This window comes from Triticum aestivum, chromosome 5A (assembly GCF_018294505.1).
Source record: "Triticum aestivum cultivar Chinese Spring chromosome 5A, IWGSC CS RefSeq v2.1, whole genome shotgun sequence".
Lineage (NCBI taxonomy): Eukaryota > Viridiplantae > Streptophyta > Magnoliopsida > Poales > Poaceae > Triticum > Triticum aestivum.
In genome coordinates this window covers 512,760,266-512,831,834 of record NC_057806.1, presented here as the reverse complement: position 1 = coordinate 512,831,834, position 71,569 = coordinate 512,760,266, and the positions used below count along the sequence as shown (strand labels likewise).

The 71,569-nt window shown below is 45.6% G+C and overlaps 4 protein-coding genes across 4 annotated transcripts in view; all 4 read left to right on the top strand.

The window, feature by feature from the left end:
• Window positions 1-5,901, top strand: part of LOC123104424 (uncharacterized) — a 6,298-nt gene extending 397 nt beyond the window's left edge. Inside the window, exons 2-5 of the mRNA XM_044526266.1 lie at window positions 1,116-2,107; window positions 2,344-2,622; window positions 2,834-2,925; window positions 4,655-5,901. Coding sequence (XP_044382201.1) covers window positions 1,142-2,107; window positions 2,344-2,622; window positions 2,834-2,925; window positions 4,655-5,573 — 2,256 coding nt within the window. The 5' untranslated portion in view covers window positions 1,116-1,141 and the 3' untranslated portion in view covers window positions 5,574-5,901. The remainder of the gene's footprint in view (window positions 1-1,115; window positions 2,108-2,343; window positions 2,623-2,833; window positions 2,926-4,654) is intronic.
• A 15,077-nt stretch (window positions 5,902-20,978) lies between these two features.
• Window positions 20,979-23,407, top strand: LOC123104422 (glutathione S-transferase-like). The gene is made up of 9 exons (XM_044526264.1): window positions 20,979-21,175; window positions 21,475-21,519; window positions 21,823-21,908; window positions 22,014-22,085; window positions 22,311-22,364; window positions 22,473-22,548; window positions 22,680-22,741; window positions 22,902-22,961; window positions 23,091-23,407. Exons 1-9 carry the CDS (start codon window positions 21,067-21,069, stop codon window positions 23,193-23,195), a joined length of 669 nt encoding a protein of 222 aa, XP_044382199.1. The 5' UTR covers window positions 20,979-21,066; the 3' UTR covers window positions 23,196-23,407.
• Window positions 23,408-23,579: 172 nt separating this feature from the next.
• LOC123104423 (glutathione S-transferase-like) lies at window positions 23,580-26,720 on the top strand. Its single transcript, XM_044526265.1, has 9 exons — window positions 23,580-23,875; window positions 24,376-24,420; window positions 24,826-24,911; window positions 25,013-25,084; window positions 25,380-25,433; window positions 25,554-25,629; window positions 25,874-25,935; window positions 26,203-26,262; window positions 26,370-26,720. Exons 1-9 carry the CDS (start codon window positions 23,794-23,796, stop codon window positions 26,472-26,474), a joined length of 642 nt encoding a protein of 213 aa, XP_044382200.1. The 5' UTR covers window positions 23,580-23,793; the 3' UTR covers window positions 26,475-26,720.
• Window positions 26,721-29,050: 2,330 nt separating this feature from the next.
• On the top strand, window positions 29,051-34,549 carry LOC123104420 (probable hydroxyacylglutathione hydrolase 2, chloroplastic). Its single transcript, XM_044526263.1, has 8 exons — window positions 29,051-29,301; window positions 29,713-29,898; window positions 30,767-30,970; window positions 31,426-31,549; window positions 32,325-32,425; window positions 33,245-33,319; window positions 33,397-33,495; window positions 34,105-34,549. The coding sequence occupies exons 1-8, from the start codon at window positions 29,230-29,232 to the stop codon at window positions 34,249-34,251; spliced, it is 1,008 nt and encodes a 335-aa protein (XP_044382198.1). The 5' UTR covers window positions 29,051-29,229; the 3' UTR covers window positions 34,252-34,549.
• The last annotated feature ends 37,020 nt before the right edge of the window (window positions 34,550-71,569 follow it).

The following is a 71,569-nucleotide window of genomic DNA, read 5'->3' as shown; positions in this document are numbered from 1 at the left end:
CATACTAAGCATCTTCGACCGCTTTGCTTGTGTTCGCGCCGCTTTGCGTCCCCGTCCCCCTTTGATTTCTCAGTCTGTTCGAGAGAGCTCCGTGCCGAAGGACGACTGCTCCGGCTGGCTCGCCGCTCACCCTTCCTCGGAGGAGGTGCGCCATGAGCTACACGGTTGCCGTGCGAGCCTTCGAGGTGCCCGGGCGTCCTCTGCCCTCCGCTCCCGATTGGCATCCGTTTAAGGTTTCGGCGGAATTGATTAGCGGTACTTCGCGCACGAGATTTGGTTGGTCCTTCCGTTGGTTCGCTGGCGGTGCTCACCTGTTTCTTCTGCTCCCCGCATATTTTTTCCCTGGCCGAGGAAAAATCCGCTGGGTTGGGGGAGGGGGGCGAGGACAAGGACCACCGCCCACATTGATGCCATCATGCGACTTTCTGGTGGTATCTGCTTGTTCCGTGGCGTTTGTTGAGCTTGTCTCCCACCTCCAGCCCCGCCTCCGCCTCATGGCCGGGTCCCCTGTTTGCTTTGGACCGAATCCACTCCCCTGCAAGCAATGGCACGGCAGCTTTCCCCTTCCCTGCACTGCATAATTGAGTTCCTGGCAGCCGCAGTTCTCGCCTAATCCTTTCAAGTGATTATTACGTGCTGTTTTGCCATGTTACTGCTACTGTTGGATAGGTGTTCGCATGATTTTCTCCCCACCTTAGCTGTCGCTGTTACCACTGAAATTATTGGGTTACATGCACCAATGATTCCATGGAGCCGTCCCTTTTAATAACTATCGATTATTTGACAGCGATGATAGGGGTGTGATTTTTCACTTTGCATTGTGAATCCATATCCAGTGATTAAACTCTGAAAGATGGTACTGCCGTGGAGAACATGTGGTGAATGTGAGGTTCCTGCTTTAAGTTCCTTGTGACCCAGGTCTCCCTGTAAATAATACATTCACGAAAAGTTGCAGCCATTACTGTAACCAGGTTCATTGCTTTCACTTTTGAACAGGGGCAGCCGGCCAGGTTGTCCAGCAGTGAATTGATAACTAACTCGGCCACTTACGTTGGTTCTGATTCTCCATACACTCATGTGATTATCTAACTGCTGAATCTCTTTGAACATTGCAGAGTAATGCGCTTAAGGAGTTACATCAATGGCGTCATTGGTGCCCGGTGTCCTCGTCAAGCTCCTCCAGCATATGAACACGGATGTCAAAGTCGCAGGAGAACATCGGTCATCCCTTCTTCAGGTTGTCAGCATTGTGCCGGCACTTTCAGGGAGTGATCTTTTCACCAACCAAGGGTTCTACCTCAAGGTGTCCGATTCTTCGCACGCCACTTATGTGACCCTTCCCGAGGAACAGCATGATCTCATCTTGAGCGACAAGATTCAGTTAGGGCAGTTCATCCATGTCGATCGCCTTGAGGCTGCCACTCCGGTACCCATCCTTTGGGGTGTTCGGCCAGTTCCTGGCCGTCATCCTTGCGTTGGCAACCCCGAGGACCTTGTGTTAACCAGCTCTTCCAAAGTTGCCGGCAGCAAGAAAGCACAACCGGCCAATGGATCGAAACCAACCAATGGATTGAAAGATGCTGGTGTCTTGTCGCTAGAGAAGGAAAAGAGCAAGTTAGAGAAAATTAATGCTCCCCACAAAACCGTTGGGACAGAAAATAAGAAACCGGTGCTGACCAAATCAAAATCTTCACTGTCAAAACAGGCTTTGAATGGGGTTACTGAGAAGAAGGAAACAGTGAAACCAAAGGCAAGACCTGCCCGTGTTAGATCAACACCTTCATCTCCAACCAGTGTCTATTCTCTACCTGCAACATTTGACAGATTCTCTAGTGATCTAAGACAGAGACATGGGGTAAAAGGACCAGAGAAAGCATCATCTTCTAGGCTCTCCTTGTTAGAAAGGGCAGCTTCAGTTCTGAAGGTCACTACTGCAGGGAGAAGGTCCTCTGCGGTTAACTCAATCAGTAGCTCTGTGCTGGGTATTGGATCAGGGCCAAAAGCATTGCGAAGAAGCTGGGAAGGAGCTGTAGATACAAAAGCAAAAAATAATTCAGACTCGAAGACGACCAAAGCTGACAGGAAACCTGAGAACAGGGCCCCAACGGTATGTACTATTTTTACCACCCTACTGATAGATGCATTTGATGTTTTAATTTTCTGTCATCACCCTCTTCTCTTTAGGATAGTATTACCTTTTGTGTTTTTTGGAGAACATGGAGATATGCTATAAACCTATTCGTGATATTTATGTAAAGCAACGGAATGTGATGGCACTGTTTCTTTCTATAAACTGATTTTGCTCCAAAGTAACTTTGCTAGTCCTGTTATTCTTGTATGCAGACTCCTAGAAGAAAGCCACCAGTGAACGAGAAGGTGACACATAAAGACGACAGTAAGATTCATAATCCTGCTAGAAAGAGCACGTCAAGTGCTCCTGCTCCTCCAGTCGATGCTGACAAAGCACCAAAGAAACATCCTCCTACTCTAAAGAGGACATCTGGTGGTTTAAGCAACCCAAATGTCACAAATTTGGTTAAGATTCCACCAAACAGCAAAAAACTGACAGATGTCGGCAATTCATGGGCATCACTTCCTCCGTCACTTGCCAAATTAGGAAAGGTATGACTAAGTTCATTGGCATGATCAGTATGGCTTTATTGTACAGTAGAAATTTAGCTATATGGTTTTATCGTACATTAATATGGTTGAAACCATACGCTATCACCAATGTCTATGAATATTGACAAATTCTGTCCATTATCTGTGAGAAATTTTGTTGGAAAAAGTTTTTGTACCTGATGGTATGTTTTCTGGCATAATTCTGTGACAGGAGCTTCTGAAGTACAGAGAATCGGCACAGGCGGCTGCTGTTGAAGCCATGCAGGAAGCTTCTGCTGCAGAAAGCTTGCTGAGATGTTTGAGGTACCTTTCTTCCATACACTAGCCTTGTGATGTGATGTGATCATCACGAAAGTTATATTATGTTGTCATTCGTTGCTAAATGACTTCCATGGACATTTTCTTATTTATTTTTCAGTCAACTATAATCTGTGGTTTGCACCTCATTTTGGGCAGAACATAGTTTCCAGAAAATAGTGTCTGCATGTTAAATACTTTGATGGAACCACATGCTTTGCCCATTAAGATAATAGTAGAAGAGAATCTTTTGGTCTGATTGGGTCATACCATAACCTGGCATGTTTTGCTAGCTTTATCCAAGCATGCAGAGATACGGTAGAAATACGATTCTATTGGTATTAGCAAATTTTGGGATGGATTCATCTTCACCTGCTAGTACCACATGCCAATGTTTTTGAAATCCTACCATGTCGACAGTTCAACCCAACTGTTCATCAAAGACTTGTCCCGTCTGATGAGCTTTATGAGACACCCAGAGCTCCACATGGCCTGTGGCCGTGGACAGCCTTGACTGCATGTTCCTGTGCTGACCATAACATGCTAGATACAGGACATTATCAGCACACCAGGACAGATTGGTATCCGCAATGTTTTTTAGCAAAGCCTGCTGCCGTTCATGTGACATGCTTCCTTTGCGCTCGCGCCTCACAAGGGCGGAGATCATTAACTCCCCGTTGGTATCATGCTCCAAATGTCCCGGGTCTAGCTGTCCTGCGTGCTGCAATAATGATTGCTATCAGCCCAGCTCGTTTCTGCCCCTTGAGACCCCACCCGTGGTCCGACCCTGCCATCTTTGTGTAGAGATCTGAGAGTGCTGGTGGAACCTAGCTGCATGGTTTTACCAAACCAGAATTAACTTCCAGAACTTTAAGTACATCTCTCGTGAACTGAAAGTTTGAAAGCTGGAACACTGCTGAAGTTCATAACCATCTTATCGGCGGTGTAAATTTTGCCGATTTGCCGTGCTAGAAAAGCAGAGCTCTACAGAGCAAATGGGTCGAATCAAATGGAGGTATTAGCATGTAGGCACAGGGCACGCCCCAAATAACCAAACGTGCAGCTCTTTCTCTATGTTCATGTTGTGTCGTGTAGGGTATTAACCTTGACACTCACAGTACTCGCAGTGTTTTGGTTTGCATATGGGCGACCATTTTTCTGAACTGTGTCTGTTGATGCTGTGTATGGATGGCCTGCTGTTTTTACCTATAATTGCACTATACTTGCACCTGCGTCTTGTTTCCTTCTACCACCATCAACTGGGCAGCTCCACTGCTCTCTGCTGTCAATCTCATCATTGCTAATGCACAGCATTTTCCAAACCACTGCTGGAAAATGTCAGCATTTCACTCAAATGATGGAAAATTTTACTGTCTTGTGTGATAGAAATTTTTACTGATACAAGCATTACACAGTGGAAGGGGAGCCTTGGCGCAGTCGTAAAGCTGCTGCCTTGTGACCATGAGGTCATGGGTTCAAGTCCTGGAAACAGCCTCTTACAGAAATGTAGGGAAAGGCTGCGTACTATAGACCCAAAGTGGTCGGACCCTTCCCTGGACCCTGCGCAAGCGGGAGCTACATGCACCAGGTTGCCCTTTTTTTTTTTACAAGCATTACACAGTGCTTTACTGTACACTTGTGCAGTGCCATGTTCATTGTGATTTGCTTGTATTTTAGGTGCACGTAATGATTTGAGATTGATTCTTACTTGGCTTGCTTGTTTTTGTGGGAGCAGCTTGTACGCTGAGGTGAGCTCGACGGCGGAGGAGCAGAACCCGCAGCCGACTGTTGAGCAGTTCCTCGCCCTCCACAGCTCGCTCTCCCGCGCCACGGTGATCACTGACACCCTCACCAAGTCAGCAGCCCCGCCGGAATGCTCAGCGGCCAGCGACGCCGGGACGGTGGTCTCTGCCCCGGACGATGAGGCTGCTGCTGCAGTCGCAGTGGAGCGGCAGCGCCGAGCCAAGTCCTGGGTTAACGCCGCGCTCGCCACGGACCTCGTTGGCTTCGGGCTCTACAACCTCAAGCCCGTCCCGGCCACGGTATCGTCGCCGCTGGCCGTGGTCATCGTTGACGAGTCGGCAAAGCCAGTTGCGGCGTCCCCCAATGCCGTGAAGTCGTTGTCTCCGGCGGCGAAGTCGCGGATGTCCCCCGCAAAGGGGAAGCCGAGGACGGGCCCGGGCGCTACGGCAGCTGCGGTGACGCCCGCCCCGCCGGAGTGGGAGAGGGGGGTAGGCGCGGAGGAGAGGGGGCAGCTGGCTCGGCGGCTCGGGGAGGAGTCCCGGGGGTGGTTCCTCGGGTTCGTGGAGCGGTTCCTGGACGCCGACGTGTCGGCAGCGGCGCCGTGGGACCGCGAGCGCGCGGCCAGGATGCTCCCGCAGCTGAAGCGCGTCAACGACTGGCTCGGCGAGATCGGGACGCGCGGAGAGGCGCCGCCGCCGCCGCCAGCGTCGCAGGACGGGGGCGAGGAGCCTGCGGCCACCACCGCGGCCGCTGCCTCGGCCAACGGCTGCGGCGTGCCGGAGGAGACGATCGAGCGGCTGAGGAAGAAGATCTACGAGTTCCTCCTCACCAACGTCGACTCAGCTGCCGCGGTGCTCGGCGGCGAGGCAGCCGCGCCGGCCCCGGCGCCGGCGAGCGGGAAGAAGTCGTGACCCGTGACGTGGTCAACGCATTGATTGACGTGGGGATTGTGAGGCCCAATTGGGCCTCGTCGCAGAAGCTTTGGATTTGTTTGGGCCAAGGAGAATGGTCTTGGTTTGCTAATGTTAGCTTGTAGGGCTTTTGTTCGGCTTTGGTTCCTTTAACCCTCTTCTCCTTCTTCCTCTGTTTCGGTTCAAGGAAAAAAAAGGTGATTTGAAGAATTGACTTGTATTTATAACTGATGTTTTTCTTTCTCTTGGATTTGTATTTATTGCTGATGTTGATTGGATAGCTTGAATCTAATTTGCGAGCGATGTCGTTCGATTGGACGACCTCTAATTTTCCGAGGCCGGAAAGTGATTTGCGCTTAAATACTTGTGTGTCGTCTGATGATCGGTTCTTTGAGCTGAAAACATTCAAGAAAGCTGATGAAAGACTTATCTGGTTGGCATCTCTGCTATGTTTTGGTCTATTTGGAAGTGTAGAAATGCTATTATTTTTAGGGCAAATAAAAATGTTACACTTTGTTAATGAAGTATCTTGGAGAATCAGAAATCTGCATGGTGATATCTTGTCATTTTTTTAGATTAACAGGGAGAGCTCTCCCGACTCCATTTGTATAAGAAGCCTGAATACCGGGTCTGATACAAGGGTCCAAAAACCTTATCAACTAGATGATGCCCCGCACGTTGTTGCGAAAATGTTTGCAATATTTCAATGAGATTTTGATTATATGGAACATGAATTCTTGAAACAATAGTTTTTGAAAGTATATAAGAATTAAATGTAAATAGCATAATAAAATGGAATTTTACATGCATGCATGTCGTAGTGAATTTTTAATATGCATAGTTGCATGTTGAGGTGGGCCTTTTCTTATGCATGTTGAATGATGAGGTGACATGCTTGCATGTTAAGAGAAATACCTTAGTGGGGGCTAGCTATTTAGATATAGAAGATGAGGCTAAAATCATGGAACAATGATATTCGATGATCCCGACCTAAAAGTTTTGAGAAGCATTGGGCTTCTTTTGCCTTGAAGCCATTTTTTGTTCAAATATTCTCCAGGCCATCATCCTTAGAGTCGGAGGGATGGCACTTCCATACGAGATGTCACACTCCATGTCCTGCACCATGACTTGTGTTTTCATATCTCCAAAATCATTCTCATGAATTTCATCCTTTTTCTCCAAGTCATCACTATCTACATCACCAGCCCCCATCTCCATCCATGTCATAACCTTGTTCGGCATTGACACCACCATCTTGTTCATCGACTTGGTCACTATCATTCACCTCATACTCATTTGCTTGGTTCATAGGATTGGGGCCATAAAACCTCGATCCTACCCTCAACAAGTGGTGCACTTCACTTCTAGTTGGGCTCATATCATCACATGCAGATACACACCCGTTTAAGTCAACATGCAATTGCTTCGCAAAAAAGAATAAGTCAACATCCAACCAAGGGCCTTCGACCTTCATGGCAAATAATTTGAGAGACTTGTCTTGAGAGGCCGCAACAACCTCTTTGTATGCCCCTCAATCCAACTCAGAAGTGATAGGCATTACCTTCATTCAAGAACTAGGTCTTGGACCAACATTATACATTCCTTATAATTGAAATGAACATTTCTTACTATTCCACAACCTCATCATAACTAGGACTTCTCACAAATACATGGCTATCTCCTCGTCGGCAACAATCTCGGTGTTGTTACTTAAAATTGTTGCATTCTCCACATAATGAACATTAACGATTCTCGCCATCTAAAAAGAAATGGCAAGCAATATAATGCATCAATGAAAGTTGTATGGTGTAATACCTAAAGCGCATCACAAGAAATATAGCATCAAGTAAAATACTATCTAAAATAGGTCACACCCTTACTTGTCTTCTTTCCTCTAACATAAACCCTAGCCCTAAGCCTAACTCTAGTTCATCCATGGCAAAAAATCACAAATATACCCTAGTACTTATTACGCATCACAAACATCATACTAATCATTATTTAACCACTTGAACAAATGGAATTGAGTGAAATACCCAAACAAGGGTTTGGATAGGAACAATGCGATCAAATCATGGGAGACGAGAGAAGTTACCTCAAATGATGCCAAGGGGATCAACCATGAGCAAATGGCGCCGATTTTGTTTGGATTTCTGAGAAGATTCTCTCTCTCTGTGTGTGAGGGGGGAGGCTACAAGTCGGGTGGGAGAGAAGGAAGAAAGGTGGCGTAAGTGGTTGACACGCCCACCCAAGGCCCCGCGACCAATTACCCCTTTAGGGGCAAACATCTGAGGTTGTGGTGTTTTGGTTGGGGGGTACAACTACCCCCTACGGTGTTTGGTCTCGGCCACGCCAGCCTGGTGAACAACCATGTCTTCGCACTCCATAGTCTTCATATGAATGTCTTTCATGCCATAATCTTCATCGTGAATGTCTTCACGAACCACCATTGTCTTCAATGTCTTCACACATTTTTAGGGGTCATCTCTGGTAGGTAAACCGAATCAATAAGGGACTACTACCTGTGTTATCCTGCAATTCTCACAAACACATTAGTCCCTCAACCAAGTTTGTCGTCAATACTCCAAAACCAACTAGGGGTGGCACTATATGCACTTACAGGAATATAGCAGCAAGACGGTGCCAGTCGCCCAACTCTACAGGATAGAGGGACCTCCGAAATCCCAAGCCCCAACCGTTGTGCGAGAGCTCAAAGATTGAGATCTCGGGATTGGAGTAGTACGAGAAAAGAACTGGAAAGGAGGACGCAAGGGGGGTATCCCCAGTCCACCAGTCCAACCAGAAATGGGTCGAGGCCACGACGTTGACCACAAACTTAACATGGAGGCGGAACACCTCCCTAACTTTGACAAGATCAGTCCAAAACTGGGAAGCCCCGGTCGCTACCGTAAACATAGGGCTGCCATTAGGGAAATATTTTGCTCTTAAGATCTCAAGCCATAAAGTACCAGGGTTGCTGGTCAGGATCCTCCACCACCATTTCACAATGAGACACGTATTCATGACCAGTGTGTTAGACAATCTCGAGCCCCCCCCCCCAGGGCTTTTAGGTTTGCAAATGGTAGCCCATCTAACTAGTCTATATTTACGCTTGTTCTCAGCAGAGTTCCAAAAGAAGGCCCCTCTATGTTTGTCAAAACCTGCGTGGGTGCCTTTAGTTAATCTGAAGAAGCCCATAGAGAACATCGGTAAGGAAGAAAGGCATGAATTAATAAGGGCTACTTTTCCAGCAGAAGTGTTATATCTGCCACGCCAAGGTAAAACTTTGTTCCCTGATGGAAATATGCCCCAGAGGCAATAATAAAATGGTTATTATTATATTTCCTTGTTCATGATAATTGTCTATTGTTCATGCTATAATTGTGTTATCCGGAAATCGTAATACATGTGTGAATACATAGACCACAACACGTCCCTAGTGAGCCTCTAGTTGACTAGCTCGTTGATCAAAAGATAGTCATGGTTTCCTGACTATGGACATTAGATGTCATTGATAACGAGATCACATCATTAGGAGAATGATGTGATGGACAAGACCCAATCCTAATCATAGCACAAGATCGTGTAGTTCGTTTGCTAGAGCTTTTCCGAATGTCAAGTATCATTTCCTTAGACCATGAGATTGTGCAACTCCCGGATACCGTAGGAGTGCTTTGGGTGTGTCAAACGTCACAACGTAACTGGGTGACTATAAAGGTGCACTACGGGTATCACCGAAAGTGCCTATTGGGTTGGCACGAATCGAGACTGGGATTTGTCACTCCGTATGACGGAGAGGTATCTCTAGGCCCACTCGGTAATGCATCATCATAATGAGCTCAATGTGACCAAGTGGTTGATCACGAGGTCATGCATTACGGTACGAGTAAAGTGACTTGTCAGTAACGAGATTGAGCGAGGTATTGGGATACCGACGATCGAGTCTCAGCGAGTAACGTACCGATTGACAAAGGGAATTGTATACGGGATTGATTGAATCCTCGACATCATGGTTCATCCGATGAGATAATCGAGGAGCATGTGGGAGCCAACATGGGTATCCAGATCCTGCTGTTGGTTATTGACCGAAGAGTCATCTCGGTCATGTTTGCGTGTCTCCCGAACCCGTAGGGTCTACACACTTAAGGTTCGGTGACGCTAGGGTTGTTGAGATATTAGTATGCGGTAACCCGAAAGTTGTTCAGAGTCCCGGATGAGATCCCAGATGTCACGAGGAGTTCCGGAATGGTCCGGGGGTGAAGAATTGTATATAGGAAGTCCAGTTTCGGCCACCGGGAAAGTTTTGGGGGTCACCGGTATTGTACCGGGACCACCGAAAGGGTCCCGGGGGTCCACCGGGTGGGGCCACCTATCTCGGAGGGCCCCATGGGCTGAAGTGGGATGGGAATCAGCCCCTGATGGGCTGGTGCGCCCCCCTTGGGCCTCCCCCTGCGCCTAGGGTTGGAAACCCTAGGGGTGGGGGCGCCCCACTTGGCTTGGGGGGCAAGCCACCCCCCTTGGCCGCCGCCCCCCCATCTAGATGGGATCTAGAGGGGTCGGCGCCCCCTAGACCCCTATATAAAGAGGGGGGAGGGAGGGCTGCGCACCCTAGCCCCCGCGCGCCTCCCTCTCCCTCCCGTGACACCTCTCCCTCTCGCTAAGCTTGGCGAAGCCCTGCCGAGATCACCGCTTCTTCCACCACTACGCCGTCGTGCTGCTGGATCTCCATCAACCTCTCCTTGCCCCTTGCTGGATCAAGAAGGAGGAGACGTCTTCCCCAACCGTATGTGTGTTGAACGCGGAGGTGCCGTCCGTTCGGCGCTCGGTCATCGGTGATTTGGATCACGACGAGTACAACTCCATCAACCCCGTTCTCTTGAACGCTTCCGCTCGCGATCTACAAGGGTATGTAGATGCACTCCTATTCCCCTCGTTGCTAGATGACTCCATAGATTGATCTTGGTGATGCGTAGAAAATTTTTAAATTTCTGCTACGTTCCTTAACAGTGGTATCAGAGTCAGGTTTATGCGTAGTTTTTATGCACGAGTAGAACACAAGTTGTTGTGGGCGTTGATTTTGTCAATTTACTTACCGTTACTAGTCTTATCTTGATTCGGCGACATCGTGGGATGAAGCGGCCCGGACCAACCTTACACGTACGCTTACGTGAGACTGGTTCCACCGACTGACATGCACTAGTTGCATAAGTTAGCTAGCGGGTGTCTGTCTCTCCCACTTTAGTCGGATCGGATTCGATGAAAAGGGTCCTTATGAAGGGTAAATAGAAATTGGCATATCACATTGTGGTTTTCACGTAGGTAAGAAACATTCTTACTAAGAAACCTATAGCAGCCACGTAAAAATTTGCAACAACAATTAGAGGACGTCTAACTTGTTTTTGCAGCATGTGTCGTGTGATGTGATATGGCCAAAGGGATGTGATGAATGATATATGTGATGTATGAGATTGATCATGTTCTTGTAATAGGAATCATGACTTGCATGTCGATGAGTATGACAACCGGCAGGAGCCATAGGAGTTGTCTTAATTTATTTATGACCTGCGTGTCAATATATAACGTCATGTAATTACTTTACTTTATTGCTAAACCGTTAGCCATAGTAGTAGAAGTAATATATGATGAGACAACTTCATGAAGACACGATGATGGAGATCATGGTGTCATGCCGGTGACGACGATGACCATGGCGCCCCAAAGATGGAGATCATAAGGAGCAAAGTGATATTGGCCATATCATGTCACTATTTGATTGCATGTGATGTTTATCATGTTTTACATCTTATTTGCTTCGAACGACGGTAGCTTAAATAAGATGATCCCTCATAATAATTTCAAGAAAGTGTTCCCCCTAACTGTGCACCGTTGCGAAGGTTTGTTGTTTCGAAGCACCACGTGATGATCGGGTGTGATAGATTCTAACGTTCGAATACAACGGGTGTAAGCCAGATTTACACACGCAATACACTTAGGTTGACTTGACGAGCCTAGCATGTACAGACATGGCCTCGGAACACGGAAGACCGAAAGGTCGAGCATGAGTCGTATAGAAGATACGATCAACATGAAGATGTTCACCGATGTTGACTAGTCCGTCTCACGTGATGATCGGACACGGCCTAGTTGACTCGGATCATGTTTCACTTAGATGACTAGAGGGATGTCTATCTGAGTGGGAGTTCATTGAATAATTTGATTAGATGAACTTAATTATCATGAACTTAGTCTAAAATCTTTACAATATGTCTTGTAGATCAAATGGCCCACGCTAATGTTGCCCTCAACTTCAACGCGTTCCTAGAGAAAACCAAGCTGAAAGATGATGGCAGCAACTATACGGACTGGGTCCGGAACCTGAGGATCATCCTCATAGCTGCCAAGAAAGATTATGTCCTAGAAGCACCGCTAGGTGACGCACCCATCCCAGAGAACCAAGACGTTATGAACGCTTGGCAGCAGCGTGCTGATGATTACTCCCTCGTTCAGTGCGGCATGCTTTACAGCTTAGAACCGGGGCTCCAAAAGCGTTTTGAGCAACACGGAGCATATGAGATGTTCGAAGAGCTGAAAATGGTTTTCCAAGCTCATGCCCGGGTCGAGAGATATGAAGTCTCCGACAAGTTCTTCAGTTGTAAGATGGAGGAAAATAGTTCTGTCAGTGAGCACATACTCAAAATGTCTGGGTTGCACAACCGCTTGACTCAGCTGGGAGTTAATCTCCCGGATGACGCGGTCATTGACAGAATCCTTCAGTCGCTTCCACCGAGCTACAAGAGCTTTGTGATGAACTTCAATATGCAGGGGATGGAAAAGACCATTCCTGAGGTATATTCAATGCTGAAATCAGCGGAGGTGGAGATCAAAAAGGAACATCAAGTGTTGATGGTGAATAAAACCACTAAGTTTAAGAAAGGCAAGGGTAAGAAGAACTTCAAGAAGGACGACAAGGGGGTTGCCGCGCCCGGTAAGCAAGCTGCCGGGAAGAAGCCAAAGAATGGACCCAAGCCCGAGACTGAGTGTTTTTATTGCAAGGGAAGTGGTCACTGGAAGCGGAACTGCCCCAAATACTTAGCGGACAAGAAGGCCGGCAACACTAAAGGTATATGTGATATACATGTAATTGATGTGTACCTTACCAGTACTCGTAGTAGCTCCTGGGTATTTGATACCGGTGCGGTTGCTCACATTTGTAACTCAAAGCAGGAGCTGCGGAATAAGCGGAGACTGGCGAAGGACGAGGTGACGATGCGCGTCGGGAATGGTTCCAAGGTCGATGTGATCGCCGTCGGCACGCTACCTCTACATTTACCTACGGGATTAGTTTTAAACCTCAATAATTGTTATTTAGTGCCAGCTTTGAGCATGAACATTGTATCAGGATCTCGTTTAATTCGAGATGGCTACTCATTTAAATCCGAGAATAATGGTTGTTCTATTTATATGAGAGATATGTTTTATGGTCATGCCCCGCTGGTGAATGGTTTATTCTTAATGAATCTCGAGCGTAATGTTACACATATTCATAGTGTGAATACCAAAAGATGTAAGGTTGATAATGATAGTCCCACATACTTGTGGCACTGCCGCCTTGGTCACATAGGTGTCAAACGCATGAAGAAGCTCCATGCAGATGGACTTTTGGAGTCTCTTGATTACGAATCATTTGACACGTGCGAACCATGCCTCATGGGTAAAATGACCAAGACTCCGTTCTCAGGAACAATGGAGCGAGCAACCAACTTATTGGAAATCATACATACTGATGTGTGCGGTCCAATGAGTGTTGAGGCTCGCGGTGGCTATCGTTATGTTCTCACCCTCACTGATGACTTGAGTAGATATGGGTATGTCTACTTAATGAAACACAAGTCTGAGACCTTTGAAAAGTTCAAGGAATTTCAGAGTGAGGTTGAGAATCAACGTGACAGGAAAATCAAGTTCTTGCGATCAGATCATGGGGGAGAATACTTGAGTCACGAATTTGGCACGCACTTAAGGAAATGTGGAATAGTTTCACAACTCACGCCGCCTGGAACACCTCAGCGTAATGGTGTGTCCGAACGTCGTAATCGCACTCTATTGGATATGGTGCGATCTATGATGTCTCTTACCGATCTACCACTGTCATTTTGGGGCTATGCTTTAGAGACTGCCGCATTCACTTTAAATAGGGCTCCGTCGAAATCCGTTGAGACGACACCGTATGAATTATGGTTTGGGAAGAAACCTAAGCTGTCGTTTCTAAAAGTTTGGGGATGCGATGCTTATGTCAAGAAACTTCAACCTGAAAAGCTCGAACCCAAGTCGGAAAAATGCGTCTTCATAGGATACCCTAAAGAAACTATTGGGTATACCTTCTACCTCAGATCCGAAGGCAAGATCTTTGTTGCCAAGAATGGATCCTTTCTAGAGAAAGAGTTTCTCTCGAAAGAAGTAAGTGGGAGGAAAGTAGAACTTGATGAAGTATTACCTCTTGAACCGGAAAGTGGCGCAACTCAGGAAAATGTTCCTGAGGTGCCTGCACCGACTAGAGAGGAAGTTAATGATGATGATCATGAAACTTCAGATCAAGTTGCTACTGAACTTCGTAGGTCCACAAGGACACGTTCCGCACCAGAGTGGTACGGCAACCCTGTCTTGGAAATCATGTTGTTAGACAACGGTGAACCTTCGAACTATGAGGAAGCGATGGCGGGCCCAGATTCCGACAAATGGCTAGAAGCCATGAAATCCGAGATAGGATCCATGTATGAAAACGAAGTATGGACTTTGACTGACTTGCCCGATGATCGGCGAGCCATAGAAAATAAATGGATCTTTAAAAAGAAGACAGACGCAGATGGTAATGTGACCATCTACAAGGCTCGACTCGTCGCTAAGGGTTATCGACAAGTTCAAGGGGTTGACTACGATGAGACTTTCTCACCCGTAGCGAAGCTGAAGTCCGTCCGAATCATGTTAGCAATTGCCGCATTCTATGATTATGAGATATGGCAAATGGACGTCAAAACGGCATTCCTTAACGGCTTTCTTAAGGAAGAATTGTATATGATGCAGCCGGAAGGTTTTGTCGATCCTAAGAATGCTAACAAGGTGTGCAAGCTCCAACGCTCAATCTATGGGCTGGTGCAAGCATCTCGGAGTTGGAACATTCGATTTGATGAGATGATCAAAGCGTTTGGGTTTACACAGACTTATGGAGAAGCCTGTGTTTACAAGAAAGTGAGTGGGAGCTCCGTAGCATTTCTCATATTATATGTGGATGACATACTGTTGATGGGAAATGATATAGAATTCTTGGAAAGCATAAAGGCCTACTTGAACAAGTGTTTTTCAATGAAGGACCTTGGAGAAGCTGCTTATATATTAGGCATCAAAATCTATAGAGATAGATCGAGACGCCTCATTGGTCTTTCACAAAGTACGTACCTTGACAAGATATTGAAGAAGTTCAATATGGATCAGTCCAAGAAGGGGTTCTTGCCTGTATTGCAAGGTGTGCAATTGAGCACGGCTCAATGCCCGACCACGGCAGAAGATAGAGAAAAGATGAGTGTCGTCCCCTATGCCTCGGCCATAGGGTCTATTATGTATGCCATGCTGTGTACCAGACCTGATGTAAACCTTGCCGTAAGTTTGGTAGGAAGGTACCAAAGTAATCCCGGCATGGAACACTGGACAGCGGTCAAGAATATCCTGAAGTACCTGAAGAGGACTAAGGATATGTTTCTCGTTTATGGAGGTGACGAAGAGCTCGTCGTAAAGGGTTACGTCGATGCTAGCTTCGACACAGATCTGGATGACTCTAAGTCACAAACCGGATACGTGTATATTTTGAATGGTGGGGCAGTAAGCTGGTGCAGTTGCAAGCAAAGCGTTGTGGCGGGATCTACATGTGAAGCGGAGTACATGGCAGCCTCGGAGGCAGCACAAGAAGCAATCTGGGTGAAGGAGTTCATTACCGACCTAGGAGTCATTCCCAATGCGTCGGGCCCGATGACTCTCTTCTGTGACAACACTGGAGCTATTGCCCTTGCCAAGGAGCCCAGGTTTCACAGGAAGACCAGGCATATCAAGCGTCGCTTCAACTCCATTCGTGAAAGTGTTCAAAATGGAGACATAGATATTTGTAAAGTACATACGGACCTGAATGTAGCAGATCCGTTGACTAAACCTCTCCCTAGAGCAAAACATGATCAACACCAGAACTCTATGGGTGTTCGATTCATCACAATGTAACTAGATTATTGACTCTAGTGCAAGTGGGAGACTGTTGGAAATATGCCCTAGAGGCAATAATAAAATGGTTATTATTATATTTCCTTGTTCATGATAATTGTCTATTGTTCATGCTATAATTGTGTTATCCGGAAATCGTAATACATGTGTGAATACATAGACCACAACACGTCCCTAGTGAGCCTCTAGTTGACTAGCTCGTTGATCAAAAGATAGTCATGGTTTCCTGACTATGGACATTAGATGTCATTGATAACGGGATCACATCATTAGGAGAATGATGTGATGGACAAGACCCAATCCTAAGCATAGCACAAGATCGTGTAGTTCGTTTGCTAGAGCTTTTCCGAATGTCAAGTATCATTTCCTTAGACCATGAGATTGTGCAACTCCCGGATACCGTAGGAGTGCTTTGGGTGTGCCAAACGTCACAGCGTAACTGGGTGACTATAAAGGTGCACTACGGGTATCTCCGAAAGTGTCTGTTGGGTTGGCACGAATCGAGACTGGGATTTGTCACTCCGTATGACGGAGAGGTATCTCTGGGCCCACTCGGTAATGCATCATCATAATGAGCTCAATGTGACCAAGTGGTTGATCACGGGATCATGCATTACGATACGAGTAAAGTGACTTGCCGGTAACGAGATTGAACGAGGTATTGGGATAGCAACGATCGAGTCTCGGGCGAGTAACGTACCGATCGACAAAGGGAATTGTATACGGGATTGATTGAATCCTCGACATCGTGGTTCATCCGATGAGATCATCGAGGAGCATGTGGGATCCAACATGGGTATCCATAACCTGCTGTTGGTTATTGTCCGGAGAGTCGTCTCGGTCATGTCTGCGTGTCTCCCGAACCGGTAGGGTCTACACACTTAAGGTTCGGTGACGCTAGGGTTGTTGAGATATTAGTATGCGGTAACCCGAAAGTTGTTCGGAGTCCCGGATGAGATCCCGGACGTCACGAGGAGTTCCGGAATGGTCCGGGGGTGAAGAATTGTATATAGGAAGTCCAGTTTCGGCCATCGGGAAAGTTTCGGGGGTCACCGGTATTGTACCGGGACCACCGGAAGGGTCCCGGGGGTCCACCGGCTGGGGCCACCTATCCCGGAGGGCCCCATGGGCTGAAGTGGGAGGGGAACCAGCCCCTGATGGGCTGGTGCGCCCCCCTTGGGCCTCCCCCTGCGCCTAGGGTTGGAAACCCTAGGGGTGGGGGCGCCCCACTTGGCTTGGGGGGCAAGCCACCCCCTTGGTCGCCACCCCCCATCTAGATGGGATCTAGAGGGGCCGGCGCCCTCCTGGACCCCTATATAAAGAGGGGGAAGGGAGGGCTGCACACCCTAGCCCCCGCGCGCCTCTCTCTCCCTCCCGTGACACCTCTCCCTCTCGCTGAGCTTGGCGAAGCCCTGCCGAGATCACCGATGCTTCCACCACTATGCCGTCGTGCTGCTGGATCTCCATCAACCTCTTCTCCCCCCTTGCTGGATCAAGAAGGAGGAGACGTCTTCCCCAACCATACGTGTGTTGAACGCAGAGGTGCCGTCCGTTCGGCGCTCGGTCATCGGTGATTTGGATCACAACGAGTACAACTCCATCAACCCGGTTCTCTTGAACGCTTCCGCTTGCGATCTACAAGGGTATGTAGATGCACTCCTATTCCCCTCGTTGCTAGATGACTCCATAGATTGATCTTGGTGATGCGTAGAATTTTTTTAAATTTCTGCTACGTTCCCTAACATTCCCCACCTTAGCCACCAAGGGGAAATAGGGAGACCCAAATATTTGAAGGGAAAGGCTCCCAAGGAGCAATTGAGCAACTGGGAACCCCGCAACGCTTCAGCCTCGTCAACACTAGTGACAATAACCTCACTCTTAGAAAAGTTAATTTTGAGCCCCGACAAGGCTTCAAAACAGAGAAGAATAAATTTGAGATTGGCAATACATGAGTCATTCAACTCCACGAGAACGGTCATATCGTCCGCATACTGGAGATGGGTGAGACCCTCAGGGAGAAGGTGAGATATCACGGGAGAGATATGGCCGGCCGAAGCTGCCCTATCCATCATGCAAGATAAAGCATTGGCAACAAAATTGAACAAAATAGGATAAGCCGGATCCCCTTGCCGAAGGCCACGACCATTGGCAAAGTAATTGCTTATGGATCCATTCACAGCTACCGCTGTATGACCACCAGACACCAACTGCATCAGTCGGTGAACAACCCCTGGGTCAAAACCCTTAGCAAGCAGAACGTGGCGTAGGAAATCCCAGCTAACCGAATCGTAGGCTTTCTCGAAGTCGAGTTTAAGGATCAAGGCCTTGGAGCCCCTCTTCCTAAGATCAAGCACAATCTCATGTAAGCAGAGAATACCATATGGAATAAATCTACCCTTAATAAAGGCAGACTGGGACGGGCTAATAGTGCGATGTGCCACGAGGGTTAACCTAGTCGCCATGCCTTTCGCAGGAAACTTCGCGAAGTTATTTATCAGCGCGATGGGACGGAACTGAGAAATGGAGTCGACGCCCTTGAACTTGGGAATGAGAGTGAGAATGACATAATTCAGACGGGAAATGTCGACAGTGCCAAGCCAGAATCCTTGTATGATCCTACACACCACGTGCGGAGAGAGGGTCAGAAGCGCTTAAAGAATGGGATCGAGAAGCCATCCGGGTCCGAGGCCGAGTTGATATTAGCATAATTGATGGCCATCTCGATTTCCTCAATAGAGAGAGGAATTGCTACCTCTTGAGCACTGCGTTGGTTTTCCCTTGAAGAGGAAAGGGTGATGCAGTAAAGCAGCGTAAGTATTTCCCTCGGTTTTTGAGAACCAAGATATCAATCTAGTAGGAGACCACGCGCGAGTCACCTCGTACCTACACAAACAAATAAAAACCTCGCAACCAACGCAATAAAGGAGTTGTCAATCCCTTCACGGCCACTTGCAAGAGTGAGATCTGATAGAGATGATAATAATAAGATAAATATTTTTGGTATTTTTATGATATAGATTGAAAGTAAATATTAGAAAATAAAATAGATTAGAAACATGTATGATGGAAAATAGACCCGGGGGGCATAGGTTTCACTAGTGGCTTCTCTCGAGATAGCATAAGTATTACGATGGGTGAACAAATTACTGTCGAGCAATTGATAGAAAAGCGAATAATTATGAGAATATCTAGGCATGATCATGTATATAGGCATCACGTCCGAGACAAGTAGACCGAAGCGATTCTGCATCTACTACTATTACTCCACACATCGACCGCTATCCAGCATGCATCTAAAGTATTAAGTTCATAAGAACAGAGTAATGCCTTAAGCAAGATGACATGATGTAGAGGGATAAACTCATGCAATATGATACAAACCCCATCTTTTTATCCTCGATGACAACAATACAATACGTGTCGTTTCCTTTTCTGTCACTGGGATCGAGCACCGCAAGATTGAACCCAAAGCTAAACACTTATCCCATTGCAAGAAAGATCAATCTAGTAGGCCAAACCAAACTGATAATTCGAAAAGACTTGCAAAGATAAACCAATCATGCATAAAAGAATTCAGAGAAGATTCAAATATTGTTCATAGATAGACTTGATCATAAACCTACAATTCATCGGATCTCGACAAACACACCGCAAAAAGAGTTACATCGAATAGATCTCCAAGAGAATCGAGGAGAACTTTGTATTGAGATCCAAAGAGAGAGAAGAAGCCATTTAGCTACTAGCTATGGACCCGTAGGTCTGAGGTAAACTACTCACACATCATCGGAGAGGCCATGGAGTTGATGTAGAGGCCCTTCGTAATCAATGCCCCCTCCGGCGGAGCTCCGGAAAAGGCCAAGATGGGATCTCTTGGGTACAAAAGGTTGCGACGGTGGAAATAGGGGTTCGTGGTGCTCCTGGATGTTTGCGGGGTATATGGATATATATAGGAGGAAGAAGTAGGTCGGTTGAGCAACGAGGGGCCCACGAGGGTGGAGGGCGCGCCAGAGGGGTGGGTGCGTCCCCTGCCTCATGGCCGCCTCGTTGATTGCTTGACGTCCATTTTAAGTCTCCTGGATCACGTTTGTTTCAAAAATCACGTTTCCGAAGGTTTCATTCCGTTTGGACTCCGTTTGATATTCCTTTTTTATGAAACACTGAAATAGGCAAAAAACAACAATTTTGGCTGGGCCTTCGGTTAATAGGTTAGTCCCAAAAGTAATATAAAAGTGTAAAATAAAGCCCATTAACATCCAAAAATAATAATATAATAGTATGAAACAATAAAAAATTATAGATACGTTGGAGACGTATCAGAAATCATTAGGGCCGCATTCTCGTCAACCAAAACCCGTTTGTCCTGAGTCCAGAGGTTAGGGGAGATGATGAGGCCCGAGGTCGGCCTGGCAGCGAGGAGCGAGGAAAAGAAGTTGAAAATGTGATCCATGATCAAATGGGGGTCCACTACCCTAGTACCATTTGAAGGCTGTCAATGAAGCATGTATGCCGACGGTCATTAGCAATAGCAAAAACAAAAAATAGGCCGTAGGAGAGTCGCCTTTAAGGACCTAGTTGATAGAACCTCACTGTCTCTAATAGAATGTAAGGCTTAATATTTCATTTTTTTCATATACGACAATCAATCATCTTAATTTGCTTATCTTCTAAATCAATTGCACTTTAATTACTTATCAAATTTCTTATTAAAATATAAGTTAAATCAGAGACCGGATTTGGTAAACATTTATTTTATAAAAATCGCATTAATATAAGCAGGTAAATCATAAACTGACATGCTAGAATATTTACACCCCACTATAAGGCACGTGCATTGTCCTATCCTACAAAATTGCTTTGACCTAGAAGCCTCTTTTTCAAGTACTAGTCAATGTGTATGTGCAATGCACGTTAATTTGGAAGTATATTAAGTGTATGCAGATATTAAGTAAAATATTATTTGCATGTTATTTTGTGATTATTACTATATTGGACATGAAATTAATTGCACGCTAAACGTGTTAAGCGTTTGACATTGAAACAGTCTAGGTCGTTGGATTGACATGATTTGATGACCGAGATAAATTGAATCTGCCTCTTTGAATCTTTTTATATTGATATAGATATAGACATAGATAGAACGATATTTTCTCTAAAGAAAAAACACACACGGAAGGATAAACTCTAGTGCTTCGTACTACCGTTTCCCCAGAGAAAACAATTGAGCGGAATTGGGATGCGGAAGGAGGAGGCAGCCATGTCGGCAGCAACGGGGAAGCCGATCCTGTACAGCAAATGGTTCAGCTCCTGCTCGCACCGGGTTCGGATCGCCCTTAACCTCAAAGGTACGCGTACCAGCTAGCCTCGCTTCTTGATTCTGCCGCATAGGTCGCGGGATCACAAATTGTGAGGATTTTTCTTTTGAAAAGTCTATTGTGAGGATTATGGGTGCTTGATTGCCAAAGCTCTAGCTCAGCTTTATCAGTTAGATCCGGGATGAAGAGCTTTTCCTCACCAGTGATGTGATTCAGAGAAAATAGCTCCCAAATTTCACCAAAGTTCATAAGAGCTGTTTAGATCTTATTAGTACTGGTACTATTTGCTACTGTATGTACTAATTATACCATTTCCCCCAATCATAAAGGTGTGGATTTCGAGTACAGAGCGACCAACCCGATGACAGATCCAGGTATACAGCTGAATCTCTGCTCTTTTTTTTTCTTTACAATGAAATCGTCACTTGCTCGGAGGGTACCATTTCTGATGGCAAATTAAGCAGTTCTCCGGTGTCAATGGTGTAAAGGAAAGCTGCTTATCAGTAGCATAAATGAAAGTTTGATACCTATTTTCCTGGATCTGAGTACACAACTATTTGATCCTTTTGCTACTATGATTTTGTAGAAGCTGCGTTATGTTACGTATGCGGTATGCTTCATGTTCTTTTTAGTAGTTCATGATGTTATTTCATTGTTCTTGCTGCTTCCCTTTGTAGATTATGAGAAAATCAATCCTGTTAAGTTTGTCCCAGCATTAGTGGATGGGGATTTTGTTGTTTCCGACTCGTTCGCAATCATTTTGGTAAGCTGCAACTCTTCACTGCATTTTTGAGCTTACAAAATTAACTCTTACAACGCTTGTGCAGTGATATATTAGCAATTAACGGGCTTGTTTTGTATTGAGCAGTATATGGAAGACAAGTATCCTCAGTGTCCTCTCTTACCCCGAGATCTGAAAAAGAAAGCTCTTAATTTGCAGGTACTATTGTGTCTGCTTAAAATTATATAAGCACAACACAATTCGAAGCACTGAAATAAGTTTTAGATGTTTATTGGATGAAACTTGTTGTAAGTTAACGGTTTTACAACAGATGGAGACACTAACTAATTTGTAGCTGAAACCTATCTTACTTATGTAGGTGCTGTTGTTGATTACACATTTTAGTATGCGTACTTCGTAAAACAAGTTTGTCCCTTGTTGCAGATTGCAAGCATAGTGTGTTCAAGCATCCAGCCTCTTCAGAGCCATGCTGTCATTGTGCGTACAGATAGAATCTTTAAGTTTTTTCAGACTAGAATTAAACTTCCCTTTCAATTATAGTGTGACAATATCCATATACGCTTGGTTCTATATGATTGTTTGTAGGGTTCATATCTTGGCACAATGGACACCAATGAGAGCCTTCAGATGGTTCAATATTATATTGACAAAGGCTTCAGAGGTGCGATTTCTACCACTCAGTTTACCAAATAGCTTAGAACACTTGCAATTTTCCCCTTGCTTCAGTCTCGCGTTCATAATCATATACAGCATCCGTGTTGGTCTGAACTATCCTCGATAATTTTGTTTCAGCGATTGAGAAACTTCTGGAAGGATGTGACAGCAAATATGCCACTGGAGATGAAGTTCAAATGGTGTGCGCTGCAAAGCTCAAACCCAGGCTTTGTTCTTTGATAGTACATAATATGCTGGTCACAGTGAAGAGTGTGCTGAAGTGCTCTACTTACATTCCTGCTAACTCTGTTAGTGTATCATCAGCTAAGTAGGTTCTATATATATTGTGGCCATTTTCAGGCGGATGTGTTTTTAGCGCCCCAGATCCACGCTGGTGTGACACGCTTCCAAATCGATATGGTATGCAATGTTACCCTATTCTAAGCTCTCTGTTGCTTAGTATGTATGTGACGTGCAAATGTGAAAATGTCTTGCACTGATTATTCAGAAACCAGAGTTATAAGCTTGTATTGATATTTTCTCTGGCAGTCAAAGTACCCTATTTTGGCAAGGCTTCAAGACGCTTACAATGAGCATCCTGCATTTCAAGCCGCACTTCCTGCGAACCAACCAGATGCTCCTCCATCCCAGTAAAGTAATCAGGACCTCGATGACTGTAAGATTTTTCATGTTTGATCGAGATTCTATGATGTAATTTCAAAGTTAGATGCTCATGTAAGCAAAGACCCCTGGATGAGCTTGACGACATTGCTGTAAAAGTGAATAAATGCAATTTATCGTATGTGCCAGTGTAAAATTCTAGTATCAATAAAGAGAAGAAAGGGAAGAAGACGAGTCAAACATTATTTCCCTGTTGTCAAGCCGAAAAAGACATCATCGATTAACATATCATTTTGGGATGGCCTTATCTTCTCATTTTGTTCTTTTCTCTACCCACCAACAATCAATCAATCATACACCTAGTCCAAGGTGACTTCATCTCCCTGACTCTGGGGGCATCTGGTGGGCCCTACATAATCAGTCTGATACTCAGGCTTGGGTAGCATCTTCTGCTCTTGTCCCCTTGTGCTCTGCTCACACCAGTTTTCTGCACGGTGCTCTCTCTGTTCACATGAGGAGAGGAGAAGAACAATCCCTTCTCCGGCTCTTCATACCAATAAATATAGTCACATACTGCTGCATCGTCTCCATCTAGTAGTGGAGGAAGAGGAGAAAGGGGTAGCAGGCAGCAATGGCGACGGCCAAGCCCATCCTGTACGGCGCCTGGATCAGCTCTTGCTCTCACCGTGTCCGGATCGCTCTCAATCTCAAAGGTGAGTACTTCTTGAGGTTTGGAGCTTCATCTGTTCCTTTTTTCTTGATTATGTTAGCCCCGGATTAGTCCTAATTCAGCTTCTCCATCCCTATGGTCTTAGAGTTGATTATGTATATTCTAGATTCTGAACACTCTTCAGTTGGGAACATTTCAGATGCCACCAGTTGTGTATTTGTTTTGGGTCTGGAACATGTAAATGAATATCATAATTGTTGAGTAACGTGATTGTATTAGGAAACATAGGTTAGACTAGGAAATATTCTGGCTTGCCTTGTACTCCTATATATATGCCCACGAGGCTCAAGCAATACAATGAACAATTCCACCAAATCCCTCTCTCCCTTCTAACAATAATTATGATGCACACTTAGGTGTGTGTTCGAGAAAAATGATTAATGCAGAGCAAACTAGATGTAGTAATTTCGGCGCACACTTAAATGATAAAAGTTGTAGGCTCTTGTTCAGGAAACTAATTAATTCATTCTCTCTATGGTGCAGGTGTGGACTATGAGTACAAGGCAGTCAATCCTCGGACAGATCCAGGTACTCATATTTACCAGATAACATCCGCATAGTAATTATAAAGCCATCTCATCCCGTTTTTTTTTAAACATCTCATTTCCGGTTTGCAATTGATGAGAGCTCAAAATGCCAACTGGTCAGAGTTGCCTCGTGATGCATGCCTACTTATGCCTTATTACTAGGCTAGTAGCTGCCTAATCTGCAGGGAACTGCGCATAGACTATTCCTTCCCTGGACATTAGCTTAGTCTGCTATAACAACTTTGTGCACCATCTTTGATGATGAAAATCTTGGCTTAATCAATGATACAATTGCAATGCATGTTGTACCCATCTATTCCCGATGCTGAAATCTACGGAATGTTGAAAAACGCATAATTTGTATTCTGCTTTAGGAGAATTCACCGTTATGGATTTCTTATTGCAGACTATGAAAAAATAAACCCGATCAAATACATACCAGCATTGGTAGATGGGGACTTTGTTCTATCTGATTCTCTCGCTATCATGTTGGTGAGTCACAATTCTTGCTTCAGTGGATTAAGAATGTGTTTCTTCAGCATTCCTGTCCCTCTGTTACTAGTTAACAAGCGTCTTTCTAATGCACTGAGCAGTATCTGGAAGATAAGTATCCTCAGCATCCTCTCGTACCTAAAGATATCAAAACGAAAGGTCTTGATCTTCAGGTATATGTCCGGCTAAAGATCTTCTTTGGCTCTTTTTTCTACTCCCTCCGTTCGCTTTTGTAAGACGTTTTAGACATTTAAGACAACACCTAAAACAGTTCAATTTCAGCTGTCTAAAACGTCTTACAAAAGTGAACAGAGGGAGTAGAAAAATCTCTTCTATAGTTCTACTTCTGTGTCTTGTTAATCACATGAACCATAGTTGTTCAAAACTCTTTTTTTGAACCATAGTTGTTCAGCACACTTATCGGTAACTCCATATGGAGTAGCTAATTACATTTTTTGCTTGTTGCAGATTGCGAACATAGTTTGCTCAAGCATCCAACCTCTCCAAGGCTACGGCGTAATTGTGGGTTTTTACCGAGAGTTAGCTACCGCTGACAAGATTTCGTCTTAATTTTCAACGATTATTTCAGTACGAGTTTGACAGTGTTTGTGTGTGCACTATTTATATTTGTTTACTTTGCAGGGTTTGCATGAGGGTAGGTTGAGCCCCGATGAGAGCCTTGAGGTGGTTCAACGTTATATTGACAAGGGCTTCAAAGGTGCGATATTTTGCAACATACTGTCTGCACAGTTATATACCTGCAGATTTGAGAAAAAAGAAATTTGGAATCTCTCTCTGTTTTCCTCTAGACTTCCTTTTCTCTTAGCCATTCTTCGATCATATGTGACAGAGAGATGTTCAGTTGTGCTGTTCTGAGTTCTGACCGCCGTCAACCATACTTATTATTTGTTCAGTTGACCAAAATAATCTTACTCTTGGTCTGCTCTTACTATTTGTTGCAGCAATAGAAAAGCTCTTGGATGGATGTGACAGCAAATATTGCGTCGGAGATGAAGTCCATTTGGTTTGTGTTTCTGAGCCTACATACTTCTTCACTGATACTACATGTTTGATGCTTTTCCTTGATCAGTCACCTCGAAATGAACTTCCAAGTCAACATGACCAAATTGATCATGCATAATTTTCTCCACACATATTTCAAAATTCCATTCCGGACTCCCCATTTCCTTAATTATCATGTCACTATTATTACTGAATGTGCTACTACTAATACTAATCTTGAACTATATATTCTGAATTTCTGATACATGTACATTTGTGGCCTTGGCAGGGAGATGTGTGTCTAGCCCCACAGATCCATGCCGCCATCAATCGCTTCCAGATTGATATGGTATCCACTTCCTCTCTGATATTCTTTGTGCAAATTAAGATTTCTGCTGCTCTCACCCTACATACTCATCAGAAAACCAACAGCAACAAGCTTTCCTTTTCTTGCAGACGAAGTACCCAACCTTGTCGCGACTTCACGATGCCTACATGGAAATTCCGGCATTTCAAGCCGCACTGCCCCAGAATCAGCCAGATGCACCTTCAGCAAAATAATCAAGAAATCAAGCCAGTTACAACTATACGCGTGTAATTTCCACAATAATGAGGAATGTAGTCTGCAATGCATGGAAGAACCTCTCATAAGTCATAACTTGTCAGTTTGTCTGCGTGTACACGACTTTGTCGTCCATCTAGATGCCATGGCGAGCTGCCGGCCGGGCTCCGGTACCATGTAAAATTAGTATTGATCGATTCACTGCCAGTAAGATTCAGCAGAAAAAAGAAAGGTGATTTGATGAATTGACCTGTATTTATAACTGATGTTCTCTCTTGGATTTGTATTTGTTGCTGGATTTTTTTTGTGGGGGATTTATTGCTGATGTTGATTGGGTAAATTCGCTCTGTTTGGCAAGCGGTGCCGTTTCCATTGGACGGCCCCTGTGATTTTTTGAGGCCGGAAAGTGATTTGTGCTTAAATACCATCGATGGATTGATGGTGATCTGCTGTCATTTTCACCGTATTAACAAGTAATCTGTTGGAGAGTAGGATTTTGCAGAAACGAAATGGCCCTGACCTTTTCAGATTAATCAGGGAATCGGCTTGCTTGTTTTTCTCCTGAGGAGTCAAAATGTGAGACTAGTCAGTCCCGATGCGGAAAATACAAAGGAGAACCTGGGTACCAGCGCACCGTATATTCAAAAATATATATTAATAATTCAAAAAGAAGTTCAAAAAATCCGAAAACTTTTTTGGCACCAGACATGATCAAATATTGTAGTCGTATAAAAAGATTCGTTAAAGAAAGACTTTTGTTGTATCCTGGGTCGAAGATTCGGCAAAAAACGCTATATACAAGTACTATATTGTTGTCATAGACTTCTCTTTTTTGCCCTGAAGTCAAAATGAATCATTTCTTATCCAAACTTTTTATATGGGTAGAATACCTAATCATGTTTGATTCCCAAAAAAATCTGTATTTAAAAAAAATTGAATTACTAATTTTTTTGACGGACATAGGATGCGCGAGAACCCGAAAGCACCAAGTTCCCGTCCGTTCCGATGCATGTTTGCTTCAGAGAAAGAACTCTCTTCTGGTCGTCATTGGTGGGAGTCGTACAATGAGGTCACGTGTGGACCAAGAGCTGGGCGAAGTGTACACAACACAAAAGATTGTTTGGAACATGACAGTGTGAGTTCATTTGTTTCTTCTAGCACTCCGCTGGTTATATCTGAACCCTCTGCACGCTACGCGTCTGTGACTCTGTGTGCGACACATCCATCGGAAGAAAAGAGCGACACATGTTGCGCCAACAGATGAAGCTATGAAGAAGAGCGACATTTGACCTTTTTCAGTTGCTTATGTTCTTTTTCGTTTTCTTTTTTCTTTGTGGACTTGCTCACAAAGCACGAGCGCCATATGGCATTTTAAGTACTTTTCTTGTTGCGCCTTTTCAAAACAAAAGTGAATTCAAATGGTTAGCCTTTTTTTAGTGTGGAACCACCCCATCTAGGCCAAAATCTCATCTGACATGGCTGCTCGTATTTTTCTGGATTTTCTTTCATGTATTTTGATGATGTGCGCTCGCTAGAAGACGATCTCCATCGACTACGAGATGCCTGTAACGACTTTGATTAGTACAGACACAAGCATTCATATATATGCGCATACACTTATTCCTATGAACACACACGCACACCTTATTCCTATGAGCACCTCCGAAAGACTGAACCGGCATATCATCGTAAAAATTATGAACGCGGGAACGTCTCCTCTCACTGAATGCGCATCGCCGGAAATCCGAAATCCTGAAATAAATTTAAAAATAAATGCGAGCACTAGGATTTGAACCCTGATGGGCCGGGATACCACAATCACTCTAACCATCCAACCACAGGTTGGTTCATAATAATCTTGTATCTATCTCTCTATGTATTTCTTTCTCCCTTTTGTCTTAATATATGACATGCAGTCCCATGATTCAAAAAAAAACTCTCTCGAAAATGCTAATAGGGTCACGAACTCACGATACGCTTGTTTGTATTCCCTCCGTTCTAAATTACTCGTCATGGTTTTAGTTCAAACCACGACGAGTAATTTAAAACGGAGGGAGTAGTAGGTTGTACTGTGTATGTATACTTGAGCCCCTGCATTTATACGGCGTTAAAAGAAGCGGAGTGTGATCGATCCATTCTTTGGCAATCGGAGCCTCCAGATTTCCTTGTCGATGTTTTGGCAAACGACGTATCCATATTTGAGCATGAAATATAAAACACCGTGATGGCGTATTACCATAAAAAAAACGTTTCATCAATTCAAAAAAAGAGAAGTGTCCGTGGAGGAATTCAGACGGTGCCTAAATTTCCGCTGCCAGAAAAGCGTAAGCAAACTTTGGTGTGCCCCGCACATAAAAATACGCGGTTTGGCGTCCAAGGCCCCTCAACGACTGCGGCCGTACGCACCCACACGTCACGCGCGCCTGCGCCTGACGCCGACGACCTCAGCCGCCCCCCGCCCCCGCCGTCGATCCCGCGACGGACGCCCCGCCAGGCGCCACGTGGGCCCTCCGCCCCGCAGCAGAGAAGAACCCCGCGCGCTCCCCCGGTGGGCCCGGGTCGAGGCAGCGCAATCACAGCCGGCCAACCTCCCCCTCTCTCCCTCACTTCTCCCCCACTACTACTTGCCTTCCCCTCCCCGTCTCTCTCCGTCCCCCGTCCCCATTGCCTTCTCCGTTCCCCCCACCCCCCTACCTCGTCGGCGGGCGGCGACGCGACGCGACGAGAGCGGCGGCGGAGGCAGGAGGGGCAGGAATGCGGATGTTCTCCAAGGCCTGCTCGCTCGTCGTCTCCTCCCTCCCGCGCTGCTCCTCCTCCGCCCCCGCGGTACGGCCTTCCTCCCCCTCTCCCCTCAACCTTCGATTTCTGCGGGGGTTCTCTGTGTCGGCCTGGATCTGGGCCGGGGGCTCGCGCACGTCCGCCGGGGACGCGCTCGATCGCCGCGGCACGCTGCAACAACCGCCTCGGCGTTAACGAACGGAGGAGGAGCGGGACTCGTGGCGCTTTTGCGATCCGGCCCCTCGGTTCCCTCGTTATCGCCGAGACTGTCCCGTGGTTCCCCTGTTTCTACCTAATTTCGTTGGTTTAATTTATTTATTATGCGGGCATGTGCTGTATGATAGGCGCCGCGCGGCGGGGGGTTGGTGTGGGCGATCTGGCTGGCCGATTTTGTGTGATTTGGTTCTCTGCTGCGGATTGCCAGGTCTGAGAAAACTGCTGGATGTGTTGTTTTTGCAGATTAGGGGGCAGCCGTCGTTGATACCGAGGGTGAGCAGGAAATGGCTCGGGAAGCCGCTCATGTACGGGATCGGCACGCTGCTGGTCATGCCCCTGAGGACCATCCACGGGGTGGGCCGGATGTTCGGCGCCGCGCGGTACCTCTGCAACATGACCAGCGTCTCCTCGTCGCTGCAAATCGAGCTCGTGAGTGCACTGGAACTCTTTGAGAGGGTTTAGTTCAATCCCTACATCCCATTTCAGTCAACTGCTACTGAAACTTAGTGCAACTGCTGTAGATGTTTGCCTGTAAATGTGACTTGTGTTCGCTGCATTGACTTGGGCGCATACAGCAGTGAAATATAAGTTGGGCTGGTTTGGTTTGCTTTAGGAGGCAATTCAAACAGTCAAAAGTTGTTTATTGAGGGGGACTAGTCATAACCATTTCTGATGAGTTTCTCACAACCACTGTGCTGTTGCTAGCAGCATTGCTTTCGGAGAGAAATTATGGTCCATTCTCAATAGGAAATGGTTCATGTCTCTGAAAAAAGCTTCCCCATATTCTTCTTCCACTCCATCACTTATTGCTTTATTCTGCTTCATTTTACTATCTTGTTGCTCTGTACCCCTTTACCTAACTACCACGATATATCTTCGCCACGTTAGACTGCATCTTTGTTGCCAAACCTTATCGAGTGTACTATGGTGGGCCAGATGGTGTGCACTTCTCTTTAGTTTGTTCTTGACCCTTCATGTTTGCAGTTTCTTTCAGACACCGGATCTTTATGGTAATATCTGAACAGCATTACTTGTATTTCTCCAAGACATAACAATTCTTCATACATACATGCTTTTTCCTTTTAAGAGGGAATAGCATGAGACCATGAGTGCGTGACTTACACATTTTATTGTTCGTCACAAACAAGTAGATTGTAGATTGCTGTCTTACTGAACAAAAAAAGTCTGATGTCATTGCATTTTATGTATCCTATTTTCTGTGGATGTTTTTTGCTTGTTATTCATACTCTTGAATTTCATTCTGTTGTTTCTTAACTATGATCTGCATCCTGTGTAGGTTCCCTGTCTTCAAGATAACTATGCATACATCTTGCATGATGTGGATACTGGAACAGTTGGAGTTGTAGACCCTTCTGAGGCGGTGCCTATCATAAACGCATTGGAAAAGAGAAACCAGAACTTGACCTACATATTGAACACCCATCATCACTATGATCATACTGGTGGCAACTTGGAACTGAAGGCAAAATATGGTGCAAAGGTATACAGTTGACTGCCTCCTTTGTTGTTTCTGTCATCCTTTTTATTGTTTAGAGACTGTGTGAAGCCATCAAAATGTGTACTCTTATGATATAAAATGAAGCGGAATCAGATATTGTTTCATCAACATTTTGCTGTACCAGATATTATTGGCATTCCTAGCAACAATATATATGTCAAATTTAGGCAGCCAGGGTTGAATTTTACAATGAAGCCAGAAGTTCAGTTCTTGAAATGGCTTGTCATTGACCTTGAGTATAAATTGTTCTTAAAGTAGTAAATACTATAATATATGATGATTCTTTAGATTAATAGATGGAACTGATTGGCACAAGTTTATTTTCTAGCTTGCCATTATGTGTCCGCTGGATGCCCCTGTCACCGCAAACATTATAGATCAAGAGAGGAATAATGATATCTTCTGTTTTTCTTCTCTAACATTAATATTTATACTAGGTAATTGGTTCTGAGAAGGATAAAGATCGAATTCCTGGCATTGACATAACTCTAAGCGAGGGTGACACATGGATGTTTGCGGGTCATCAAGTTCTTGTGATGGAAACTCCTGGTCATACATCAGGTGTGTAACTGCAAATTTCATTGTGCTGTATTGGGTTAGCTTTACAGGTGGCTAGTGAAGATTGTTTACACCCTGGTCCATTTGCACTTGGTTATTTTTTTTCTTTCAAAAATTGCAATAGAAAGTTCTCAGAAAATTCTGGAGAACTCATATATGCGCCTTGTGGGATGAAATGTGAACCTGCCAATTTCGTGCCAAAGACTACCACTTGTGTGCTGAGCAAGAGAAATAAGACAGGAAGGTCCAAAATAGCAGCCCTGACAGTACACAGTTTCTTTTTTCTGCTGTGAACAGTAATATTGGTGATTTAAAATTTGCAGTTTCAAGTATCATTCAACATTACATATATCTTTTATTTTTTGTTATTGAAACTTAGAAATGTGATTTATTGGCCCAAGTTCATATGCATCTGGGGTCATCTGATGATGTCGCCACTAGGAGTACCACTTGAAAAAACTAGGAGTACCACTTAAAAAACTAGGAGTACCACTTAAAATTTAAATTTTCTCATGACATTCTAAATTTCTTTCCTTACCTTCTCTCATGCTCATGTAATATCATCTACCGTTTTACTTGGTTGATGTTTTATCAGAGTCCAGAAGTAGTGATGCTGCCCTTTATGGAGCATATTTGGAGCTATTAAAGTTTTTCATAGTTGTTATGACATGTGTTCTGTTGTTTGCCTGGACATGCATATTATGTTCGTTTACAGAATAATTTTCTAATGTAACATAGTTTTCAAGAAATTCATCCATTCCCCTTGTATTTCTATCAGGTCATGTGAGCTTTTATTTCCCTGGATCTGGAGCAATATTTACAGGTGATACCTTGTTTAGTCTATCATGTGGAAAGCTTTTTGAGGGGACTCCAGAACAGGTCAGATATCTTTGTATACATGTATGATGTATACTCTGTAATCGTTCAAATGCTCATATGTTATGCTCTTTGAGTTTCTTCTACTTCCATGTGCTTTCTGATTTCCCTAGATGTCTGTAATAAAGCTGCTTCCTTGCCAGTGTTTTTTTGCTTTCGAATAAAAGGAACTTACGGCTAAAGAACTCCTAATTGAGACTAATAAGCATCTGGTTAGAGATTCAGAATTTTGAATATAAACTGAACTTCTAGAACCATGACTAATGAAAGAGGTTTAAAAAGATCTATGAATAGTACTCCCTCCGTTTTTATTTAGTCCGCGTATTAGCTTTGGTCAAAGTCAAGCTTTGTAAACTTTGACAAAGCTTATAAACAAAAATATTAACATATACAATAACAAATCAATACCATTAGATTCATTATTGAATGTATTTTCACATCATATAGATTTCTTATTTTAAATGTTTATATTTTTTTCTATAATCTTGGTCAAACTTTACAAAGTTTGACTTTAGTCAAACCTAATATGCAGAGTAAATAAAAACGGAGGGAGTAATAGCATGTGCGAGTTTGCTACACTGAATATTGTTGCACTTCCATTTATTTGAACAAACGAGGAATAGTTAAATCAAATCTAACTGCTCACGCCTTGCATTGGAATCAGTTATCGCTAAAAAGGTGAATGGTTGCGGGCTTGTGGTAGTTTTTTTGTTTGCAAGTGGCTTGCTCCATTTTTGTTTTCATAGAAGTGTACCTAATGGAGTTCATTATATGCATCATTGAGACCCATGTATATCACCTTTTTTTCTGACCTTCCTGCAGATGCACTCTTCACTCCAAAAAATTGTAGCTCTTCCAGATGTGACGAAGGTGTACTGTGGACATGAGTATACTCTGGTGAATGATATTTCCTTTCAAATCTAGCAATTTCTTGCACCAGCTTGTTATTTAATTCTGAATGTACCTCTTCACAGAGCAATTCAAGGTTTGCCTTGAGCATAGAACCAGGAAATGAAGAACTTCAGGAATACGCTGCAAGTACAGCTGATCTGCGCAATAAGAATACACCAACGGTAACATAGTTTCTAAAGCCATATGCATTCCTAACTTTCAATACACATCAGTTTGTGCATTTGCTATTTCTTCTACTTCCGTATTCTTCTGCTGCTTATTCATGAATTTGTTAGTTTAGTTTTAGAATGAGAGATGGCGACATGTTTGGTGAATTGAATAAACATGGAGATTTAGGGAGCAACTCTCTGTTTGGCAGTTGGTGCATGTGCATCTGTCCTTGCTTCCATGAGAAGTTGGGAACAGTCATGCTTACTTAACCTCTTGGCCGCTCTGATGTCTTTCTTGGGCTAGGAAAAAAAACTGGGATATTTTGGTGTCTGCTTTATAAAGAAAATAAAATTGTTTTATTGTTTTTTGCACTTTCCCAGCTAATTGTTCTTTTCTTTCTGTTGACGTCCAAGAGAATACGATCTGAATACAAGGCACGCAGTTCAAACATTAGGTCATTTTGTATCTCTCACAATTTAGATGCTTATTGACATAAATAATAAGCACGATGTGGTATAAATCACAGTTTCAGATTGCATGGTGTACAATTCATCACAGGAATGGGTTTGTTCAACAATGCTTAACTTTCTAAAATTTCTGTGCTTCATGTTCTTCTCCAGGTGCCAACAACAATTGCGAGAGAGAAGCAGTGCAATCCTTTCTTGAGGACCTCAAGTCCAGAGATAAAGAAAAGGCTGTCCATTCCAGATCATTTCGATGATGCACGTGTTCTTGAAGTTATCCGACGGGCGAAGGATAATTTTTGACTAACCACAAAAGAAATTATCATAAAATGATGACCCAACCATCTCTTCGAAAAGGAGAAGTGGACAAAGAACCCGGCAAGACCACAACAGAAGGAACGCAGGGAAGGAAATGTGTATAGCTCGATGTTCCAAAAATGCTTTGGTGAAAATTTGTCTAGCATTGTATGTAGCTTGCGCAGAGTGCTTGTTAATCTGATAGCAGCTGGTGATTCTTTTGTCGACTACAAATAAAATGTGTCAGTGTAATCCTATATCCTGGGAGAGAAAAAGCTAGTTAGCTGTTTGATAGTGTTCTTCAGTTCTTGTTTCCTCATTGTCTTGCCGGTTATCATTGTTTTCGTCATCTGGTGATAGATTTTACGCTGGAGAACATTTGGACAATGTGCCGATTTGTACTCCCTCCGTTCCAAAATATAAGTCTTTTAAAAGATTCCACCACGGACTACATACGGATGTATATAGACATACTTTAGAGTGTAGATTCACTCATTTTGCTCTGAATGTAATCTATAGTGAAATCTCTAAAAAGATTTATACTCTCTCTGTTTCAAAATAGATGACCCAACTTTGTACAAAGTTAGTATAAAATTGAGTCATCTATTTTGGAACGAAGGGAGTATTTAGGAACGGAGTGTGATGCCCGGATAGTTACACTACAGTAATTCCCTATTAACGATGCCACGTCACCACGATTACTGTTGTTAACCTCTAGATGCATCAAATCCCGTTCGAATTCAAATTCAAAATCAAGCAAATAATAAAAGTTTTCAATTGTCAAAAACTAAATGTTCTAAGGTTGACCAATAAATCCTAAGTAATTATGGTGGTGAAACCACATTTTTATAATATGATTAGATGCACTAAATAAACTAAAACAACGATAAAACAATTATCTAAAATGATTTTAAAATAATAAGCACATGCAAAACACTTTATTTAAGGTGCCAGAATATTTGGGGCTGTGACCTATTTAATAACACCAAATTAGTTGTCGCTTTTAAATTTTATAAAACTAAAATAAAAGAAAACTGAAAAGAAATAGAATAAAAAAAGAAGAAGAAAAGGAAACAGAAAAAAAGGGAAAGAACCCCCCCCCCCACTGGGCCACAACCCAGCTGGCCTCTGGGCCAACCAGGCCGGCCCAGCCGGTGCCTATAGCCCCCTGGGGCGACCGAAACCTAGCGACCCCCCTCCCCCACTTTCCCCTCACGATCCCCACCTCCCCCTCGTCTCCCTCATCCGCCGCCACCACACAACACACACACACAAGCACGCACGCACGCATCGTGCCGGGGAGAGGATCTCCCCGCGCCCGATCCCCTCGCGTGCATCGGCGCCTTCGCCTCGCCGTCCTCCTCGTCGCCGCCTCTCCGGCTCGCCTTCCCCCTCGCCCCTCTTCCCCGACCCGAACTGGATCGGGAAGGGGTGGGATCGAACTCGGCGACCCCGACGCCATCGCCCCGGTGCCTCGCCGCCCTACGTCGCTACCACTGCCGTCGCCGCTCGACGCCGCCCCGCCGCCAGGGACCCCCTCGCCGGACTGCTCCTCTCCGTCGTCGTCCCCGTCACCCTCCTCACCCCCCCGCTGCCCCGTGCCCTACTCCCTGACGTGAGCTCCCTCCTTCTCTTTCTCTGTCGCCGGCGTCGTCCTTTCCCCCCCTGCAGCGCCCGCGTACCGGAGCTCACGCTCCGGGCCGCCCTCACCGCGCCGGCCACGCCCGACGCGCGCGCCCGCGCTCACCGCCGCCCATCCTCCGCCGCCCCACTCTGGCCACTGGCGGCCAACTCCACCCGCTCATGCCCTGCCTCCCCCTGCGTCCCGTGCACCCTCCACCGCGCCGCCTAGCCCCGGTGATGCCCCGATGTGGCCTCGCCGGTGCCATCTCCGGCGCCCGGCGCCCCTTTATGCCCGCTGGCCCTCGCCCGGGTCGGGCACCCTCGAGCGCCCCATCGCCCGACCCGCATAGGCCCCTGGGGCCAATGGCAAGTGGGGACCCACCCCTGAATGTTTTAGAAAAAAAAGAGGAATAAAAAAATATATTAAATAAATAAATAATAATAATTAAAATAATTAAAATATTAATTAGTTAATTAAGTAACTAATTAAGTTAACTAATCCTGATTAAATTAACCTAACCACTAATTAAATTAACTAATCTGTAATTAACCTAAACAGAGAATGACAGGTGGGTCCCACTGGACCCACATGTCAGGTTGACCAAGTCAACTCTGTTGACTGCTGACGTCAGCATGACATCATGCTGACATCATAAATCCATTTTTCGAATTAATTAAATAATTAATTAAATTCCAGAAATTAATAAAATCTTTAGAAAATCATATCTTTTAATCCGTAACCCGGATTAAAATATTTTCAACATGAAAGTTGCTCAGAGCGACGAGACGAATCCGGATACGCGGTCCGTTCATCCGCCACACACCCCTAACCTATCGAACCCGCAACTTTTCCCCTCCGGCTCCTCTGCCCGAAAACACGAAACACCGGGAATACTTTTCCGGGGGTTTCCCCCCCCCTTTACCGGTATCACCTACTACCGCGTTAGGGCACACCGAACACCGCGTATTGCCTTGATATATTTTGTGGTGCTTTGTTTGCTCCGTATTCATTATTTCTTCCCCCTCTTCTCTCCGGTAGACTACGAGACCGACGCTGCTGCTGACCAGTTCGACTACGGAGTTGACGACCCCTCTCTCTTGCCAGAGCAACCAGGCAAGCCCCCCCCCCCTTGATCACCAGATATCGCCTATTCTTCTCTATACTGTTTGCATTAGAGTAGTGTAGCATGTTACTGCTTTCCGTTGATCCTATTCTGATGCATAGCCTGACATTGTTGCTACACCTGTTGATACCTTACCTGCAATCCTAAATGCTTAGTATAGGATGCTAGTTTATCATCATTGGCCCTACATTCTTGTCAGTCTGCCTTGCTATACTATTGGGCCGTGATCACTCGGGAGGTGATCACGGGTATATACTATACATACATACATACTATACAGATGGTGACTAAAGTCGGGTAAGCTCGAAGAGTACCCGCGAGTGATTCACGGATTGGGGGCTGAAAGGACCTTTGTCCCGACGGCCCTCTGTGTGGATCTTTGTGGCGGAGCGACAGGGCAGGTTGTGACCGCCTAGGAGAGAGGTGGGCCTGGCCCTGTTCGGCGTTCGCGGACACTTAACACGCTTAACGAGATCTTGGTATTTGATCCGAGTCTGGCTACGAGCCTATACGCACTAACCATCTACGTGGGAGTAGTTATGGGTATCCCGACGTCGTGGTATCAGCCGAAGCATTTCAGACGTCAGCGACGGAGCGGCGCGCGCCGAATTGGACTGGAACGCCACTAGGCTAGGTCTGCTTTCGGCCGCGTACGCAACGTGCAGGTGTGCTATGGGCGATGGGCCCAGACCCCTGTGCGCTTAGGTTTAGACCGGCGTGCTAGCCTCTCTGTTGAGCCTAGGTGGGGCTGCGACGTGTTGATCTTCCGAGGCCGGGCATGACCCAGGAAAGTGTGTCCGGCCAAATGGGATCGAGCGTGTTGGGTTATGTGGTGCACCCCTGCAGGGAAGTTAATCTATTCGAATAGCCGTGATCTTCGGTAACAGGACGACTTGGAGTTGTACCTTGACCTTATGACAACTAGAACCGGATACTTAATAAAACACACCCTTCCAAGTTCCACAGACAACCCGGTGATCGCTTTTCCACAGGGCGACGAGGGGAGGATCGCCGGGTAGGATTATGCTATGCGATGCGACTGGAGATGCGCTTGGAGATGCTACCTGGATATGCTACTTGGAGATGCTACTTGGAGGACTTCAATCTACTCTCTTCTACATGCTGCAAGACGGAGGCTGCCAGAAGCGTAGTCTTCGACAGGATTAGCTATCCCCCTCTTATTCTGGCATTCTGCAGTTCAGTCCACTGATATGGCCTCCTTACACATATACCCATGCATATGTAGTGTAGTTCCTTGCTTGCGAGTACGTTGGATGAGTACTCACGGTTGCTTTCTCCCCCCTTTTTTTCCCCTTTCCTTTCTTTCTGGTTGTCGCAACCAGATGCTGGAGTCCAGGAGCCAGGAGCCAGCGTCGACGACGACTACTACATTGGAGGTGCCTACTACTACATGCAGGCTGACGACGACGACCAGGAGTAGTTAGGAGGATCCCAGGCAGGAGGCCTGCGCCTCTTTCGATCTGTATCCCAGTTTGTGCTAGCCATCTTATGGCAACTTGTTTAACTTATGTCTGTACTCAGATATTGTTGCTTCCGCTGACTCGTCTATGATCGAGCACTTGTATTCGAGCCCTCGAGGCCCCTGGCTTGTATTATGATGCTTGTATGACTTATTTTATTTGTAGAGTTGTGTTGTGATATCTTCCCGTGAGTCCCTGATCTTGATCGTACACATTTGCGTGCATGATTAGTGTACGATTGAATCGGGGGCGTCACAAGTTGGTATCAGAGCCGACTGCCTGTAGGAATCCCCCTTCCAACTCCTTGGCCGAAGTCGAGTCTAGACATTGCAAAACTTTTACTAACTTGGCTGTGTGCCTTACGGGCCCACGTCGCCATCGGGTGGTACTATGATCTTTTACTCCTCGACCTTTACTCTGGGACTCTGATCTCTCCTCTATTCGGGTTAAATGAAGTTTACTAAATCTAACATTAGGATCTCGTTATCACTTTCACCCGGAGAGCCCCTTATTACTAATGATCGTCTGCTGCACCAGAAGACCCTGAAGATACTCTCCACTGTTAACCCGAGAACTTGTGTTCATCGCGTTTGCAATTCACCTTCCACCGCAAACCCTTATGGATAACTACTTGCATTTGTTATTCTTACATTCATCCCCAGTGGTCTTGTTATTACAAGATACCCTGAAAAACTCGTCGTTGTTTCAATAATCCCTTGAGCTTACTGCCTTGCTGTTCTTTGTCACTTGAATACCCCTACGGTTAATTCTCGCACTTATCGAGTATCCGCTCATCCCCCAGTTGTTCATGTGTTACACAAAAGTCTTCGAAATACCACCCGATATTCCGAAAATCCTCAGCAACCTATTGCTCTGAAATTTCTTGTTTGCTTTCATTATGATTAATCCCATAAGTATAGAAATCTTATTGACATTCCTTGTCATTATCATTTTGAGTCTGTTGACTCAATATGCTGCGAATACACGCAATCATCGTTGATCCTTTTAAATCATCTCTCCGGCTCAGACGTCTTTCAAACATGAGCTGGTTCTCGACCAAACTATCTGTCGTCGATTGTGCCTCTGGTATATTCAATTGATCCATCCTTGATCAGAACGTCTGCTTCTGATCCTTTGTTTTGGAAATCATAATTCCTTTTTATTTAAGCTTTGAATTATTCAGATGATTCCATAACCTGTTGCATTTGCATTCCTTCCTCTTCTAGTTGAGTACCGATACTCATATCAGATCCTTTGTGGACTATCAAGTCCTTTGTTGGATTGTTATCCGATAGTGTCCTTCACATTTGAACACCTTGTGAGTTCTTCCCCTTATACATGATGCCCTTGTTAAGTTGTATCCTCTGCTTGGCCAACCATGCTCTGCTTTCGGGCTTGTGTTATTTACTCTGGAAACTTGTGGTATATGTTTCTAAGAAGCCCCTATGGGTTGAACATATGCCTTCTCTAAACCGTGTGAACCCGAAAGTTTTCACGAGTCATACTTATCTGGTATTGCACCAGGTAAAACTTTCAACAACTAATGTCATATTCGAAATACGAGAGGTGAATGGAAGATTATGCATTGAGGAAGTGGAAGTCGACCTTGAACTTTGTGTTCATGCCCATGGACGCGATGTATATCCTATCATGGAAGCTTCTTGTAATAATAACTATTTCTTTGATAGCTAACATATGGTATCTGTGAATTGATCCCTTGCAACCGTGGTTCCGACCATGATTGTTCTTCTTTGATTCCATTTCTCGGACAAGTTAAAACAATTGTCTTCTATGGATCAATACACCAGTCCAACCTTTACTTTGATCTTGAGTTGAGTATTACCCCCTGGTATCTCAAGATTATCATGGAACTGCATAACTTCTTATGAGTTCTTCATCAAGTGCTACCTTTCCACTGATTCCAATTTTTCACGGGCTCTGAGTTATTATACACTCAAAGACACCGATAACTGAATCGAGTTCGCATTGCGATTCAACAAGTATTTGAACCCATCACTGCTTACAAATTTATTAATCCTTCAAGTCATTCCTAGCCTGATCGGCTATATCATTATCGAGCTAATTTTAACTGTGCTACCCGGTCCTTCTTCCCGGAGCACAATTTTCGACGATGAACTAACCTTACGTCGATCATCATCGTCATATCATTTCGCCTTGAACAACAAGCTTGGTTTCGAGTTTGTGTCGTACCCTTGGTTCCAATAACCTATCACTTTATCATTACTTTGACTTGATGTCATCACCGATCGATCACATCTTCATGAACTCTCGCGACAAATGTGTCGTGAATATCATCAACATTCTGAGCTCTTCCAAGAGATCTATTGAAATCATGATGAGAATTACCATCCTTGCCCTCGATGATTGGTGTTATCAGCGACAACATTATTGCATTCCCTCCAACACAAAACTTGTTCCTGTATTGTGTTGTACCTTGAGTTCCTTGCTATCCAACTTATGTTATATTCTACCGCGGAGTATTACCATCTTTGATGTTAAGAACGTTGTGAGGATTGCTCCACCTCTTAAGAATTCTTGCTATAATGATACTTCTCACCATCACCATTCTTTCTTGGTCCTCGTGTTGATTCCAACCGGGGTACCCACAAGTGAACGGTGTTGTTTGGATTATGCACTTCTAGCAACCCTATTGCTTTGAAGTTAATGATCGATAGTTCATTCTAAGTCCTTCGCTAATTGAATCACCATTCTGACATTGGTCGTGCAACCCAATCCACATTTCGGGCGCACCTTTCAACCAATGTTTAATTGTGTATGTTTTCCTCGAGCATACTTCCTTATATCATTTGATCTGACAAATGTTATCTCCTTGTTCACCTAATGGTGGAAATCCATCTTTTGGGAATATCGGTGAATTGCCGTTGAGTTCACCAGACACCTCCTTGTCCTCTCCTTGGTTTAATGATGAACTATTGTTTCAGGAACCCACTCCCATAGTTCATTTCCTGAGAATCTTACAATGTCATTTCGTCGATATGTGCCGCAGCTTTTCTTCTCGGACATCCTGAGTCTGAGGTATCCTGACACCAATCGGATCTGAATCTCGGTCAGATATGATGGTTGGGACATTTTCCAAGAGTTATGATGTTGATCCTTTGATGACCCGGTAACATGATGTCATGCCTAGCACCCCCCCCCCGGCTGGAGGACCTATCATTATAGATTCCTTTTCAGCAAGGTTATCCATTCGTCCATGAGGAAATTGTAAGACTTATTCTACAAGTTATTCTTGATGGATCCTTCGTGTTTCCAAAGTCTGATCTTCACCTGAAGACCATGTCAATGCTATCTCGAAGCATGTCAATGGTACTCCGATTTTCAACAAAAACATTTGAAGCCCAATGCTAAAAGTTTCCTGCTCAATTATCCAAACACCGTTGTATGGGTAGTGTCATGAAAATTCTCTCCCCTACCTAAGGAGTTTTCTACATTATATCCTGTCATGGATATCATGCTCTGCTTGTCCTTGGGAAGGATATACCCCTGAAACATGTGTTTAAACACATTTTCCTTTCCATTGTTCTGATTATTCTGATAATCGTATTTTCCTTTCTATTGTTTTGTTGAACCTTTCTGGTAATCCGACTTAACTAAGCAGTGATAATTCCCTGCTTAGGTAAGAACCTTGTGGTACCACGTTGTTAGTAAGACCGTGTTACTTTTGTTGATGACATTCCGGTAACCGCCGATGGACGAGAACTTTGCCTATTGGTCTGCCTCGTTCAACGAGCAGGAAAATGGTTCTCTTCGTCCCTCGCCCTTGGTACCGATGTTGTTGCCAACATAACTGACAGACTATCCTCTTACATGCCTTGCTTACATGATCGTGCAAGACATTACTGCCCTTTCTACTTTAACCAACATGGTGGGCCCATAACCCACAGGTCCCAGGATCGAAACCTGACTCTCCCATACACCCCCTGTTTCCGAGGTTATTCCTCACGCTTGGCTTCGTATGTAATTCACGAGCCACCTTCCGTGGGATCCTCAATTCTGGTATTAAATACAATACTTATTTCCGTTGCTTTGAACCCCCTTCACACTCTGTTTTAGGCAACGAACGATTGCCTACCCGCTTGAAACTTCTCATGGTACCTCCTTACTTGCTCTCAATATTTTCTTAAGTTTTAGTTCGAGAGTTACTTTCCGCCACCTTCCCCGATGTTAGCTACCAGGTTGCAACCTTGTAGAGGTCTGACCTTTTGAAGCTACCCCTTACCCTTTTCGTAAGTACGATGGAGATCCCGAAGAAAGGACGTCGACTTCATCATGATGACCTGCAACAGAGAAATTAAGACATCAACGTAGTGGATCTACCTCTTCGAGAAGAGTAACCAAGACCAAGAAGGATCGTTAGAATTTCGTAACCTAGTCTTTCCCCTTACTCCCCTCTTAAATCTCGGGACGAGATTTCTTGTAGTGGAGGAGATTTGTGATGCCCGGATAGTTACACTACAGTAATTCCCTATTAACGATGCCACGTCACCACAATTACTGTTGTTAACCTCTAGATGCATCAAATCCCGTTCGAATTCAAATTCAAAATCAAGCAAATAATAAAAGTTTTCAATTGTCAAAAACTAAATGTTCTAAGGTTGACCAATAAATCCTAAGTAATTATGGTGGTGAAACCACATTTTTATAATATGATTAGATGCACTAAATAAACTAAAACAACGATAAAACAATTATCTAAAATGATTTTAAAATAATAAGCACATGCAAAACACTTTATTTAAGGTGCCAGAATATTTGGGGCTGTGACCTATTTAATAACACCAAATTAGTTGTCGCTTTTAAATTTTATAAAACTAAAATAAAAGAAAACTGAAAAGAAATAGAATAAAAAAAGAAGAAGAAAAGGAAACAGAAAAAAAGGGAAAGAACCCCCCCCCCACTGGGCCACAGCCCAGCTGGCCTCTGGGCCAACCAGGCCGGCCCAGCCGGTGCCTATAGCCCCCTGGGGCGACCGAAACCTAGCGACCCCCCTCCCCCACTTTCCCCTCACGATCCCCACCTCCCCCTCGTCTCCCTCACCCGCCGCCACCACACAACACACACACACACACAAGCACGCACGCACGCATCGTGCCGGGGAGAGGATCTCCCCGCGCCCGATCCCCTCGCCGGCGTCGTCCTTTCCCCCCCTGCAGCGCCCGCGTACCGGAGCTCACGCTCCGGGCCGCCCTCGCCGCGCCGGCCACGCCCGACGCGCGCGCCCGCGCTCACCGCCGCCCATCCTCCGCCGCCCCACTCTGGCCACTGGCGGCCAACTCCACCCGCTCATGCCCTGCCTCCCCTTGCGTCCCGTGCACCCTCCACCGCGCCGCCTAGCCCCGGTGATGCCCCGATGTGGCCTCGCCGGTGCCATCTCCGGCGCCCGGCGCCCCTCTATGCCCGCTGGCCCTCGCCCGGGTCGGGCACCTCGAGCGCCCCATCGCCCGACCCGCATAGGCCCCTGGGGCCAATGGCAAGTGGGGACCCACCCCTGAATGTTTTAGAAAAAAAAGAGGAATAAAAAAATATATTAAATAAATAAATAATAATAATTAAAATAATTAAAATATTAATTAGTTAATTAAGTAACTAATTAAGTTAACTAATCCTGATTAAATTAACCTAACCACTAATTAAATTAACTAATCTGTAATTAACCTAAACAGAGAATGACAGGTGGGTCCCACTGGACCCACATGTCAGGTTGACCAAGTCAACTCTGTTGACTGCTGACGTCAGCATGACATCATGCTGACGTCATAAATCCATTTTTCGAATTAATTAAATAATTAATTAAATTCCAGAAATTAATAAAATCTTTAGAAAATCATATCTTTTAATCCGTAACCCGGATTAAAATATTTTCAACATGAAAGTTGCTCAGAGCGACGAGACGAATCCGGATAGGCGGTCCGTTCGTCCGCCACACACCCCTAACCTATCGAACCCGCAACTTTTCCCCTCCGGCTCCTCTGCCCGAAAACACGAAACACCGGGAATACTTTTCCGGGGGTTTTCCCCCCCTTTACCGGTATCACCTACTACCGCGTTAGGGCACACCGAACACCGCGTATTGCCTTGATATATTTTGTGGTGCTTTGTTTGCTCCGTATTCATTATTTCTTCCCCCTCTTCTCTCCGGTAGACTACGAGACCGACGCTGCTGCTGACCAGTTCGACTACGGAGTGGACGACCCCTCTCTCTTGCCAGAGCAACCAGGCAAGCCCCCCCCTTGATCACCAGATATCGCCTATTCTTCTCTATACTGTTTGCATTAGAGTAGTGTAGCATGTTACTGCTTTCCGTTGATCCTATTCTGATGCATAGCCTGACATTGTTGCTACACCTGTTGATACCTTACCTGCAATCCTAAATGCTTAGTATAGGATGCTAGTTTATCATCATTGGCCCTACATTCTTGTCAGTCTGCCTTGCTATACTATTGGGCCGTGATCACTCGGGAAGTGATCACGGGTATATACTATACATACATACATACTATACAGATGGTGACTAAAGTCGGGTAAGCTCGAAGAGTACCCGCGAGTGATTCACGGATTGGGGGCTGAAAGGACCTTTGTCCCGACGGCCCTCTGTGTGGATCTTTGTGGCGGAGCGACAGGGCAGGTTGTGACCGCCTAGGAGAGAGGTGGGCCTGGCCCTGTTCGGCGTTCGCGGACACTTAACACGCTTAACGAGATCTTGGTATCTGATCCGAGTCTGGCTACGAGCCTATACGCACTAACCATCTACGTGGGAGTAGTTATGGGTATCCCGACGTCGTGGTATCAGCCGAAGCATTTCAGACGTCAGCGACGGAGCGGCGCGCGCCGAATTGGACTGGAACGCCACTAGGCTAGGTCTGCTTTCGGCCGCGTACGCAACGTGCAGGTGTGCTATGGGCGATGGGCCCAGACCCCTGTGCGCTTAGGTTTAGACCGGCGTGCTAGCCTCTCTGTTGAGCCTAGGTGGGGCTGCGACGTGTTGATCTTCCGAGGCCGGGCATGACCCAGGAAAGTGTGTCCGGCCAAATGGGATCGAGCGTGTTGGGTTATGTGGTGCACCCCTGCAGGGAAGTTAATCTATTCGAATAGCCGTGATCTTCGGTAACAGGACGACTTGGAGTTGTACCTTGACCTTATGACAACTAGAACCGGATACTTAATAAAACACACCCTTCCAAGTTCCACAGACAATCCGGTGATCGCTTTTCCACAGGGCGACGAGGGGAGGATCGCCGGGTAGGATTATGCTATGCGATGCGACTGGAGATGCGCTTGGAGATGCTACCTGGATATGCTACTTGGAGATGCTACTTGGAGGACTTCAATCTACTCTCTTCTACATGCTGCAAGACGGAGGCTGCCAGAAGCGTAGTCTTCGACAGGATTAGCTATCCCCCTCTTATTCTGGCATTCTGCAGTTTAGTCCACTGATATGGCCTCCTTACACATATACCGATGCATATGTAGTGTAGTTCCTTGCTTGCGAGTACTTTGGATGAGTACTCACGGTTGCTTTCTCCCCCCCTTTTTTCCCCTTTCCTTTCTTTCTGGTTGTCGCAACCAGATGCTGGAGTCCAGGAGCCAGGAGCCAGCGTCGACGACGACTACTACATTGGAGGTGCCTACTACTACATGCAGGCTGACGACGACGACCAGGAGTAGTTAGGAGGATCCCAGGCAGGAGGCCTGCGCCTCTTTCGATCTGTATCACAGTTTGTGCTAGCCATCTTATGGCAACTTGTTTAACTTATGTCTGTACTCAGATATTGTTGCTTCCGCTGACTCGTCTATGATCGAGCACTTGTATTCGAGCCCTCGAGGCCCCTGGCTTGTATTATGATGCTTGTATGACTTATTTTATTTGTAGAGTTGTGTTGTGATATCTTCCCGTGAGTCCCTGATCTTGATCGTACACATTTGCGTGCATGATTAGTGTACGATTGAATCGGGGGCGTCACACGGAGGGAGTAGATCACAATGACAGTGGATCATCCGACTGTAAAGGTTAGAGCAGTAATCTTCTCCTTGATGGCATAAATATCAGACATGGATTTGACGTCACACATTGGAGATCGGTGCTCGGTCATCAATCCTGCTTGCTGAATGCGATGCATAACCGGAAGAGAAAGCATAAGGACAAGTGTGATGAGTCTTTCCTTTTTGAAGCTTGTGTGTCAATCTGAATGGCTTTTATATTGTTATATGATATTACTAGTACTGTTGACGCGTCATATATAAAAGGTGAAAACGCCTTCCACCGTCTGAAACCCAATTTCCGGACCCATGTTAATAATTGAGTGACGAAATCGCCTGGTTTACTGTCAACCAGAGGGATGGATTTATTAGACACTGTTCTACCTGGAGCAACTCTAGCATATTACCTAAATCACATATCCTTTTACAAAACAGCTACTCCCTCCACTCCCTAAATAAGGCCATTTCATATTTTTATATCTCACTTTGATCATTAATTCCACCACCAAAAAAGGTGAGTCTTATGTCACAAAAAAGTACGTCATTGGATGCACATTTCATAGAACTTTCTGACGATATATTTTTTATGACATATAATTCATATTTTGTCGACTAAAATTATAAGTCAAAGTTTGACATGGAAACCAAAGTGGCCTTGTATAAGGGAACGAAAGGAGTATTATAAATAAATCTGGTTAAAATCCCAATCTAGCAGATGTCTTATATCTCTCGTCCCGGAATTTTGTAACGGGCACATAATAAGCATGCCTTTAGTCTTTGTATTTTGATTTAGTCCTTGTTCTCGATGTCGCTGCACCTCGCTGCCGCATGTTAGGAGCTCCCATCCGACACCCACCGTGTTGTGCCATGCAAGCTTTGCTATGGACATGCCTCCGACGCCGTTCCTCCTTTCCCCGACATGCTAGACACTGTTGCCATGCATCAACCGCCCTTTGTCGGTAATTCCTCCTTCCACGACGTCTATTTCCTTCTCATTTGTGTCTTCCTTCCTCTAGGTGCCGAGCTCCAGACATCTTTCCTGCCCCACGCGGCCCATATCCCCCCCCTCGACGGGTTGATGGATGTCTTCTAACTTCCCCTTGCCTATTGAGTGGCGACGAGGTTGCTAGATTTATGTAGAGTGGTGTAGATGACATATGATTCACAATTTATATAGATGAGGTCGATTAGCTCGATGGGAGAGGAGTTCTTTTTATGATTATTCATCCTCAGATGATTTCAATGTTGATTTCCTCAAAGATAACGATTAGGAGAAGATTGTGTTGATGCTAGCGCAGCGGGCTACTATCTAGCTAATGACATATATCCTTCTTGGTAAAACATTTGTAAAGACAATTATGAACACCCAAGGTAAGAAGAGATGCCACTCTCAAGAAGCAGGAAGGACACTGAAAGAGCATTTGGCGTGCTGCAAACTCGGTTTGCAATTATTTGAGGATCTGCTTGCTTATGGGGATAAGACCTTGGGAAATATCATGATGGTCAGTGTGATCCTCCATAACATGACCACCAAGGATGAGAGGATTGCACATATGGACTACGAGTATGATTATGTGCGCACCACTGTCAGACCTCACAGTAACCCGAACCGGCTTTAGGTATTCCTTGAGGTGTACCGGAAGATCAAAGAGTCGAGCTTGATGAGGCTCACCCGAGACACAGACAATAAGGCACTCAACGATGATGAATGGCTTACGCCTTCCCATCCTCATGGTTCATCGATCGTCACACACCATGGGTTGCACCAGCAGCATGAGTGATGGTGTTGTGCGGCTAGATTTGATCCATACTATTATACATGTTATCTTAGATCTTGAGTCAGTCTTTCACGTGTAACTTTGATAATTGTTTCTTTATATTTTTATTATGAAAATTAGAAGTATATAAAATAATTTGTGAAAATAAAAACATACTAATTTCAATTCACTAATCTAATAGTTTTATATGTACTAACCGCCCATGTTAGAAATGTTTAAGTGCACACGATCTTCTCAATCTACGCACTTGATTCATTGTCGATATATAATTTGTCAGACCTTAGAGGAGGAACACATCAACACAACGATTTTTAAGTATTTTCTACAAAATTTTGAACCAAGCATTACATCTAAACGTCATGTTTTTCGCTCCACCTATGTTATATTTCAATATACCGAAACCTATATAAAACTAGATAAATATGGAGATGACTCTTCCGCCTAGATAAAAATATAACATGGTCAGCAAAGTTGTTTCTTTAATTTTATTCGCCCTTTAGGCAATAATTTCAATTTCACTAAAAAACTAAATAAATAAATGGAAAACCAACTTCATCATTAATGGTATTGCAGTTACTTTTTTCAATTAGTACCATGTCATGGATCAAATTTCTTACATACAGGCTCATCTTAATCTAATATCTGCTATCATCCGCATATATAACACACTGTACTTATAAGTGAATACTCACCGAAATTCGCTAAATCACTCTGTTCACATCACTCCTGTCATAACATATTTCTAGTTGTGTCCATGGTCTTTGTGTAAAGTTGTATTCTTTAGCACAACTAAACATATTATTACATATTAGACATAGTTCGTCTCTCTTCTAACTAATATTATTTCTGCCATAATACCATGATCCTTGCTTTGGATTATATAGTTGCTCATACACGCCACGCATTAGCATTGATATGCTTATTCTTCTCGCCTAAAGCTATGTTTACCCTCTACTTGATATGTATCTCGGCCGCTTTCGGTCACCATGAATTTGGTTCAACAATGATAACCAGTTCATGAATGCTTCTGCTTATCTCTATTTCCTCATATCGACTATACTATATTATTATACTACCATAACCATGCAAGCAACACATGCATATCGATACATCTCAGGCATTTTATGCGATATTTTTTTCTCCAGCCCTACATATTGCATGTACTAAGTACTAATTGACTTGCTATTTTACAATTTTGCCTACTGAAGTGCCTATATCAACCCCTAATAAAAAATTGGTTGATAGTGTTCATAAATGAAATCAATTTGTATGCACCCAATTATAATTGCCTATGTGCTCGACCATGACACTACTAGAAAAAAGGCTATAGATGAGATTGACACTAATGACGCACCAGACAAGCGGTGCGCCATTAGTATATACTAATGGCGCACCACCTTCTGATACGCCATTAGAGCTGAAACTACTAATGGCGCACCTGGCCCAGGATGCGCCATTAGTATCAATTTTTTTTGAACTAGTGCGCCTGTCCAAACATACTAATGGCGTATCCAGACACAGTGCGTCATTACTAGTTGTAACTAGTAATGGCGCACCTGTCGGAAAGTGCGCCACTAATGTTGTTTTTTAATTATATTTTTTATTCCTTTTTTGCAAAACTACTAATGGCGCACTGTTCGACCGTGCGCCATTACTAGTTTAAACTAGTAATGGCGCACTGTGGAACAGTGCACCATTAGTATGCTTTTTTTTGCAAAACTACTAATGGCGCATCACCAGAAGGTGCGCCATTAGTAACCTGGATTACTAATGGCGCATTTAGAGTTGGTGCGCCATTAGTAAGTGGACAGCAACGAGATATTTTGGACAGCCTCTCCTACCCACACTCACTTTCTCCCCACTTCATTCTCTCCACCTCCTCCTTGTCTCGGGTGTCTCCTCTTTTTCACCTCATTTTCACCATAGATTCATTCAATTTAAGTGGTTAAATTACCTTGTTTTGATAGGTAAGTAAGGGGGGAAGCTATATTTATGTTGTTCTCCCTACAACAATGTGCACATGCATTTTTTATGGCCTAGCTAGATCTATGTATGTTCGTGGTGTTGCATATGTTTGTGGTGTTGCATATGTGTTTGTGTTTGGAGTTGTACCGGTATTTGAAATGCGATAGTTGCCAATATTTTGCCGGAATGTGGATTCATTTCCGTTTCGGCGAGAATTTTGGCATTAAACATTCTTTTTGGTCCTATTTTTAGGGAAAGTCATGCCAAATTTTTTCTTGGTTCTAAAATATCATTTTGCTCTACCCCGCAGGCGACCATGGTCCGCACGATGACCGAAGGCATCGTGAATAGGTTTTTAAGGTCCGCGAAGGCCGAGATGCTTCAAAAGAACGAGACGGAGATAAGATGTCCGTGTCGAAGATGCAAGCTGAAGAGCCTTATTGCGGACCCGGAATCCGGGCAGGTGCGGGACCACCTGCTCTTGCGTGGTTTCATGGATGGCTATCGGTGGCAAGGTGATGAAGATGACTACGAAGTCGTCCATGGGGGCCGGGCAAGAAACGAGGAAGGGCAGCAAGACAACCACCGCGGCTCGGGCGGGCGAGAAGACGAAGAATCCCCAGGAGATGATCACGACGGTGATGCTGTACACAGTCATCATGTAGAAGATGCAGGACATGATGATGAGGAAGATGCCGAAGCAGACGACGGGCATGATCATGAAGATGATGATGCCGGCGGAGCAGACGACGCTGGACCATCGATGGGCTGGGTGCAGGACCCTCATATTCAAGAGCTGCTTCTCAAGCAGACGGATAACGCAAGAGCTGCCGCCCGAGAGAAATCCAAGATGGATCAACTTGAGTTAGACGCGGTTACTCCATTGTATGAAGGATGCAGGCCCGAGGATACCCGCCTGAAAGTAACACTCATGACTCTGGAGATGAAGGTAAAACACAAAATGACCGACGCATGCTTCGACGAGAACATGTCGTTTTGGCACGAACGTCTTCCCAAGGGGAACAAGTGCCCGACCAGTTTGGAGGAGGCGAAGAAAATCGTGTGTCCTCTGGATTTACCGCACGTGAAATACCATGTGTGTATGAACAATTGCATCATTTATCGGGACGAGCACGCGGAGTCTACCATATGTCCAGTGTGCGGCGTCACTCGATACAAGAAGAGGAAGAAAGCTCCTCGAAAAGTGGTGTGGTACTTTCCGATCACTCCTCGTCTACAGCGGTATTTCGCGGACCCTAAGGTAGCAAAGCTCCTGCATTGGCACGCGGATAGGGAGGAGAAGAAGCGAGAAGATGACGCAAATGATCCGGAGATAGATAAAAAAGATAAGATGCTGAGTCACCCTAAGGATGCGAGCCAGTGGCAAGCGTTGAACTTCGAAGACCCAGAATTTGGGAACGATCCAAGGAACATCGTGCTGGGCGCGAGCACCGATGGAGTCAATCTGTTTGGCAGCCAGAGAAGCACACATAGCACCTGGCCTGTGTTTGTGTGGATGTACAACCTTCCCCCCTAGTTGTGCATGAAGAGGAAGTACATTCAGATGAGTATGCTAATTGAAGGACCGAAACAACCAGGGAACAACATCAATCTGTATCTGGGGCTGCTGAAAGTGGAGCTTGACACGCTGTGGAAAACGCCATCCAATACGTGGGACGCCGCAGAGAAAGAATATTTCCCTATGAGAGCCGCGCTGCTCACGACGGTGCACGACTATCTCGGTTACAGATATGTCGCGGGGCAGGTGGTCCACGGATTTTCTGGATGCGTCAGGTGCATGGATGACACAATGTATCGCCAGCTAGATAGAGATCCCGGGTCTTCGAAAACCGTGTTCATGGGACATCGAAGGTGGCTTCGCGACGATGACCCGTGGAGAAAACGCAAGGATCTGTTCGATGGTGAAACCGAACCCCGAGGACGCCCGCGTACCAGGAGCGGCGAGGAAATAGACGAGCTGTTGAAAAATTGGAAAGACTGCCCACTGCCGGGAAAGAAGCAAAAGGCGCCAGAGCCGGGAAAGAAGCGAAAGGCGCCAGAGCCACTGCTGAAGGTATGGAAAACGAGGTCTGTTTTCTGAGACTTGCCGTACTGGAAGATCCACCGTGTGCCTCATAGCCTTGATGTCATGCATATCACGAAGAACGTGTGCGAGAGTCTGCTTGGTACCCTGCTCAACATGCCAGAGAGGACCAAAGATGGGCCGAAAGCAAGGGCAGACTTGAAATCAATGGGCACCAGGCAGGAGCTTCACGCTATATATGATGATGATGATGAGGCGAAGCAGGACACGGAAAGTCGTCGCAAAGGCAAAAAGGCCAAGAAGACCGGAAATGACTACCCTCCCGCGTGCTTCACTCTAAGTCAGGAGGAGATCGAGCAGTTTTTCACCTGCCTCGTAGGAGTAAAACTTCCTTACGGTTACACGGGGAAGATAAGCAGATACCTAGACCCAGCGAAGCTGAAGTTCAGCGGGATGAAGTCTCACGACTGTCACGTGCTGATGACGCAGATACTTTCAGTTGCAATCCGTGGGATCATGGACGCGCACGTCCGTGAAACCCTATTTGGCCTATGCAATTTTTTCGACGTCATCTCTCGGAAGTCTGTTGGCGTGAGGCAACTCAGAAGGCTACAGGAAGAGATCGTGGTGATACTATGCGAGCTTGAGATGTACTTCCCGCCCGCATTCTTCGACGTTATGGTGCATCTGCTGGTCCATATTGTGGACGATATCATCCAACTCGGGCCGACGTTCCTGCACAGCATGATGCCGTTCGAACGGATGAATGGTGTCATCAAAGGATACGTTCGCAACATGTCACGTCCAGAGGGAAGCATAGCCAGGGGCTTTCTGACCGAAGAGTGCATCTCCTACTGCACGAATTATCTAGGCATCGAGAACCCCGTTGGTCTGCCTGTCAATAGGCACCTCGGCAGGCTCGCTGGATGGGGTCACCGTGAGGGTCGCCGCGAAATGCATGTCGACTTCGAGGGTCGACTCGCCGACTTTGAAAGAGCAAACCTAGTCGCGCTACAACACATAGACGTGGTCGATCCTTGGGTGGTAGAGCATAAAACCTTTATTAAGAAGACATACAATGACCGAGGCCAACAGAGGACGGACGCAAACGTCACCGTGAAAAATGAGCCATGGGTACTGGCTTCCCAAGTGGACCAATGCTTCTTCATTACCGACCCGTCAAAGCCCAGTCGTGTTGTCGTGAGGAGAGGCAAAAGGAAGATCATCAGAATGGATGGAGTAGCCAATGAGCAAGACTTCGACAAGTACGGCGACCCGAGGATCGAACATGACGACGATGATGAAGTAGCAGCATACACCACAAGAAGAAGCAGGACCACCCTACCTAAAGGACGTCCGTTCCACAGAAGAACTCCATTTGCGAAAAAGAAGGGCAAGAAGATTGTGAACAGATAGCTAGCTAAGATCGATTGTATTTAAATCGTAGCCTTCATTTCTCGATTGTATTTCATGGGCACTTTTTGAACTATCATGAATATTTTTAAATTTCATGGACACTCGATCTCGATCCCCCTCCATCTCGATCGCTATCCCACCTCGCCAGATCCGGTCCCCCTCGCCGCCGAGCACCCCCCGGTCCACCGGCCGCCGCCGCCGACCCCCCGCACCCTCGATTCCCCTACTCAACCGCCGCCGCCGACCCCCCGCACCCCTCCCCTACTCAACCGCCACCGCCGACCCCACGCACCCCGCGCACCCTCCCCCGCTCCATCGGCATTACTGTTTGATGATACTTTTTAAAAAATTATTACTGTCTTATAAAAAAATATTACTGTTATGATTTAAACAAGTTTGAACATATTTAAACACAAATAAGTATCAAACAACATTTTAAATGCATAAAAAAATTTGTGGACCCTGGGAATCGAACCCAGGACCTCCTGGTGTGAGAACTGGCTGCTGACCAGTCGAGCTAGTAGAGGGAACTTGGTGTGGATTAGGTCAGGTGGAAGATAACCTGTCGGCTCGAGCAAAAATACTAATGGCGCACCGAGGGGTGGTGCACCATTAGTATTGTGCCGCCCCCATCCATATTTCCACCCCGGCCCAAACCTATCCCCTCCCTCTCCCTCGCCCTCGCCCTCGATCCCCTTCCCCTCTCCTCTCCCGACGCCGCTGCCCCGCCGCCTCGACGCCGCCTCGACCCCGCCGCGACGTCTCCAACCACCGCCGCCTGAGGCCCCAACGTCGGCGCCGCTCTCCCCGTCGCCCCACCTCGTTGGACGCTATCGCCCCGCCGCCCTCGTCGCCGGCGGCCCGGACGCCGCCCCGTCCACACCACCGTCGCCGGAGCACCACCACCACCCGGACCTCGTCGCCTCCTCCCCTACGTCGTCGTCGTCCCCGACATCCTCCCCGCGCCCCACTGCCCTATCCCTGCGGCCCCCGTGAGCTCCCCCTCCTCCTTTCCCCCTCCCCCCCTCGCGCGCACATGAATGTATTGTATGGATGTGCTGTGCTGTGCTGTGCGTGCATGCAAGGCAGAACTGAATGGATCTTTTGTGGTCTTGTTCATACAGCAAATGTGAATTATCTAGGGATAGCATTACCATACAGTAATGAGTTTCTTGATGGCTGTTATTTCCAAAAAAAAGAGATCCATGGGCACTAGCACCCTGGACATATTTTTATAGAAGAAGCCCACCCGAGTGAGGCGTCAGAAATTCGTTCTGGACGGGATTCAGACTCTGGACACAGGGTGCACGACTGTGAACCTTGGCACTAGGCTACTGCCTAGTTGTCAATTCGCTGTTATTTCTCATAGTGATGATTTGGATCATGTCAATGTGTTCTGCTTTGCTTAAATTGGGCTGAAGATTCAGATAGATTTACTATGTCTAGTAGGGTTAATTATACGTGTGAGTTCTTCAGATATATTATATAGATGAGTTGACGATGCACCTTTTCACAAGCTGTTGAGAGTTGTCACATGTCAGTCATGCTTCTACTGAATGCTACTAAAGAAGTAAACAACCTATAAATAGAAATTAAGAATGTACAGTTTGACCTGTTAGTTTCTCAAGTAATAACGGTTTAGAGTTTCATTGCCATGGGGTGCATGCCTATTTTGAATGGTACCGTAGTTGTATAGCAGAATTGGTTGCGCACAGCTTCTAGAATCTACATTAGTTTATATCATGACATGAACAGTAGTAATCAACGTATCCTAAAGGCGCCTATCTACCACATGGCTAGTGGCACATGTTCATATCTGGAAAGAGAACTAGAGTGGAAAACAACACCACACATGCAAGGTAAAATTAGTAACATGAGCATACTGGACAGGCACACAATGCCATACATGGGAATTGAACTCATATCCTTAGGAAATGGAGTGAAACAGAATATTGCCATTTTAGTCATATCCTTAGGAAATGGTGTAGGTTGTTTCCTAAGTTATGCCTATCGACACAATAGTTGTTCTAATGGCGTAGTGGGTGATTTGGGGATCTTTGCAAACCTGCCTCTGAACTGATTTTATTTGTTCATCATGCTTTTGTACTATTGGAGCTTCAGTTGGGTGGCTGCTGTGATATGGGGTTTTAGTTTTCTTGGAATTGGGGATTGATATTTGGATATACAGATAGGATTGCAAATGCTATCAGTAGGACTGACTACTGATAGGCACTGTGATATGTGATTATTTTCTAGCTTCTTACCTAGGTGCTTCTGTATTGTGATTATTTTGTTTCGAGGGACTATAAAAATGCTTCCATTTATCAACAGAATTCCGGTTCTGTTTTGAAAGTTGGCGACACAGAAGATGCATCAGCGTCTTGCTGCCATGCTTAGTTTGATGTTGTGATGGAGGCCTTTTTTGCCTTGTCCACCCGAGAGGCCCTTGAGTTTGCTGGAATGTCGATTAACTTCCGTTCCGGCAAATTCGGGTACTCCATATGTCCTATTTTCAGCAAAGGTCATGCTGAAATTTTCCGTGAATTTTAGCATGACTTTGCTAAAAATAGGACATATGGGGTACTTGTGACTAATGCATGGGCCGGGGTATCTTAGTAGTTAATTAAGTAGGATCAAGTGCCCCGGCGTACTTGTGACTAATGCATGGCTTTTAGGGTGCCTCGGTGTCGATAAAAACCAAAATGATGAAAGCTTAGGCTTTTAGCGTGCCTCGGCGTCGAAAAACCCTCAATGATAAAAGCTTAGCTTTTAGGATGCCTCGGTGTCGACAAACCCTAAATGATGAGACCATGATCTTGTTCCTTGACAATAACCAACTTTTTGACCAAACTTTGTTCCTATTTAGAGAGAAACATGGCCAACAACGATGAGGCCGAGGGTTCGGGTGTCAAGGCATTCTGGGAGCTGTCCCAGGAGATGGAGGAACAACCTCACTTGTATGAGGACGCCGCCTTCCCCACCGATCCTGAGACCACTGATGGTACCGCCGAGGATGACCTCACTGATGCCACCACTGATGGTGCCGCCGAGGATGCCACCACTGATGATGGCGGCGCACGCACAGATGGCAGCCAACCGAAGAGGCAACGGAAGGACCGGCGCCCGACCGTGCTCCGCACCCTCAAGGAAGAAGTTACTGAAGTGGACTCCGACGGGAATCCAACGGCGCCCGAACGAATAGTCAAGAGGTACTCGCTTTAGCTCGGGTGCATTCTCCGGAGCACCGTCTCGATCAACACCGAGAACCTGAGGCATCCTGACCGAGGGAATTTGCGCAACCTCCTCTTCACGAAGCTGCACGAACGATACAAGTTCCCCGTTGAATTTGAAAACACAAGCCTCAAAGGGAATAAAGTGAACAATGCTGCCCTCACGAAGATGAGCAAGGCCCTATCTACTTGGAAAAGCAATGTGAAGAGAATGATCGAGAAAGGTGAGAGTTATGAGAAGATCAAGGAGAAAAATCCTTCGATCACCGAAGATGACTACAATGACTTCAAGATCAATTGCTCGAGCACCGCAAACTCCGAATCAAGTAAGTGGGGGAAAGAAATGCGGGAGCTGAACTTAGGGGAACACACACTCGGTCCCGGTGGTTACAGAGTGGCGGAGCCTATATGGGACAAGGAGGAGGCGGACCGTGCCGAGCAAGGCCTACCGCCCCTCTTCGATAAATACGGTGACAAGCAGACCAGGAACTTTGTCAGGGCCCGGTACAAGAAGGACCCGAAAACAAAGGAGCTTACCACGGATCCGAAGACCAGGGCGCTTGAGCTTGTTCTGGTAAGGAATACACCCCCGTGTAATTAGCTCCATATGGTTGCATTCTAATTAATGAAGCCAAATTTCTAAATGGTTCACATTCCTTCCGCTGGCGACTGAAAGCAGTAGCGCGGGGTCGACTAAGAGCAACCCTTGGGACACCACTCTAAATAGGGCGTTGAATGTAATGAAGAACAAGGATAAGCTTAGTAAGCCGACGTCAGCTGGTCGTGTGGCCGGCAAAGGCTTGTCGACAAAATGGTCGTCATACTATAACACTGGTGGGCGAAAGGAGAAAAAGACCAGCTCGGAAAGCCAGGCGCGCGAGGTTCAAGAACTCAGGGCACAGGTGGCGTGGATTCCGGAGATTGTCCAAGAGCAAGTGGAACAACAACTCGGAAGGACGATCACCGCCATTGTGCCTACCTTGATCCAGGGGATTAGTGCGTGGATTGCGGGCGACCAACAGGGGCCGCCCCCGATTCCTAGCTTCATGGCCAGCAACTCGCAGAACGCGATGGCGGGGCCATTGGTGTCTCCGACGCCGGCACGGGAGCTTAATGCACCCGGGTGTACGACGGCCGGCACCTCTGCAGCAAGCGGCCCCTCCGTCAACTGCACGCCCGCTGTTGGCGGTGCCTCGACATTAGTCGAGCTCGACGCCATCATCACGGTAACTAATTAAGCCTCTCTCGGCCGAGGACTTCATCTCCTTGCCTTTGACTGGGCATCCCTGATGCCCTACATGTTTTCGCAGGGCGCCGCCAACGTTCCGTGCACTCTCCTGCACTTCGTGAACAACGAGTTGGTCGATGTCACAAAGGGCAAAATCGTTCAACCGGGCAACCCCTTGTTCCACGGTACCCAGATGCCACCCAACTTGTTTAGGGTTCAACTGGTTCGGGTGCTGCCAGGCTGCGATGAGTTGTTACCTCCGATTCGACCCGTCGGGGCCGATGATGATGACGTGATGACCCTCAGCGCCTGCCTGAGCTGGCCCCTGCTTTGGCCGAAGAGCCAGATTCGTTTGGGGGCGGGGGACACTACCCCAAAGACAACACCGCCAGTCGTGCCGGTGCCAAGTCGGCCCCATGGCAAGACCGCTGCAACGGTGCTGGACATCCCTATGCCACTGGATCCAAACATGCATATGGCACAGGATCAGAACGACGACGACGACGATACATTTGCCAACGTCGATCAGTACTTTGCCGATCATGGGTACGATGGCGACTTCATGGGGCCTCCTTCTCAAGAACCCAACCCAACAAAAGACGTGCGTGATCTAGCTGGTACCGCGGAGAAGCCAAGTTCCAACAGGCGTCGTTTGCCGTTCAGCTCTCAGGAGATGCCTCCAGCTGCCGACTTCACCGAGCCTCAGATAGGCGAGGTGCGAAATATTATCAGCCCCAACACACTCAAGAAGGCGGTCTGTGAGTAGAACTCGGTCCCATTACAGGAGAAGAAGAAGGCACGCAAAAGAAAGACTAACAAGGGTGCGGGCCAGCCGGCACCGAGTACGATCCGTGCTCAGGACGGGTCACCTTCACCTGAGGATATCTCGAGGAGGGTGCATGTGGCGGGTAGGCCGATGCTACCGAGAAATATGCTCGATGCTGCAACCGGTGCTATGTGGACTCTGCATAACAGTGTTCTTTCTTTGGAGAAGCGGCGTCTCGGAGAGAAGGATGTGGCATACCCGGTTTTCGCGGCCAAGGTGCCAGAGGACAAGGGCTTTGTGAATAACTCCATCGGGGGTACGATCGTCCTGCGGTTTGATGACATCCACGCTATGTTGAACCTTCATCCGCTGTAGTACACCTTTGTTCGGCTATTTTCGCTGAGTATGGATATGCGGATCATTCGCGACAAGACCCCGGACATCGTGATAGTCGACCCCTTCGACATGCGTGCCAAGATCTTGGGCAGCGCTGGGGACCGGCAAGTCGCGACTTCTTACCTCGAAGGCGTCATTCTGGCAAACCAAGATAAGGATAACTTCCTCGTGCCTTACTTTCCCGAGTAAGTCCTCCCCTCAACCGCCCCGTAACATATGAATTCTTAGATTTCGATCGTTTTTCTTTTAACATTCCGTGTTTTCTGCAGTGACACACATTGCACGCTCATCCTCCTAAGCCCCAAATATTCCATGGCCACGTATTTCGACCCGGACCGTCAGTCGAACGTAGACTACACAAATGTCAAGAAGGTTCTTGATGATGTTTTCCCCGGCTACATCAAATCTGGAGGCACCTTCACTAGGCCTATTCGTAAGTACGGCAAGCACGTGTTCTCCCACAATACGACGTTCTGCTGCGTCAAGCAGCCGCCTGGCGGTCAGAAGGGTGCCTACTATGCCATCCATCACATGCGGGCGATCGTACGGGACCATCATCAACTTCTGCTACCGAGTAAACTCAAAGATTGGGCTGCGAGCATGTCGGCAATCCAGGACGCAGACATCAGACAAGAATTCTTTCACATCCAGTCGGAGTTTGCGGAAATCATCCATCAAGATGTCCTTCGTACCTCGGGGCAGTTCTACCTCAGAAATCAACCGTCCAACAGTGACATCGACACAATGCTACAAATGCAGGCTGACAACGACCGTTATTTCATGACTCCCACGATAGACGGCGGCTTCATCCACGCTCCGGTCCCTTGAGTCGAGTCGAAAGCAGTGATGCTGTGTCTAGTTCTGAAACATCGATTGGCTCATGTTGTAATTAAACTTTAATGAACTTGTAGTATGTCTCTTTGGTTTCGAGAGTCGTTAAACTTAGATGTAATCGATGCTATTAATGTCTTGCTTTTCTCTTCCGATCGTTCTGTTGCATACTTATATATTGCTTATGTATTGTCTGTGAATTGGTACTAACGTTTCGTTTGGCTACTGCATAGCGATGCCGTCGTATGTCGTGTACAAGGGTAAGGTTCCCGGAGTCTACGACGACTGGGAGGAGTGTCGGAGACAGGTTCACCGATTCAGCGGTAACAGTTACAAAGGGTACACCACTAGGGCCGAGGCCGAATCTAGATACGCCCGCTATCTAGCGGGAGAGGGGAGGGAGCGCTGGAGGAACCGGATGAAGACGAGTTTCATCGTGATGATGCTCATCGTGATGACCGCAACTCTCTTCTATGTGATGGTAGTTTAGATGATCGATATCGACTTGTAATGTGAAGACAAACTCGCTACTCGCGGTCTCGAGACTTGTAATATAATATTCTATCTTTGTTCGGTCTTTTCAATTTGGAGACTAATATGATGAATTGTATTCGGAGACTAATATGATGAATTGTATTCAGAGACTAATCTTCTATTGTATTCGATAAATCTGTTGTTGATGTGTGCTGTCTATATTTTGTCCAATTATACATTTTGTAACCTGTGCAAAAAACAGAAAAATTAAAAATAAAAAAAACCTAATATTCATACTAATGGCGCATCACATCACAGTGCGCCATTAGTATGCCAAAGGATACTAATGGCGCATCATTAAACAGTGCGCCATTAGTATGCCGAAGTTACTAATTGCGCATCTTGTTGTTGTGCGCCATTAGTATGCCAAAGCACCTGGGTATACATGGCCCACTGGGAGGCATACTAATGGCGCACTGTTGTATATACTAATGACGCATCTGAGGTGCGCCATTAGTATACCAGATACTAATGGCGCACCTTTGGTGCGCCATTAGTAAAATATACTAATGGCGCACCATTAATGCGCCATTAATGGCCAAATTAGGTGCACCATTAGTAGGCCTTTTCCTAGTAGTGTGATCAAATTAAACCAATGCAACTTTGATGGTACTAGAGAAAGCAAAGGGAAAACAAGATACATTGATATGCATGCTGCGAAGTTGTGGTGACTAATTTCTAAGATATGACCATGTTAGCTTCGGTGGAGAACAATTGTGTGATGTGCTCACGCAGTTTAGACTTTATCATGCCCATATGCATCTTGACTTCCTAGGTACTCATGCTTATCTGTGTGTTGCATGGACGAAAGCATCTATATATACCTTGGACTGATTTCTTTAATTTGCCATCTGAGTGCATGTCAATGATCTAGCTATCTACTCTCTCCGTCCCATAATATAAGAGTGTTCTAAACACTAGTGCTAGCAACCAATAGTTGTGCTTAGCTAGTTATTCTCCACCATGTTATTATCATGGTAGTACTAATATGTTTACAATGTTTGATTATGTGAGATATTGGAGGATACCAAGATGTTAACCAGCAGGCTTCTCTCACATAGACACAACCAACACACGGTGTCACTACGCCTGCCTCTGTGATGCAGCACGCGAGAGGTGACCTGAATCTATAGGAGCATCGTTGTGTTCAGGAAAGGGAACCACCTAATGAGTTCACAACATCCCGTGCTCTAAGTACATCCTTGAGAAAGCAAGGGCAAGAAAGAACATGATGGTGCCAATTCTCATAGGCGGCAATCATGTAGCCTGATCAAGGCGTTGGATCCATTGTTTTGGGGTCGCTGCCGTGATAGTGTTAGTGGTGGTGAGCAAGCGAGAAGAGGACTTATGGTGATGAGCTGGCAAAGCAAGGACCCCTCAAGGAGATGAGCCGAGTTGCAGGTTGGGATAAGTTGGATGATGTATCACTCACCCTGCATGTACCGAGGGCCGGGTGTGCATGGCTGGGGTATTATATATGTCCTGTAACTGAACCTCTATGTACCTCTCATCTCTCTTCTCCGATCTCTCCTCCCGGGTTTATCAATCCTCACCCATTCTCTTGATCCGGTTCGTGAGGATACCGCCGGGGCCTCAGAAAGGCAGAACGTTCCTATGCCACTTAGCACGGGCCATTGGTAATGTTCGCCCGACAGGCGTTGGAACCATGGGAGAAGATGTGGGTGAGCTAACCCTTTGAAATTGTACCTATAGTATTATATATTGTCAGCTTCACGATACGTGCAGACGCTAGAACATGACCATGATTCAGCAAAGTGATTGGTTTGTGTTAGAGCTAGTTGTTTGGCATTGCATGGAGAAACCCCTGCGTCTGGTACTACGACAACATCTCGTCCGTCTACATGTCAGCCAACCCAGTGCATCATCGACGTACGAAGCATATTGAGCTTGACATACACTTTGTATGCGAGAAGGTCCCCCTGGGTTAGCTCCGAGTCCTCCACGTCCCGACGACGCAACAATTCGCAGATGTCATGACAAAGGGGTTGCCCACTCCGGCATTTCAGGAGTTCCGTTCTAGCTTGTGCATCCGCCCTCCGGACGCTTCAGCTGCGGCGGGGTGTCAGACGGAACTCCCTCAATCTCCCACGTAAGCTGACCAGTACGTGCGCTAGCGCACGATCCCCACTCCATGGCGCACGTCACACATGTACATCACACACCTCGTGCTGTTGTAACCCTATATATTGTTGATCAATACAACAGCAACACCGCAGGTGCCTTGCTCCAATCTTCCTCTCGTCCTACATCAGGCATTTTATGCGATATTTTTTCTCCAGCCCTACATATTGCATGCACTAAGTACTAATTGAATTGCTATTTTATAGTTTTGTCTCATTGCTAGACTGAAGTGCATATATCAACCCCTAATGAAAAGTTGGTCGACAGTGTTCATAAATGAAATCAATTTGTATCCACCCAATTATAATTGCCTATGTGCTCGATCATGGATGAAATGAAAGTAATGCAACTTTGAGTGGTACTTGAGAAAGCAAAGGGAAAATAAGAGACGGTGATATGCATGCTGCAAAGTTGTGATGACTAATTTCTTAGAAATGATCACGCCGGCTTTGTTGGTGAAAAATTGTGTGATGTGCTCATGTAGTTTAGACTTCATCATGCCCATATGCATCTTGAGTTCCTACGTACCCATGCTTATATGTGTGTACCATGCATTTGTTGTTGCATGGGCGAAAGCATCTATATATACCTTGGACTGATTTCATTTGGTAGTTGGGTGCATGTCAATGGGCTAGCTATCTTGCTAGCAACCAATATCTGTGCTTAGTTATTATCCACCATATTATTACATGGTAGTGCTAGTATATTTCTATGTTTACAATGTTTGACTATGTGAGATATTGGAGGATACCAACATGTTAGCCAGCAGACTTCTCTCTGTTGGGCTATATGTAACTAAGTAAATACGTAATTCATAGAGGACTAGAGTGTAAGAATCACAATATTAAGAGAAGAGAGGCTGCTTGAACAGAGGAGAAAGCCCCAGAGTTTTTCCCCATGTTCTTCCTGTCAAATCCCTAGAACTCAAATCCTAATATCTCCAAATCTCAACATGGCATCAGAGTGGGTTGATCCCGTGTGATCTCGATGCGGTTTGGTCAAGCACGGCGTGGTGTTGCCGTGATTCGCGGGTGGAGCTAGCGCCACTTGTGTCGTCGCCGCCGCCGGTGTCTGCGAGGTGCCGTAGAGCGCCGTCGTCGTCGTCCTTGCATCACTGCATCTTCGTCACCTTAGTTTTCTTCTAGAGGTTGCGGCAAGCTCCACCGTGACCGCAAGTCTGCTGTATCCCATCGCATTCGCCGACCGGTGCGTCTGTGCTGTCGCTGGAAAAATTGCTTGGTGCTGCTGTGTCTTCATCGAGTTGTCTCTATCCAAGAAGTAAGCTAGCTAGCTGGATGTCTGATTGATGCAAGGTTAGGTTGTTCCATGTGATTTGGCTCAGGTGTGCACTACAAGTACAGTTCATCCTCTGTTTTGCTGTCAGTATAAGTGTGTTGTGTTTTTTCTAGAACCTGAGTGTTTGGTGAAGTAGTGATCTGGTTGTGACCTGATTGTATGGGAGATAAAAATAAAGACAAGATGGGAGATGCCAGTGTAGACAGATTATGTGAGAGTATGCAAAAGTTATTTACCCAGCTTGTTGAGCAATCCCAGCAAAAATCTAAAGGAACGATCACTTTGGAGCCTAACCCGATCAGGCTTTCTGGACCTGGAAATTATTTCAGTTGGTCATGACATGCTACTCTCGTTCTAGGATCTCATGGCCTCACACATTTTTTTGATGACACTTCTATGAAACCAGATGATAAATTGGAGTTGGAGCAATGGGAACAGAATGAGCAGCGTGTTATGGTGTGGTTGTTGGGGTCAATGGAGCCTTCAGTTCGTGAGCAGGTTGAGAACCTACAAACTACAATAGAAGTGTGGAAGGAAATTGGGCAGCAACTCTCTGGCAAAACAAACAAGATGCAAGTGACAAGGGTGCTCCATGAGATGAGAAATCTTAAACAAGGAGAGAGGTCTATAATAGATTATGCCGGTGAGCTGAAAAGGTTATACAGAGACCTTGAGTTCTTTCATCCTTTCAAGTCTAATGATCCGGAAGACTTAGCTCTTCTTCGTGAATGGTTTCAGCCCATTCTTGTTCAAACCTTTTTGGAAGGGCTAAACAAAGAGTTTGATCTTCGAAGACAAATGATCTATTCAGCTCCGGATTGGCCCACCCTTGATGAAGCAGTATCTAGTGTTCTCTAAGAGGAGACCCGGTTATCAAACCAAATCGTGACCCCACATGCAAGTGCTGACACTCATGCTGCTCTCTCTTCACAGGCTCATACTACATCTTTTGTTGCTTCTAACAATGATCAAGCAAATACTACTAAGTTTGAGTACAGGAGGAAACCAAAGGTAGTATGTGATCACTGCAAGCAAACTGGACACATAAAGAAAAATTGTTTTGACCTAATTGGATATCCACCTGGGTGGCAACAACGAAATGGCCGGCTCAAGTTTGGTGATGCCCTAGGGAAGAAGCAAGATCGTGTGCATCTCACTTCATCCACAAGTGAATTATCAATGGCAGCTGCACAAGCTCTCAAGGAATTTAAATCAAAACTCTTAGCTGTGTCCAATGAAGTTCCTGCTGGCTCTGTGTCCAGTTACCATGCATCTCAAGGTGTGAACTACTCGCATCATCCAATTAAATCTACATATTCTCCTTGGATAATAGATTCTGGAGCTACTAACCATATAACAGGTTCCCCTAAGGAGTTCTCTTCTTATATTCCTAGATCAGGAAAAGATAGGGTCCGTATAGCTTATGGATCCTCAGCCCCTATAATGGGGAGTGGAACTATTAGTTGTACACCTTCTTTATATTTAACCCCAGTTTTACATGTTCCAGATTTTCCAGTAAATCTTCTCTCTGTCAGTTCAATTATGAAGTCGCTTAATTGTAGAGCTTGGTTTGAACCTTGCTTTTGTGTCTTCTAGGATCTAAAGACAGGGAAGGTACTTGGGACTGGCACCGAGCGTGATGGTCTGTACTACCTCGACAATGTTGCAGCCCCGCTTGCACTTGCTGCATGTACCTCATCCACAGATGAGTTGCTATTACTTCACCGCAGACTTGGTCATTTGTCTTTCCATGTTTTATCTAGTGTATTTCCTTCTCTTTTTGCTTCCTACTACAAGGATAAGCTTGTATGCGATGCATGTGAACTTGCTAAGCATACAAGGGCCACGTATCCTACTAGTAGTGAAAGAAGTCAAACTCCCTTTGATATTATTCACTCAGATGTTTGGGATCCTTCCGTCACAACCTCTCTTTTGGGAGATCTTTGGTTTGTAACCTTTATTGATGGTTTTAGTCGATGTACTTGGATTTACCTACTGAAACAAAAATGTGATGTTTTCAACGCATTCAAAGATTTCCACGCTTTGGTCTGCAACCAATATAATGCAAAGGTGAAAGTTTTTCATTCAGACAATGGCACTGAGTATGTTAATAATGATTTCTATTATTTTCTATCCTCCAATGGCATTATACACCAAACAACATGTGTTGATACTCCTCAAAATGGTGTCGCTGAACGAAAAATAGACATTTGTTGGAGGTTGCACGCTCTCTCATGTTTACAATGCATGCAGCAAAGTTTCTTTGGGGCGAGGTGGTTAAAACAGCAGCATATTTGATAAACCGTATGCCCTCACACATTTTGAATTAAAAAACCCTAATTGAATGTCTGAGTGGTTCGAATCCTTTTATTGTGCCACCAAAAGTATTTGGATGTGTTTGTTTTGTACATGATTACAGAAATTCAGTAGGAAAACTTGATCCTCATGCTGTTCGTTGTATTTTCGTTGGGTATTCTCCCACTCAGAAAGGCTATCGCTGCTGGTGCCCAGCTGAGCGGCGGTTTTTTGTGAGTATGGATGTTACTTTTCGTGAAAATGAGTCATTTTATCCCCCTACCTTTGGTGCATGGCATCCTTCTTCCTCTACCACTCCTATTTCTAGGATTGGTCGAGAGGGGGAGAATGTTGTTGGTAGAGATGTTCTTATTTGGTCCATTCCCTCTCCTTCACTTGGTGACACACCTCAATATGGGCAAGGTACACAGGGGGAGGAAAACACAAACACCATGAACACGGGTGAGAAAAATAGCAACTCCAGTGTTCAAGAGGGGCAGGAACATGACATGTCATCTACTGAACATGTGGTACAACCCATCACGCCGGTGTCTCTAGATTCCATGTCACTGTCCCCTAATTCAGTGATACAAGACACACCGGAGCAAGGTACTGAACCCTCTACTGTTATTCCAAACCTTCCTATTGTTCATGATCTTCCTATTGCTCTACGTAAGCCTGTTAGACGTCCAGTTACACCACCACATCTGAAAGATTATGTTGGCCACAAACATGACATCGCCAAGTTCATCTCCTATGATAATTGTAATCCTTTGTTCAAAAGTTTTATTGCTTCCCTTGACTCCATATCCATACCCAAAAGTGGAAAATAACAATGGTCGAGGAAATGAAAGCTTTGGAGAAAAATAGAACTTGGGAACTTGTGATGCTGCCAATGGGTAAAGAGCCTGTGGGTTGTAAGTGGGTGTACACGATCAAGCAAAATCCTGACGACAAAGTGGAACGGTACAAAGCTCGCCTAGTAGCGAAGGGATATACCCAAACATATGGGATTGACTATGATGAGACATTCGCACCGGTTACAAAAATGAACTCTGTAAGAACTCTAATAGCATGTGCAGCAAACCTTGGATGGGACCTATTCCAACTAGATGTGAAGAATGCATTTTTGCATGGTGATCTTCAAGAGGAAATATATATGCAAATTCCACCTGGTTTTAGCACTGCTCAAACTAAAGGTAAAGTCCTACGCTTACATCGATCCTTGTATGGCTTGAAGCAATCCCCGTGCGCTTGGTTTGATCGGTTTCGGCGAGTAATTCTTCAAATGGGTTACAAGCAAAGCAATGCCGATCAAACTTTATTCTATAAACGTAATGCAAGGAATGTTGCGATTTCAATAGTTTATGCTGATGATATTGTTATCACTGGGGATGACTCCGAAGAGATTGCTCGATTAAAATTGCAATTGGCGCGAGAGTTTGAGGTCAAAGACTTGGGGCTACTTCGATACTTTCTTGGGATTGAAGTCTCTTGTAGCTCAAAAGGAATTTATCTCTCTCAAAGAAAGTATGTCTTAGATTTGCTCTCAGACACCGGAATGTCTGGGTGTCGCCCAACTCCTACCCCAATTGAGCAAAATCATCATCTTCATGATGGAGATGGAGGGCCTGTCGATCGAGAGCGGTATCAAAGACTTGTTGGGCGACTAATTTATTTATCTCACACCTGTCCAGATATTGCTTTTGCTATAAGTGTTGTAAGTCAGTTCATGCATGATTCTCGAACTCATCATATGGATGCTGTTGTTCGAATAATTAGATACCTCAAGGGTTTTCCTGGTCAAGGATTATTATACACATCACACAACCATTTGCAAGTAGACTTCTACACTGATGCGGATTGGGCCGGTTCCATGGACGACCGAAGATCAACATCAAGCTATTGCACATTTGTTGAAGGCAACGTTGTTACATGGCGTAGTAAGAAGCAAACTGTTGTAGCACGATCCACAGCTGAAGCTGAATTCAGATCCAGGACACATGGTGTCTGTGAAGTATTATGGCTATGGATCTTGTTGATGGAGCTAGGCCTATTCCAATCAAAACCATTGATGTCGTACTGTGGTAATAAGGCGGCCCTCGGTATTGCTAACAATCATGTGCAACATGACCGAACAAAACACATTGAGATAAATCGTCACTTCATTAAGGAGAAGCTATATCTCAGAATTATCTGCATGTCGTATGTAAATACATCAAATCAATTAGCAGATAACCTCACAAAGGGTTTTCCTGGTAGATTATTTTCTACCTTATGGTAACACCCACAATGCGGCTATATCTCCCACGTGTCGGGGCACGACTTAGAGGCCTAGCCGCATGGTAGGTTTGTCGCAAGAGGGGTAATCTTCACACAATCCCATGTACTGAATAAGGAAGGGATAAAGACTTGGCTTACAATCGCCACTTCACACAATTACAAGTTAAACATACAACATCTAGAGTACAATCAAGGTCCGACTACGGAACCAAAATAAAAGAAGACAACCCCAATTGCTAGATCCCCAATCGTCCCAACTGGGCTCCACTACTGATCAACCGGAAAAGACACAACACAATGGTCAAGATCTTCATCGAGCTCCCACTTGAGCTCGGTAGCATCATCTGCACTGGTATCATCGGCACCTGCAACTGTTTGGAAGTATCTGTGAGTCACGAGGACTCAGCAATCTCACACCCACGAGATCAAGACTACTTAAGCTTATGGGTAGGAAAGGGTAGTGAGGTGGAGCTGCAGCAAACACTAAGCATATATGATGGCCAACATACACAAATAAGAGCGAGAAGAGAAGCAATGCAACGGTCGTGATCAAGAAGTGATCCTGAAACTACTTACGTTCAAGCATAACACAAGACCCATGTTCACTTCCCGGACTCCACCGAGAAGAGACCATCACGGCTACACACGCGGTTGATTCATTTTAATTAAGTTAAGTGTCAAGTTCTCTACAACCGGATATTAACAAATTCCCATCTGCCACATAACCACGGGCACGGCTCTCGAAAGTTTATACCCTGCAGGGGTGTCCCAACTTAGCCCATCACAAGCTCTCACGATCAACGAAGGATATTCCTTCTCCCAGGAAGACCCGATCAGACTCGAAATCCCGGTTACAAGACATTTCGACAATGGTAAAACAAGACCAGCAAAGCCACCCGATGTGCCGACAATCCCGATAGGAGCTGCACATATCTCGTTCTTAGGGCAACACTAGATAGGTCAAGCTACGAGTAAAACCAACCCTCAAGTTTCCCCGAGGTGGCCCTACAGGCTGCCCGGTTCGGACCAACACTTAGAGAAGCACTGGCCTGAGGGGGTGGGGGGTTAAAATAAAGATGACCCTCGAGAGCGCGACTCCCAAGGGAAAAGTAGGTGGTGGTGAGGCAAATGGTAAAACCAAGGATGGGCCTTGCTGGAGGAGTTTTATTCAACGTGAACTGTCAATGGGTTCCCGTAACACCCAACCGCGTAAGGGACACAAAATCAAGGAACATAACACCGGTATGATGGAAACTAGGGCGGCAAGAGTGGAACAAAACACCAGGCATAAGGCCGAGCCTTCCACCCTATACCAAGTATATAGATGCATTAAAGTAAATAAGAGATAATAATGATATCCCAACAATATCCATGTTCCAACATGGAACAAGCTTCATCTTCACCTGCAACTAGCAACACTTATAAGAGGGGTTGAGCAAAAGCGGTAACATAGCCAAACAACGGTTTGCTAGGAAAGATGGGTTAGAGGCTTGACATGGCAATATGGGAGGCATGATGTAGCAAGTGGTAGGTAGCGCGGCATAGCAATAGAGCAAACAACTAGCAAGCAAAGATAGAAGTGATTTTTAGGGTATGGCCATCTTGCCTGAGATCCCGCAAGAAAGAAGAACGAGTCCATGAAGAAGACAAACAGAAGTAGTCGAACGAATCCTCACAACTCAAAAAACGAAACCGAAGCTAACGAGAGAAGCAACCCGGAAATAAGCAAGCAACATAGTAAACAACCATCACATAAACATGGCATGATGCACAACCAAGTATGATGCATTTCCGGTTTAATGAGGCATGGCATGGCAAGGTGCACAAGCAAAACTACAAGTTAAGTGGAGCTCAATATGCAACGAGTTGCATATTGACGAAACACCGCACGACTTATTTAGTTCTCTCTCGTTTAGGTACCCAACAATATTAAATGTTGTTAAACATGGCAAGAGGTGAAGCATATGAAAACTATCTATCTAGGCAAGTTTAAATGAGGCCGGGACAACAAGCAACAAGTCTAGAAAAATCCTCATGAGCATATATTAGATTTGGTACTGTTCTGCCCTAAACCATATTTTAGAGTTGTTAGACATGGAAGAAGAGTGCACCATGTTAAACTAGGCATTTTTCTACCCCATTTACATATAATGTTTATTAAATTTGGAGCTACGGTTATTTAGTTATGAAATAAATCATTTTAACATGGCAATAAGGCAAAATATAAGCAAACAACATTTTAAACATTTTTAACATGCATGAAAGTTGGAAATTATAAAACTACACAAAATTCTAAGCACTTTACATATTAAGTTTCTTTAAATCTGATGCATGGTTGTGGAGTAATTAAATGCATGAACTAGAAGGGTTTTTCTGCAAAACTGTTGTCTCTAGAATAATAACTAAATCGCAGAACTAGAAAAAAACATGAGGCGGGCCGAATCTAGCTGGGCCAAAGGAAGGGCAAAAAAAGGAGGCGCTGGGGGGGGGGTGTTGCCTCACCATGGGCCTTGGCCCGATTGGAAAGGAGGCTACAGGAGGGGCGCGCTGGGCCTTGGCATGCTGGTTGCGACCCAGGCGCGGGTCAATGCGCGGGCGAACCAAGCAAGCGGAGGCAGGGAAGGCCGATGCGGTCAACGGGTGCGGGCGAGGCACTCGTTTCCCTCGCATACAGAGACGAGCAGGCGAGGCAGAAGCAGGACGCGATGGCGACATCGGGTACTTGGCGCACGGCGGGGACGCAGGGGCTTGAGGCATGGCTGGCTCCCAGGATGTAGGGCACGGCGACTCAGTTCTCCGGCGGCAGCACTTTTCTTGAAGGCGGCCATGGCGGATCAAGGCAGCGGCTGCGGGGTCAATGCTTGATGCAGAGG

Excerpts from the sequence above, each read along its gene's own strand:
- LOC123104420 (XM_044526263.1), top strand. The coding sequence starts at position 29,230 with ATGCGGATGTTCTCCAAGGCCTGCTCGCTCGTCGTCTCCTCCCTCCCG. Across the intron at positions 31,550-32,324 it reads AACTCCTGGTCATACATCAG|GTCATGTGAGCTTTTATTTC; the intron begins GTGTGTAACTGC and ends TATTTCTATCAG. Across the intron at positions 33,496-34,104 it reads GCAATAAGAATACACCAACG|GTGCCAACAACAATTGCGAG; the intron begins GTAACATAGTTT and ends GTTCTTCTCCAG.
- LOC123104423 (XM_044526265.1), top strand. The coding sequence starts at position 23,794 with ATGGCGACGGCCAAGCCCATCCTGTACGGCGCCTGGATCAGCTCTTGC. Across the intron at positions 23,876-24,375 it reads GATCGCTCTCAATCTCAAAG|GTGTGGACTATGAGTACAAG; the intron begins GTGAGTACTTCT and ends TCTATGGTGCAG. Across the intron at positions 25,630-25,873 it reads TATTGACAAGGGCTTCAAAG|CAATAGAAAAGCTCTTGGAT; the intron begins GTGCGATATTTT and ends TATTTGTTGCAG.
- LOC123104422 (XM_044526264.1), top strand. The coding sequence starts at position 21,067 with ATGCGGAAGGAGGAGGCAGCCATGTCGGCAGCAACGGGGAAGCCGATC. Across the intron at positions 22,365-22,472 it reads TTCAGAGCCATGCTGTCATT|GGTTCATATCTTGGCACAAT; the intron begins GTGCGTACAGAT and ends GATTGTTTGTAG. Across the intron at positions 22,549-22,679 it reads TATTGACAAAGGCTTCAGAG|CGATTGAGAAACTTCTGGAA; the intron begins GTGCGATTTCTA and ends ATTTTGTTTCAG.